The 72,089-nt window shown below is 40.5% G+C and overlaps 1 long non-coding RNA gene and 1 other non-coding gene across 2 annotated transcripts; one reads left to right on the top strand and one right to left on the bottom strand.

Annotated features, from left to right (window-relative positions):
* Window positions 1–536: 536 nt before the first annotated feature.
* On the top strand, window positions 537–47,002 carry LOC116567797. The gene is made up of 3 exons (XR_004276337.1): window positions 537–904; window positions 5,011–5,187; window positions 46,574–47,002. It is a non-coding gene; the product is annotated as an uncharacterized LOC116567797 (long non-coding RNA).
* LOC116568384 lies at window positions 9,646–9,779 on the bottom strand. The gene has a single exon (XR_004276591.1). It is a non-coding gene; the product is annotated as a small nucleolar RNA SNORA70 (small nucleolar RNA).
* Window positions 47,003–72,089: the final 25,087 nt, after the last annotated feature.

Here is a 72,089-nt window from a genome sequence, read left to right on the forward strand (position 1 = left end):
CGTAGAAACATATGTGCTGGGACACCTGGGTGGCTCAGTGGGTTAAGCCTCTGCCTTCGGCTCAGGTCATGATCTCAGCGTCCTGGGATCGAGCCCCGCATCGGGCTCTCTGCTCAGCAGTGAGCCTGTTTCCCCCTCTCTCTGCCTGCCTCTCTGCCTACTTGTGATCTCTCTCTCTCTCTCTGTCAAATAAATAAATAAAATCTTAAAAAAAAAACACACAAATGTGCTCATTTTTCATTTCAGCATTTATTAAACATGTACTTGGTGCCAGACACTTTTAGGGGCTGAAGACAGCACTGAACAAAAGACATAGTGCCTTTCTTTGCAGAGAACCCTAGAGGCAAGAGACAGACAAGACACACAATGAGTAAAATATGTGAAGGCCTGACTACAAAGGTGCTATTTGAGTAAAGACCCAGAAGACATACAGGAATGTACATCTAGGGAGTACCAACGTCTAGGGAGGGCATTCCTGGTAAAGAAGATGCAGATGCAGGCCTCATGTATGGCTGGAGCAGGCCTGACTACAAAGGTGCTATTTGAGTAAAGACCCAGAAGACATACAGGAATGTACATCTAGGGAGTACCAACGTCTAGGGAGGGCATTCCTGGTAAAGAAGATGCAGATGCAGGCCTCATGTATGGCTGGAGCAAAGCTGGGCCAGCAAAGGGGGGAGGGTGTGAGCTAAACAGCCCCAGGGCTACCACGAGAGGCATATCAGCTGAGCCCTTCTCCATTTCTCACTCTCCAGGACTCCAGGACAAGACTTACATGTCTCCCCTTTGCGGGTGGGGCTTTCTCATTGGAAATGCTGGAAGACGGGCCGCTGTTTCTGGTCACCTTCTCATCCGTCGCCACAGTTGTCTCCACTGCAGTCTAACACATTGGTCCCTTCCCCAGGTACCATGTCTCCTGGCTGCTGTATGCCTCTCCCTCTCCGGGGAGATTTTTAATTTTTTTTTTTTTTTTTTTGAGAACTTAAAAAAGTAAAGAAATCAGAGACCTTAAAATCTTTCTAGATTATTTTCCTGAGAATTACAGAGAACTTCAATCTCGGCAAACTAGCAAGTTCTCTTCGCATCCTTTCTCCGACCATCCTGTATCTGCCCAGGGTTTATTTGTTTATAATTTTTACAAGTTGTACAATATTGGGAATAGTACTTTTATTTTTTGTTGTTTGATACTGTCCTGCTTTGAATCCACTTCCACAGAGCCAAGATGACAGTAACAAAGAAGTGATCTGTATTTTGTTACTCCTGAAAAAGGCACTGATCTGGCCAGGAATTTTAAAATATTCTTAAGTACTCTTTCAAACTTAAACTTACCACACACCCTCAGTATTCGTTCATCAGTTATGTTTTCCAAAAGTTCATATTCATCTCTTTATACAAGTTCTACAAAACAGTAAGGACCATGGGCTCATGATGAAATTGGTTAAATTCCAGCCCTATAATCAGTGTGGGCTACAGGTATGCATCAGTCATACCCCACAAGAGGTCCACACATGACTCTTAGTGCACCAAATGGGTTGTGCAGAAAACATGACATTTCCTAATTTTCTTTGTATTAGCTTAAATGCATCTGGAAGCTTCTTCACCACACAGTGTTGTGCCAGTGACCTGGGAGTCTTGGTCCCTCTGGGTCATGGTCTGCATCTGTGCCATGCTTGGCATGGGTGTAGATGGGAACACATGGGCCATCTGTACTTGGTGTCCAGCATTTCCATTCTGAAGGGCTAAGAAGTCAAATGTAAATCTCTCTTAACCCCGGGACCCACCAATCTTTATCTCTTTCCCATCCTCTGAGTTTACCTCTTTTTCTCTTTGGTCTTAAAAGCATTCGTCTTGGGGTGCCTGGGTGGCTTGGTGGGCAAAAGCTTCTGCTTTCGGCTCAGGTCTTGATCTCAAGATTCTGGAATCAAGCCCTACATCGGGCTCTCGGGAGGCCTACTTCTCCCTCTCTCTCTGCCTGCCTCTCTGCCTACTTGTGATCTCTCTCTGTCAGATAAATAAATAAATAAATAATCTTTAAAAAAAATAAAAAGGTATTTGTCTTTATACCCCCTGGGGCTCCTAGCATCCTTTCTGTAGGTAATTTAGATGTTTGCAGAAGACACAAGAGACTAATCAAAGTGACTTCTGTTTTCTGCTTTTAAAACTCACGCAAGGAGGGGCGCCTTGGTGGCTCAGTCAGTTGGGCATCTGACTCTTGTTTTGGCTCAGGTTGTGATCTCGGGGTCGTGGAATGGAGCCCCAAGCTGGGCTCTGCCCTCAGCATGGAATCTGCCTGTCTCTCTCCCTCCTCCCTTCTGCTCACATGCACCCGTGCTCTCTCTTTAACAAATGAAATCTTTTAAAAAATTAAAATAAATAAAAATTACTCAGGAAAGAAATGCTAAAGACTCACCTCCTTGCCTGAAGTGAGATGAAAGGGAACATATAAGGGAATAGAAACAGGTTAATATTTCCCTAGGTTATCCTGCTATCCGGCTCTCTAACTCCCTCTTGTCCCTTGGCCCTCTCTCTCAGGAGTAAGCCTCCTTGTTCTATGGGGCAGGGGCTCTGTACTCTGTACAGGTGAGACACCACATTGTTCCACCTACTAAATCTCTAAATCCTTACAACTTTATTGATATATGGCAATGTAGCTTCATAGCCAGACAGTTCAACAATGTCCAAATGGAAAAGTCAGCATTGTCACTGAGAGTCAACACTTTCCAAGGGCTTGGGAGGAGATAGGAAAGACAGGGAAAAATTAGTCGTAATGGGGAAAAGAATAACTTGGAGTCTAGAACTGTTTCTGAATCTTTTGTTTTGGATAACATAGGGAATACAGATGATAAGGTGCAAGCATAGGTAGTATTAATGAGTCAGGTACTTGAGAATTTTACAGTAGAAGAATCTGGAAGAAAACCAAAGGTGAGGAAGAATTTTTAAAGCCTATTCACTTGTGATCTCTGTTCTTCTAATATTGTTCCTGTCCTACTTTACTATTCGTTAAGATACTCTTCCTGGAAAGATATGAGAAAAGCTTCTGTAAGGTAATAAAACTGTTAAGGAGAGGAAAGAATAGACAATTGATGAATTTTGCTGTAGCTTGAAAATTTTGCCTTTTTATCTGCATGTGACTAATAGAAATGTATGATTATTATTTTAGAGAATTTTGGCCAGAGATTATGGGAGACTTTCCCCTCTATACCGAGCCTTAATAATTCCCTTATTCTTCATATAAGGCATGAGCAAAAAGATTCAGAACATCAAGAGACATACACTGGTCAAAACGGTTATTCAGCAAAGTTTTAATTTTTTTTTTTTAAGGATTTTACTTATTTATTTGAAAGAGAGAGAGTGAGTACGAGCAGGGGGAGAGTCAGAGGGTGAAGAGACTCCTGACTGAGCAGGAAGCCAGATGGGGGGACCTGCCAGGACCCTGGGATCATGACCTGACCCAAAGACACACACTTAATTGACTGAGCCACTCAGGCACCCCCTATTTTTTTTTTTTCATGGTACTATTAACTAATAATCAGATGGTAACTGCTGGTGAGGTATTCCCTCCGCTTTTCAGAATTCCCCACAGTGGACTTCCCCTTGGAGGAAACCTGGGCAAAAGGAGCATGAGAGTTGGCTTTGGTACAACTCTGTGGACAGGCCTTTAGGGTAAGAAGCGAACTGACATCCTTGTTTATAACTAATAATTGCTCATGATGTTATTCAATTACAGATTTGTCTATTTGGGGCACCAGGCACCATAAATATGGTTCTCCAATACAGGCATTGCAAGTATCAACCACGCATAATTTCCGAGAGGAGAGAGAGGGAAAGAGAGAATAGATTTATGACTTTTGCATCCCATTTCATGCCTTCTCTTGTTGAACTGCATAAATTATCTCTTTGGAAATAAATAGCACAGGCTTTGGGAACACTAATACAATCAAGCTCATCCATTTCTGGATTAATGGATAGTCACGTGACAAATGGCCAAGAACCTCATCCCAGAAGTCGTATTTTCCAAGGATTTCTTGCCATAGTCTACCCTTTGCTTGCCTGACTGCAAACAGAGGACTTACACAATTCTAAGTTTCTATCATCCAACGCAAAATGAAATAGGAAGGCTGTTTTTTGCCTCTTGTGGCAATAGCACAGGACCAGTGAAATAATGACACCTGGCTTACAACAGCAAGTCTTTGAAGGTGCTGGTCATGGGACTTTTTCCCACAGCAGCCTAGTGACCACCATTTAAAAAGTATAAACTGGGGGCACCTGGGTGGCTCAGTCACTTAAGCATCTGCCTTTGGCTCAGGTCATGATCCTAGAGTCCTGTGTTGGAGCCCTGCTCAATGGGGAGTCTGCTTCTCCCTCTGCCTGCTGCTTCCCCTGCTTGTGCTCGCTCTCTTTCTTTCTCTCTGTCAAATAAATAAAATCTTAAAAAAAGTATAAATTGTTTAAACCCATTTTTAAATTTAATTTTCAACACCATGGTCTACTTTGTATTAGTTTTTCACATAGCCCCAAATAAGATTGTTAAATTTCAGTTGATCTAGATTATGATGACATGCAAACTGAGGTAGAGCCAAGTTTACCTCAGCCTGGTGGGTCCAAAGATTCTACTCCTGACTCATAAATTTTAATTCAAATACTATATGTTCCTTCTGAGAGGTATCATTTTTTCCCCCATACAATAGACTTGGTGCTTCTAATTGGAGGAAGGGACAGTCTGCATCCTTTGCTGACTGCGTCTCTCACGCGTATACTGACAGCTTTGGTTGGGTAAATTAAATGCACGTACATAATTGCCAATATACTGTTAGAATGCACTGTCCAGGCTCCCCCCACTGTCAGAAGTCAGCCACTGCAGTGCATATTTCCGTTTAGAGCAAAGGCAGGTATTTTTATTGAACCAGGACTTCCAAAGTGAGCCAAGAATTATGTAAATCATGCTGATTCCATATGGAATATATGCATAGTAAGCGTCCCCTTAGCAATCTGTGGTTTCGCTTTCCGCAGTTTCGGTGGTGGTGGTGCGGTCGGTGGTGGTCCACGAGCCGACGATCCTCTTTCTGACGAATCATACGAAGGTCAATAAGTAGTCTAACTCTACGCCGTCGCAATGCCTACGTCATTCACCGCGCTTCATCTGGGTGTGTAGGGATTTTCTTCTCTCATGTCGCCGCTGCAAGGAGGGTGAGTGTAGTCCGATATTTTCATAGAGGCCACATTCACATAACTTTTGTTACAGTATATTGTTATAATTGTCCTAATTTATTATTAGTTAATGTCTTACTGTGCCTAATCTATACGTTAAACTTTATCACATGTACGTATTACAGATAAGAAGAAAAAAAAAAACAGTATAAAGAGGGTTCCGTATGATCCCGGCATCCACTGAGGGTCTTGGAACATATTTCTTGTGGGCAAGGGGGACCTACTATCATGTAGATTAATGAGGATGTTATAAATTGAATTGCTTTGAAGAAAAAAAGTGAACTGATATTTATAGGAATCACATTTAGACATTGTAACTTCTTAAGCAGGTCTTAGACCCAGTTGAGTCTTGTAAGTACCATTTTTTGCACAATCTGATTGGTGTATAATTGAGATACAATAAACTGCACATATTTAAAATGTATAATTTGATGAGTTTTGACATATGTATATCCCTATAAATACAATCCAGGCGATGAGCATACCATGAGCCTTAAAAGTTTCCTCCTCCACTAGGAAACTGTTGATCTTCCTTCTCGCCATCACTATAGATTAGCTTGCGTTTTATAAATTTCACATAAATGTCTGGCTTCTTTGACTGCACACTGGTTCCTCTGTGTTGCTGCATGTCCATTTCTTTTTCTTGCTAAGCAGTGTTCCATTGTAGGGATATTCTACAGTTTGTTGATGGACACTGACCTGTTGATGGATGTTAGAGCAGTGTCCAGCTATTACAATAAAGCTGCTATGAACATTGATGTACAAACTTTGTTTGGACATATGTTTTTATTTCTCTTGGGTAAATACCTGGGGGTGGCATGACTGGATCATCTGGTAGCATATGTTTAACTTTTTCATAAATTGCCAAACTGCTTACCAAAGTTTCTCTACTATTTTATATTCCCATCAGTGAGAGTTGTAGTTACTCCACATTCTTTTTTTAAGATTTTATTTATTTATTTGACAGGGAGAGTGCAAGAGAGAGCAAGAGAAGGGGGAAGAGGGAGCCTATGACATCTGCTGAGCAGGGAGCAGGATGTAGGGGTGGAGCCCAGGACCTGAGTTCATGATCTGAGCCAAAGGCAGATGCTTAACTGACCCTCCCCACCCCACCCCCCAGGTGTCCTGTTACTTCACATTCTTGACTTGTGGCCAGTCTTAAAATTTTAACCCTTCTAGTAGGAGTAGTGCCATCTTCTTGTGGTATTAATTTAAAATTTCCATAATGATAATGATGTTGAGCGTTTTCTTAGGCATTTTTTTTTTTTTGCCACTAATTTTTTTTCCACTGTGTTTATGGGTATATACCTAAGTCAAAACTTAAGAAACTCTTGTTTCATTTTTTGAAGTATTTCTTCAGGTCTTTTGACCATTTTTAAAAATTGTTTCCTTATTACTGAAGAGTGAGAGTTCCTTATATATTCTTCATAAAAGTCCTTTATTAGATATATGTTTGCCAATATTTCCTCCCACTCTGATGCTTGTCTTTTCATTTCCATAGCTGTGGCTTTGGAGAACAGTTTCTGATTTTGATGTAGTCTGGTTTATCAATTTGTTCAGTTTTAAATTTTGATATAATCCAATTTATTAATTTGTTCTTTATGAATAATAGTATTGTATCCAAGAAACCTTTGCTTAAACTAAAGTCACAAAATTTTTCCATTGTGTTGCTTCTAGAAGCTTTGTAGTTTAAAGGCCTTTAAATTTGGGTCTATGACCTGTTTGGGGTTAATTTTTTTATATATGGTGCAAGGTACGGTTTAAAGTTCATGGTTTTGCAAATGGATATTCAGTTGTTCTCCTGCCATTTGTTGAAAGAACCATTTTTTCTTTACTGACTAGCCTTTGTACCTTGTTGAAAATTATTTGTCCATAGATATGTGCTTCTATTGTTGGACCCTCTTCTGTTCTGTTGATCTACTTGTGTATTTTAAGTCAGCATGACACTGTTTTTGTTACCATGGCTTTGTACGTCTTGAAATCAAGTACAGCAAATCATCCAACATTATTCTTCTTTTTCAAGGTTTATTTGGCTGTTTTAGGTCCCTTGCATTTCTATAAGAAATTTGGATTTAGCTTCTCAATATCTACAATAAAGCCTGTGGAAAATTTGATTGGGTATTATATGGAATGTATAGATTAATTTGGGGAGAAATTACATTTTTTGACCCATGAAAAAGGCATACCTTTCCATGTATTAATTTTAAAAACCTCTCAGTAGTGTTTTGTAGTTTGATAGCAATATGTACGAAACCAACAAAAATCCATAACATAGCCAAAAAACACCATACTTTACAGATGTTTTACTTTTATAATCTTTAAAACTGTAAAAAGCAATATGAGATTATATTAGAAATTAGAAAAGCCAGAAACAATCTTAAAAGCTTCTGAGGCAGTCAGGGAGACACAGATCATCTGCAAAGGAGTAAGAAACATCAGATTTTGGAACTGTAACCCTAGAAAGTAGAAAAGTGACTTTTAACTTAGAATTAAAAGCATTAATTTACTAAGCTAAAGATAAGAAAAATCAATGGCCAAAGTGAAAGGAAATTTACTTCCCACACAGCCCTTTAGGATATATTCAAGCAAGGTGAGAATACCAAGAAAAAAGAGGGAATGGAATACAGGCAACAGTGGCTCCATCTTGGGAAAGCAATACCAGGGGCTCTCAAGCTGGCAGCAGGTGGAGAGGAGGACCCCAGAATGGAGCAGGATGACGGAGGGCTTGCAGAGAGACTCTATAGAGAACTAGGGGCTCAAAAGAGTACTCGATCCCTGAGTGGCACAAGAGGTCAGGGGGAAATGTCAATATAAAATAAAAGCAAACAAAAGAAGCAAGAATTAGTAGTTAGAGGGCGCCTGGGTGGCTCAGTGGGTTAAGCCGCTGCCTTCGGCTCAGGTCATGATCTCAGAGTCCTGGGATCGAGTCCCGCATCGGGCTCCCTGCTCAGCAGGGAGCCTGCTTCCCTCTCTCTCTCTCTGCCTGCCTCTCCATCTACTTGTGATTTCTCTCTGTCAAATAAATAAATAAAAAATCTTTAAAAAAAAAAAAAAAGAATTAGTAGTTAGAATTTCAGGAAACATAAAAAAAGCTCAAATACAAAGGAAATGTAATGATAGAGAACATTAGCTCTACAGTGAAAAATACTGTACCAACTCATCTGTATGCTTTTAGAATCTTATAGGCTGAGCATTTGGGACTTAAATATAGCTATCGAATAAGGTAAATGAGAAAGCAAATATAATCAGAAGCAGAGAGGTTGGAGAGAGGAGGAGGGGGCTCAAGGGAAATATGGGGGACCTGAAGTCTTCATGCTTGAGGATGCTGCTTAGTGTGGATGGGAACAAAAAAGAAAGCTGTTAGTATATCCTCTAAGTGACGTAGGTTTCCAAGGAAGGACTAAAAATGATGAATCGGAAAGATGGGAAGGGGAGGTGGCTGTGTGCTAGGGACGGGCCCATTTAGGTAAGATGGCCTTAGTGGGTGCCAACAGTGCCCTGCCCAGATACCTGACCCTGACCACAACTGCACACAATGACCCTGTGTCCAGTTAGGCTTCTGCATTTCTTTGCTTTGGAGTTTCTCCTGCTGCTGGAGCTCACTTGGCTGCCCATTTGACAAGAGTAGCTCTAAACTGCTGATACTGCGCACAGTTTTTCACTGGCTCCCATTTCTGCACTGGGCTCTAACTCTAGGTTCCTGTAGTGGCAGCTGGTTTGATGCCTACCCTTTCCTGGCTTCCTTCCCTGCCTCATTGTATTTCCCTATCCTGTCCAGGAATACCTTACCTTGTGGTATACTTCAGAGGGAACACAAACTGAAATAGTCCACTACCAATAGATCTGGTCATAGCAGCAAACACATTTTATTTTGAGATTACGGAGAAACATAGCAAAAGAAGCATTTAACAGACCAACAAGTAGTTACTTCTAGGGAATAGGACTACAGAAGGAATGGATAGAACAGGGGACTGATGCCTTCAAATAGGTACCTATCCATGTGCTACTTTATTTTTTGTCAGGAAGTAGGATGTATTGGTGGGCATGGATAGGGAGGGGGCAGTGCCAAGGTTCTTGTGAGTGCACAGCCCTCCATTTGTCCAAGGGGCCACAATTAAGGATGTATTTGACCCTGCAGCCATCTGGGATGAGCCGCTTTTCAGCTACCATGTCTTCAAATTCATCCTCATTAAACTTAGTAAAGCCCCACTTCTTGGAGATCTAGATCTTCTGGTGGCCAGAGAACTTGAACTTGGCCCTGTGTAGGGCCTCAGTCACATGCTCCTTGTTCTGCATCTTGGTACGGATGGACACAATGACTTGACCAATGTAGACCTTGGCTACTGCGCCCTGGGTCTTTCCAAAGGTACCCCACATACCTGTCTGCAGCCTAGATTGGAGATAACAAGTTGTCAGACCTCAATGTCTACTGGAAAGGGCTATCTCCAAGGTCCCTTCGGGTAACCCATAAAATCAACAGGCTGTTTACACTACCAGGGAGGCTACCATTTGCAGCCATGGCACACTGGGCCCCCATGGAGAAAGAGCACAGTTGGCTTAATTGGCTGCAGACATGTGCTACTTTAACATAAATTTAAAACAAGCATTTAAAACATCAAGCAAACTAGAATACTGTGAGGAATGGGACCAAAACAAGAGAGCACAAACATATCTGCATGCCCTGGCCTGGGATCCAGCTCCCAGTCTCTTAATTTTATTTGAAAATGTCAGTCATTTTTGAATGGCATCCATAAACTGGGATAAATTATTGCATGGATTTGAACAGCCGGAAAACATTCTCTGTGCAGAAAATTCACATGTACAACTTTAATCATAATAATGGGGGTTAAGTATACTTCCCACCTTGTGTTTTCACAGTGTAGGAAAAGACACCCAGAATACATTAGTAACCACTGTGGTAATGGGATGGGACGGTTAAGTAAAACAATACCTCATGAGGCACCACTTTATGAAGAGGCTTTATATAGGGCGCCACTGTGTAGTTTTCATTTGTAGGAAGGAACGTTTTGTGTCTTGGGTTTGCATATTGTTTGTAAATGGTGTTGGGTATTCTCTGGATAGTACACCATGTCCCCAACGGAAACTACAGCCCCAGGGCTCCATTTATAGAAGCGGTTCTTGACAGCCACGAGGACCTGGCAAAAGACTATTTCAAGAAACCAGCCTTGGCCTAGACCTTCCACTAGGTGGCAGACTTCCCCCAGTTCTGCCGGCTGCAGGCGCCCGGCAGAGGGACAGAAAGCCTCTCTTCGCGCTGCTTTCTCCCTTTGCTTCTGTCTGGAAAATCACTAGGCTGCCTGGGGCCAGATTTAGATTTCCAGGACAAACCATCATTACCTTGTTAGAGGAGAGAAGGTAGGGTTGGTCTGTTCCGATTCCATGGGAGAAGGTGACAAAGAGGCCTTTTATATGCAACACTGGAGAGAGGCAGCTACTTCATTTTTTTAGACAGTTCTTCAAAAATTGAAAAATTCCATGTCTTACAAGTCCAATTACAAACATTGAAAAAAAAAACACACACAAGTATTACCGATCCTATGCAGGATTATAGTTAAATGTGCAGATATGAACACTGCGACCATAGGAGATATTTTGATATTTGTTTTCACAGCGTAATGAATCTTTTCTCATTTGCTTAAAATAATCTGAGAAGTGTTCTCATAATTCCAGCTTGAAGTGCAAGGGCAGTAAAATAAGTATAAAAATAAAATAAAACAAATAAGCAAAATTGAATTTGTTCCATTTTCTTTTAGGGATTTTGTTTGTTTGTTTGTTTTAAGAAGTTGTTTTCATTGATTTACATAGTTCTCTGGTTGACATGTGTTGTTTGTATTGTTGTTTTTTAACGATTTTATTTATTTATTTGACAGACAGATCACAAGTAGGCAGAGAGGCAGGGAGAGGAAGCAGGCTCCCCCTGAGCAGAGAGCCCGATGCAGGGTTCTATACCAGGAACCTGAGATCATGACCTAAGCCAAAGGCAGAGGTTTAACCCACTGAGTCACCCAGGCGCCCCTCTAGTTGACATGTTTTGAAAGAAATACGATTCAGGTTTCAGACTGAGATTAAGATAAACATGTTCTGGTGTCCTTGGAACAATGAGTACCAGAAGAAGAATTTATAAGAAAATCAGGTAACTCAATCTGTATTTTTGGGTTAACCTGGGGTGTTCATGAATTCCATTAAACAGGTGGAAATATTTACAAATTCTGATCAGAGGAAAATAGAAAATAGGGTGGGGAAGATAACTGTTAGATTCAGTTGTGTTGTGGGGTCCCCCCCAAACTCACAGGGTCTATTAGATGTTTACCTGCTCCCCCTACCCGACCCCATTGTGGGAACTGAGAAGAGGTGCCAGACCCTGGCCTCCTTTGCCTCTTCCTTTCTCCTTCCTCCCCACCCACCACTTCTTGAGTGTTTTTTTAGTGATCCTTCTTTACTTCCCAGTTCTCTCTTTCCTCTTGTTTGTTAACTTAGCACTAAAAAACTGCAGACGGGTCACCCGTGAGAAGCCTGTACCCCATGGCCTGTATGCCTTTGCAAGAAAAGTGAGCAAAAATTGAAAAAGAAAGTCAAGTGATGAAACCAATCTTGTTAAATTGTTAAACTCCTTCAACCTGGCCTAAAACTGTGATGAGCTTCTCAGTTCATTTCCCTCAAAATTCACAGAAAAAATGTGCTTGAAAAGAAAACACAGAAGATCCGGAACTGAGATCTGGTGATATTCTGGCCAATTTTTTAGCCAGTGGTAAGGTTTTCTCACCAAATGATCACTATTTAAAATGAATAAAAAAGATTCTTATAAAAATGAGAAATAGGGGTGCCTGGGTGGCTCAGAGGGTTGGCCCTCTACCTTCGGCTCTGGTCATGATCTCAGGATCCTGGGATCCAGCCCCACATCAGACTCTCTGCTCGGCGGGCAGCCTGCTTTCCCCTCTCTCTCTCTGCCTGCCTCTCTGCGTACTTGTGATCTCTGTCTGTCAAGTAAATAAAATCTTTTAAAAAAATGAGAAATAAAATGAAATAAAAGTAAAGATTGAGATTATAAGGCTTGTTCATAGAACTAGAGCATAGTGATATAGCTTCCCAGTTTTAAGTCTTACTATTATTTATTTTGATTTGGGGATATTATTTTTAGTGTGTGATACCGATTCTGAAATCTACTTCATAAACTAATGGTTTTCACCAGGTCTCTCTTTTTAAAGCCCTAGCACAGTGACTAGAAAACTTAGTAGCTCATTAGAATCACCTGGGTGGGGGCCAGGAGTGGATTTTATTATTTATTTATTTTCTGGGTCCCCCCCCTCAAATTTTTATTTAGATTCTAGTTAGTTAACATGTATTGTAGTATTGTTTTCTGGCGTAGAATTTAGTGATTCATCCCTTCCATATAACACCCAGTCCTCCTCACAAGTGCCTTCCTTAATACCCATCACCCATTTAGCCAATTCCCTCGCCCTGCTCCCAGGAGTGACTTTTATTTTTTTTATTTTTTAAAGATTTTTTATTTATTTTATTTGACAGATAGAGATCACAAGTAGGCAGAGAGGCAGGCAGAGAGAGAGGGAGGAGGAAGCAGGCTCACTGCCGAGCAGAGAGCCAGATGCGGGGCTCGATCCCAGGACCCTGGGATCATGACCTGAGCCGAAAGCAGAGGCGTTAACCCACTGAGCCACCAGGCACCCCCAGGAGTGACTTTTAAAAGTTTCAGGTCATACCCCAGATCATTTAAATAAGAATCTCTGGGGATGGGATGTGGACACCAGAATATTTAAAGGCAGTGCCACCCCAGGTGATTCCCATGTACAGCCAACGCTGAAAACCATTGCAAACCAGTTGCCTCCTGACCATTGTATATAAATGATGTTATGAATGGTTGAGATGAAAGGATATCAAGAGGGTGATGCTCTCCAGTGCCCTCCTATGGAAAGAAGACTGGGAGGGAGAGCTGACAGGATTAGCTGACAGAAGAGGTGAAGTAGAGGTTTAACAGAAATTGTGGAGTCAAGTTTTTGATCTGAGAGAGAGAATGATAGCTGCCTTTTATTGAATGGGCAGACTGCATGAATCCCCAAAAAGGTGGGGCTGAGTGGGGAGGTGAAGGACTAGGTGTGGGATGTATGAAATTCAAGATGCCTTTGAGGTAGCCTAGGCAAAAATTCAATAAGGCTGTTCTGGAATCCAGGCTAGACACACACATCTGGGAGTCTTCAGCATGAAGGTGGTATTTAAAGCAGTGAGCTCAGATGGTTACCTAAGCAGTAAGTATAGGTAAGGGGCTGAAGACCAAGGCCTGATGCGGCTCCAGGGAGAGGTCAGAGAGATGACAAGGGAGCACCTGCGAGGTAGGAGGAAAACCAGAACATGGGGTGTGTTGGAGGTCACGTTAGGTAAGGCGAAGACTGAGAATGGACCCTTGGCTTTCATTCCATGGAGGTGGCCAGAGGAAGGAGAGGAACAGAGGTGCATGACAAAAAAGAAAATACTACCACAGCACACAGGATTTTCTCTAGCAGTATTGAACATCAGATAGCTTGATTAACCTAGGGTTAGGCAGGGTCTGAGAGCACAGAGAAGGGAAGGTGGAGATCCCTTAAGACGTTGGAATCAAAGGAGCATAATGGGAGGAGAGACTGTTGCATAAAGAAGGGTGTGGTTTGATGGCCCACAGGTCCTAAAGGATCTGAAGAACAGAGATGGTGGGAATGACCACAGATAACCTGGGAAGAGAAAGCTTGGGTGGGACTGAGATTTTGAGTTAGAACTCTAACAGAGAAACAGTGTGGGGTGAGAACAATTTTAGTGATCTAGCTACTTAAAGTACTTTAATGCATGAGAAGCAGTAACCAGGAAGTTGGGGAAAATGTTGATGACAAAGGGAATAAGTGGTCAGAAGGCAGGACCTTGGTGGAACAGCCCTTCAATGAGAGGGTGCATGTGGACAATTGTCTCGAAGTGGAAGACATCAGTGAGGAGCACCCATAGCCACCCTCAACTCTGCAAAGGGCCATGGGTGTCATCATGGGAGAGGCAGGCACTCCAAGGAAAGGGGAGGATGGGAGAGGCAAGGTACGGGGGTACAGAGCTTTATAGGCAAAGGTTTTAGGGAAGCTGATGAGGGGGAGCATTTAAGATATGTGGGGTTCATGAGTGGAAATAGGAATGTGAACAGTGTTGATGCCTGCTAGGCTCCCTCCTCTGTGAGATGGGGGCTCTTTAGAGCTTGTGTTCCCAAGAGTGCTGTGGCCAGAGGCAGAATTCAAAGAGGGGAGCAAGAAGGCAGAGCTGAGCAATTCCATCCTGGAGGGACAGCAAGTCCAAACTGAATCATCTGTCCACATTAGTGTGAAAGTATGGGGCCACGGCACAAATCCCAAATTCAGGGTGTGGAGGAACCTGGAAACTGAGTGGGAGAAATTGAGGGATGGGAAAGCAGGAGGGGGCCTGGGAGCATCCTGGAGACAGAGATGACCTGCTTTTGTGTGTGGTGACTTTTTAAATCAAGCCCAGTGAAGTCTAGTGTGGGTGGGCGGGGTTCATTTACAAGGGTGGGAATGGGATGAGCGGAAGGCATGGTTTTCAAAGAGTAGTAATTACTACACAATGACAAAATTAGAAAGAATGAGAGGAAATTAAATGTTGTAAAATAGAGAGGCTGTGCCTTTTGAATCAAGAATACCCACTTAAGCTGTTTGGTTATGTAATATTTCATTCATTAGGCATTGAATTACCTCTGGCTGTATGTACTGTTTCTGTGAAGTTAATTTTTATTCTATTATGAAAGAATTAATCAAATCCAATGAAAGAACATCTGTGCTCGTTACTATCTACAGGAGGAGGGGCATGAACCAAAAGCCTTTTTTGTGGTTTAATATTTTTGATTTCAGCTTAATAAAGAAGAGGAGCCTGGGGGATAAGAAAAGAGGTCAGGTTTTGCCTTTTCCACTTGAAGGACATAAATAGAACAAAAAGAAGTAGTGAGATGTAGACAGTTGTAAAGACATAAAATCAACCCAGAACATGCTAGATTTTGATAGGAAGGACCGGCAGCAAATATTCATGGTACCACTGAGAACAGAGTAATCAATTCAACAAGATTTTGCTGGTGTGTGCTAACTATTTCACAGAGCCTTTATTGGGCAATAGGCATATATAAAAAATACTTTTGGTTCTCAGAACTCAGTCTGTTGGAAAGACAGATGTGAAGAACACAAAAATTTCCATATAACATGAGAAGTGCTAGAATCTATTTTTTTTATTATTTTTATTAACATATAACGTATTTTTTGCCCCAGAGGTACAAAAGTCTGTGAATCATCAGGCTTACATACTTCACAACACTCATCATAGCACATACCCTCCCCAATGACTGTAATCTCTTTTTTTTTTTTTTTTTTTTTTTTAAGTAGGCTCCACATCCAGTGTGGAGCCCTGTGTGGGGCTCGAACTCACTCTGAGATCATGACCTGAGTTGAGATCACGAGTTGGACACTTAACCAATTGAGCCGCCCAGGTGCCCCTACAATCTAAATTCTAGTTAACACCTAACTGTTAAACAAATGGCTAAATGTCAGGAATGGAGATAGTATAGTCTAGAGGAGAAAATGCTGGACTGAGAATAGAAAACCTGGGTCCTCGCCCCAGCTGCGCTGCTAACCAACTGAGTGAGCTTCACCCAGCTATTGCTCTACTTGGAGCCTTCATTTCACCTCTGAAGTGAGTGTAGTTCAGTGCAATGGACTTTTTCAGCTCGAAAACTCTTATGATTCAAGTTGTTATAAATTTGGTGATATAAACCTATAAAAATAAAGAATTTTCCTAGAATAGTTGGCCTCAAGTATAACTCGGGTGTTTTGTTTTTGAAATTTTTGCTTCCTATTATCTTTAAGAATAAATGTGTATTCTTTAAGAGGAAATGCATGTGAGAAAGAACTTTGTAGACTTTTGACGTATAACAGTCACCTTTCTATTTATTAATAATCATGTTAATTTTCTTGACCCAGAGATCTCACATGTTTTCTTTCTCTCTCTCTCTCTCTTTTTTTATTTGATATATTACCCCAGAGTATGAAATCTTAGCAGAAGGGGTACTAAAATTAAATTAGCTCCTTATCTAAAGATTTAGATGCCCTGGTACAAACCTCTCAAGGATAATAAACTAAATCATTTCCCTATGGATGGTGAAGTTCTGGTTTGCATAATTATTTCCTCATGGTTTAATTGAAAATATGAACGATTGAGCACACAGATACCAGGGACTCTAATACAGGGTAACACATTTCCATCTTTTGTCTCTCTAGCCCTTGCAACCCGTAAGGCTTAAATGCAGCTAGAAATGCCCGTGAAAGACAGAGATGAGCTGAGACGTGGACTTGGGCCATTCTAGGGTATATGGAAGCCCTAGATTACTGGCCGTGAGACAGATGCCACTTTCCAGGGGTCTGTGGAGGGCAGAGGACCTCAGCTGTCTTTCTCTTCCTCTAAGGTATTCCTGGTCTTGCCTGTGAGCATCCCTCCGCAGGATCTGGCAGTGCCACCCAAGCATTCACACTCTCAGACCTGGTAGCCCGGGAATTGGATGGCTTTGTGAAAAGACCCTCCTCCTTCTGGGGAGGCGGCCACCTACTGATCTCTGTAGTTCAGAGGTGCAATCAGTCATCACCACTAGAAAGCCAGTGTGCCCTCCTCAGCTCCTTGTCTTTTCCCAAGTCTAGTAGATCATCTCTTACTTGGCTTTTGCCACCTAAATAGCCTTTCTTCTGGGTCGCGTTTGCTCTTTCTATGCTCACTGATGTAACTTCAGCAATAGCCTCTCCTGTTTCTCTGGCTTCCCAGCCATGTCCCCTGCACACCCACCCCCCACAATGTCACTAGATTCTCCAGCAGGGCATTCAAAGCCCCTCCTTTTTTGGCCGCTCACCCCTCCTCCTTCCTCACCCTTCAGCCCTCCAACTTTCATGTTGAGATTCCATGAATGGGCTGTGGTTCCCTGTTTCATCTATTTGCACGTGGCCTCCTGCTTGCCTGTACTGCCCCCCTCCTGACCTTTTAGCACATAATGTGTGCTCAATGTATGCATGTTAAGTGGGACTGAATTTTGTTTCATTCATTCTTTCCTTGCCAGCTATATGCCCCTTTATTTTTATTCTCATGTATATATTTCTAGCAGAAGAGAGAGCTTTTCTTTTGCTTTTCACACATATCTTAACAAAAACAACAACAACAACCATTTCATTTATTGTTTTCCAAAGACCAGGCACCATTCTAAGAATTTTACACACATGATTTTCCTTATTCCTCACAACAGTTGTGTGAGAGAGGTGTTATTGTCTTTATGCTAAACATGAAAAGGTTTAGCCTCAGAGATGAAGCAGCTTGACCAAGATCTGGCAGCAAACAGGCTTTGGAACATAGCTGCAGTCCTGGGTCTCCTGAGTGCAAATATATGCTTCTATTATCTTGCATCTGCCTCTTACTACTAGTTGTTGCTGTTTGTTGAATGTGCTTTGGCAACGTAATCTGGTAAATTGTTTTAAAAATGCACAGTTTTTAAAATGCACTGTGTGTGACTGTTGTCTCTTATTTAAAAGAAGAACATCACAGAAAGAGTTCTTTGACGGCTGATTCCCAAACCCATCCCCCAGCCACGAGGAAACTCCTGAGTTCTGTGTATAGTCTTCCAGACCTTTTCCTTTGCTTTTACACACACTGCACACAGATACAATGTCTTTGTTAGAGTAAAGAAAGCTATTTCTGCAGAGGGATCCTCAAATATAGTTTAAACTTTTAAAGAAAGTTGACATGTATGTTTTCTCACATAATGGTCCCAAGGTGAACAGTTCAGGTAAAAAGATGGCTTTGTCCATGCAGCCAATCACAGACCTTCCTGCTGTCTTAGCCTTCTAGGCATGATTGAAGCTAGGTCAAAGGTAGCTCTAAATTCCATCATCATGAAGAGAGGAAGCGCATGGAGGACCTCTCACTAGGTACTCTAAGGAATAGACCTAAAAGGGGCACACCTCACTTTTGCAGATGTTCAGCTGGTGTGATAGGAGTATCCCAGATTTTAAAATATTCTGTTGAATACCTTTCTGTACTGGGCAGTTGTACTTACTTACACAGTTGCCAGGAGGATATGAGAGTCTTCCAATCCTATAGTCTCGTTATCATTTGATATTATTGGGTTTAAGAAAATTTTTACTAGTTGAAAGGATGAGAAATGATCTCACTTTTTTCTGTTGAATTTTTTGGGGTATTGATTTGTAATTTCTCTCTCCATCTCAAACTAATCTTTTATTGGGGATATATACACCAGACAACTTTTCTCGGTCTTTAACTTGCCTATTAACCTTGTTTATGGTTGGCTTTCTCAACCTCTGCATGTTGAAATATTGGGCTAGATAATTCTTTGATGTGGGGTTGTCCTGTGCACTGTAGGTTATTTAGCAGTGACCCTGCCTCAGTACGTTAGATGTCAGTAATATCCAAACTCCCCTCCCCAGTTTTGGTGAGCAAAAATGTTTACACATTGCCACATGTTCCTTAGGGGGCAAAATTGTCCCAGTCAAGAAATTATTTACACAAAGCTTAATTCTTGGTCCAGTTATGTTAGTAAGGCTTTTTCTTATGATTTTGCTTTTTTGTGTCTTGTTTAAGGAAATCCATCTTAACCCAAATAATAGAAGCACACTTTTATTTTCTTCTAGTACTTTTATAGTTTATTGTTCTTTAAATAGGTCTTTAGTGCCCTAGAAATTAGTTTTACCTAAAAGGGGAGGTAGGGATCTAGATCGACCAGGCTCAGCCAGGATGCTGGCCACCTGCTCTGCTTCCTGGACAGTGGGACCGGGCAATGGCTCACTTTGCTCTCATGGGCATAAAGCCATGGCCACTGATGCCATAGCCTGAGGAGCCCCTTGTGCAGCACTGACTGACAAGGAGAGTCTGTCATAATGGCACCCTTGTTAGATGGGACCTATGGAGGCTCAGATTTCTCCAGTGGCTGACCAGAGTGGGCAAAACAAGGAAGTGGAAGAGAGTGAAAGCCCTAGCTGGTGGACTTCTGTCAAGAAAGAGAAGAGGGAAAGAGGAAATGCAGTCGTCTGTTTCCTTGCCTGTCCTCTTCTCATGGAGTTCCAAGATGCAGTGGTTTCATATGGCCTTCTTGGAGACATCCTGTGAGACCAAGAAATGAGCTGTGTTGGTTGCAAAGCTGTGGCCAGTTCAGTAACTCCCCTCCATGCATTAGCTCTCCCTCTCTCCCACAATGCAGTGCTAGCATATGGGCTTTTCCTGGGGTCTGTCTGAAGTAAGCATCTTCCTCAAACATATATCCCATATGGGTAACAAATTCCCCTGACAGCTTTTTATCAAACTCTTTTTTTTTTCCCCCCCACTTTGAATGTGACTTTGACTGCAAGTAACAAAAATTGCAGTTGAAAGTAGCTGGGTCAGGACTTGAGGGGTGCAGCTAAGGAACTTGTCTTGGGTGCACTTTTGGGAGAGGGACACCAAAAAACAGTAATACAGATTTATAGCATTTTAATGTAGTGTTTTAAAATTTCAGCATTAATGTGAAAAAATCTGTGATGAATAAAATATCAACAGAATCTGATCTTGCACCTGCTTCGTTTACTCACTTTCTCCTAATCCTGGCCCTTAAACAATAAGAAATTCCTATGTTACAAAGGAGAAATCTATAGGAAGAAAAGGGAAGGCTTCAGGCATGTTACAATCATCAGCTCAGTTGTGTCTTTCAGGACCCAGATTCCTTTCATCTTTTGTTCTGCTCTCTTCCACATCAGCTTCAGCCCAAGGCCAGTTTCAGCATCTGCCAAGGCTAGTTTCCCATGAGATTGCTGCTTGCAACAGTATTCCAGGAATGACATTTGGATGTGACTATGTGCAGAGGCAAAGAAGGGACACACCTTTGGTGAAATTCTACTCAGTTGTGTTTTGGACAAAAAAAGGGGAACTTTTGTGTGAACTAATTCAATGAGAGGTTTTCATCCCAATTCCTAGTTTAGCTTTCCTGAGGGAGACTGAGTTTGGGGGATGAGAATAATGATGCAAAAAAGTGAGACTTAATTTTGTGATTTGGGGGACACTTCAGGGAGACCAGATCTGAGTGGGCTCTGGGAGCTAGTGAGAGCACTGGGAGCTTTGTGGGGGGGCCCTCCTGCCAGAAGAGAGGGAGGGAAATGAGAGAGAGGTACAGAGGAAGGGAGATGAGGACTGCCTCTGGACAGTATGTAGGACATGCCCTGCTCCCTCCCCACCCTTCAGGGATCTTTGATAAGAGTCCCATTTCCAGGGGTGCCTGGGTGGCTCAGTGGGTTGGGTCTCTGCCTTCAGCTCAGGTCATGGTCTCAGGGTCCTGAGATCCAGCCCCGTGTCGGGCTCTCTGCTCGTTGGGGAGCCTGTTTCCCCCTCTCTCTCTGCCTGACTCTCTGCCTACTTGTGATCTCTCTCTGTCAAATAAATAAATAAATTAAAAAAAAAAAAAGTCCCATTTCCAAAAAAGCCTAAGCTGTCACTTTGTCTTCAGGATGGGGCCATTGTCTCAACTGTTCCAGTGCTATTTACATAGAAACCTGGGGATACTTTCCAAGCTGGCTAGGCAGGGTTCCAGGAAGAGTGATAGTGCTGTGTGTGTGTGTGTGTGTGTGTGTGTATTTCTGTCTCTGATGGCACTAAGGACTCACAGCGTGAAAGCCTCATTCTCCCTGTCTCCTGAGGGGAAGCCCAGGCCAGGTCTGGGTGGTCCTTTCTTGGTCACCTGTCAGGATGAGTTTGCTGGCCCTTTGTAGACTCAGCATCATTACCACAGTCTGGGGCTCACTGGACCCATGTTAATGGCTTGCTGATGGAGGCAGATCTTTCCAGTTGGAAATGATGCATCTGGCCTTGTTCTTAATCCATCACTCCACTCATTTCTTCCCATGCATGGCAGGTGGGAGGAGGCAATTATTGATTGGCTTTGGGAAGCACTCAATATTTGTGGGTCGGCCAGCCACGCTCCACTTTTCAGTCTCTTTGGAGACCCTGTCTATAGAATAGACTTATTTTGGTCTGCTTTCTGCTATATACCGTTTTCCCTGACCCAGTCAAGGAGGCCTCTGATGGCTCAGCTGGGGATGAGGAGTGGCTGCTGGTAAGTCATTGTAGTTACACATCTAGGCCACATGCTTCAATCCAGTTATATAAGTAATAAAGATGATTCCTTTTTTCCTCCTCTCTCTCAATATTTCTGAGTTATTGGCCCCTAAAATCCTAACCCATCAACGGAATTTATTCCAAAGGAGAGAGGGACATAAAGAATCTCCTTGCATTGGAAACTTCAGATTTGCTCATTTAGTCAGTAGATATTTATTGAGTACGTACTTGGTGGGCAGTATGGTGCTGGGTGCTGGGCGTGTTGAGGTAACTAAATGAGCATTGTGGAGGCAATATCCAGTGTGTGTGTATAGTCAATAAATAGATGATCCCCCAATTAGTTTATTACAAATGTTAAGGAATTTTACTATGAAAGAAAAGTGCTGTAGGAGTCACTGTTGTTGGGGCACCTGGGTGGCTCAGTCAGTTAAACGTCTGCCTTTGGGTCATGACCCCAGGGACTTGGGGTTCAGCCCAGCATGAGGCTCCCTGCACAGTGGGGGGCTGTTTCTTTCTCTCTCTCTCTCTCTCTCTCTGCCTACCGCTCTGCCTGTTTGTGCGTGTGCGCTCTCTGTCTCTTTCAAATAAATAAATAAAATCTTAAAAAAAAAATTCACTGTTGTTGCTCAGGCAGATCAGCCGGCCTAGCCTCAAAGACACCCCCACCAGTACGTCCCCCCACCCGCAACATCCCATTTCCCACAAGGCACAGGGGCACTGTGCAAAGTGAGCCTTGGCAATACCCTATCTGTATGTGTCCCCAGGGTAGATATGCAAAATACATTCACAGTGGTTTTGGGTTACAGAATTATCTTTAATTAGAGATGTTAAATGGCCAAATTAAAAGAAGAGGGAACAACTGCCAAAAAAAAAAAAATTGGGGAGACCATCATATCAAGGAAATAATTGTGTAATAATCCCTGTTGTACTCTTCTAAGAATATGAACAGGAACAGTCTTTTTGGTCTCTAAGCATTCAGAGCAAGCGTCAGGCTCCTCTTGGATGTCAGGGGCAGTTCCAAAGCTGTGCTTTCAATTCTCTGGGTATGGAAAGAGGGACCCATGGGGCCGGGAGAGCCTCCTATTCAAAAGTGTCTTTCCGGTGTTCCCACTAACAAGAACTTTCTCTTCGTTAACAAATACCTATTCTTAGGGTTGAATCTGTTAATAATTTGTTTCTTAGTATAAATATCTGCATTGGGATAGTAGGAATTGGAGTTGAGGAATTGAGGGAGTAATAATAATGATTACTGTTTACACAGAACCTAGGAAACTGATTGCATGAATTAGCTGGTAAGGATTTTTTTGAGTCTGGTACTGTTATTATTCCAATGGATTTTAAGAAGGCGTTAGGAACTTGCTTAAGGTCATAGCCCTATTAATTGGCAGAGTCATAATTGGAACCCAGAATATTCTGACTTCAGCATCGTCAATGCTTATGTCTCATTGAGCACTTATGGGAAGGAAGGGAGAGATCATCTCTGCAAGGCCAGAAGGCATTGTGAGAGGGTAATGGGATAATAATGATAATATTAATACAGATAGCTTCCATTTATTGGGTACATACTCTGTGTAACTCATCTCATATATGTCATATCCTTAACCCTCTCAATAACTTCACAGGGAGGGCCGTGTGATCCCCATTTTACAAATGAGAAAAGAGAGTCTAAGAGGGGTTGCATGACCATACTCAAAGCTATACATCTTTAGGGGGAGAGGCAGCTTGGATTGTCAGGCAAAGTAGTACCACGTGAATTCTATCACCAGGGTCATAAACTGCTGGTGCTGTTTGGAGGACATATTGCTGGAGGTCTCAACATCATGATTCTGGCATAAACCACATTGGGAAGAAATTGAGACCCAAGAACTAGAATTCTATGAAGTTTACTTACCTACTCTGAATTTGTTATGCTTCTGTATCTAATTAACCCTGAACCACAAAACTCCTTGGGGAGTTTTGAGTCCTAATGGAATAACTTAATTTACATATGTAGCCTTGGACCCTGGAGGGAAGCTTGGGGAGGAATGGTGGAAGGAGGAACCTCTGATAGACCCAGATCTCTGTGGCTGCCTGAGAGTGGACTAGTCTGGATATACATCAGCTTGGCCACATCTGTCCCATAGTGCAAGTTTCTCCCCCAAAAGGCCTAGAATCCCCAAGTTGCTTAATGTTACTCTGTCAAGGTTATCAGAAGACACCTTATCCGAAAGCCACTCATGAACATGAACCCCTGGGAAGTGTGATACCGTAAGTCTCTTTTTAAAAATGCAATGGCAGCTTTTTGTGGGGACTGAGCCCAGAGCCTCAGGTATTTGTTTGGGGCTGGGGGGCTTCAGTGAATGGGCTCCAGTCACTGTTGCTGCTTGTGTCTGAGCCCAAACTCATACAGTCGTCCAACTATTGCCTCAGCTCCTTCCTCATGGACAAGCCCAGCCTTTGCCATGCTACTCAAGTCCCAACAGAGGGGCTGGATTCCTCAATTTCCCTTCGTGTATAAATGCTACTAAATGCCAAGAGTGATGCCAGGCCACACTCACAGATCTGGTAGTTTAATTAACTGTGTTTTCTGGAAGTAGAATTAGGCATGCTAATAAGGCATGCTTAAGTAAAACGTAAGCCAGGCTGTCTGATGAGAAAGTTCTTTGCTGACAACTTCATTAAACATATATGAGGAAGTGAGTCAAGCATTTCAGCAGAGAGGAAATCTAGTAGACAGTGGGCAGGGAATAATAGGAACACCAGCAGGGCTTAGAGATACATGAATACGAAGCATAGTTCTAAGGATGAGAATAATTGGCGTTGGCACGCACGCATGCCAGTATAGAGGATTAATGAATCTTTGTTTATTCACTCATTAAAAAAAAATATTTATGGAGCAATTTTTCCATCCCAGGTACTGTACTAGGCAATAGAAAATAGGTTGAAGAAGGAGTGTCGACCCTCTTGTACTTACCAAGTCTAGTGGGTTAACATTACCAGGAATTTGGGGGGAAACCATTGTCTGGTAGACAATTTGGGCAAATTATTTAATATTATTTTAAAAATCTCAGTTTGGAAACATATAGTCAAAGTGTGTAAAACTCAAATGTAAAGTTTAATGAAAAATAATAAAACAAAGGCCTGTGTCTCGGTTTAAGGAACAGAAACTAAGATTTCAGAAGCCTCCTGTGAACCCCTTCTGAATTTAATTCTCTTCTCAGCCCCACCCAAAGGAAACTACCCTGATATTTGTGTTAGCTTTCCTCTTCCTAGTTGTTTTCCTTTTGCATGTTTCTCCGAACAATATTTTGGGGCTCTGAAAAGTATACAGGTGAATCTAAATATCACTTTGGTGAGAATTAACTGCATTATGATGTTAAATCTTTCTATCCAAGAATCTTGCATCTCTCTTCATTTGTTTAGGTTTCCCACAGTCTTGCAGTAAAGTTTTTTTTTTTTTTTTCAGTAAAACATTTTACTTCTTTGGTTAGCTTTTTTCCCTAGCTAAAAGCATCTTTTTAAAAAAAAAAGTATCTTAAAAATTCTGATTTTTTGACTGATTGATGAGGGTGTAGAGCAATGCAATTGACATTGTAAACAGGAATTATTAAACTCTGTTACTAATGAATTTTTGCAGCTGTTTTGGACGTCTATGTAGATAATCATAAGATATGCAAATACTGACATATTCCTTTCAAATTCATTTTGGTCTGTTTTTCTTATCTTACTATACAGGCTAAGATCTCTAGTACAATGTTAAATAGAAACTGTATTAAATAGGCATCCATGTCTTTTACCAGACAGTGTATGACAGTGAAATGCTAGAAGCACTACGTTTAAGTATGCTTTGCTGTCAGTTATTTTTAGATATACTTTGATAAGTTAGAGACTTTCTAGTTCCGGTTTTTGAGGTTTTCTTTTTGAAAATCATGAGTGGATATTGAATTTTATTGAATGCTTTTCTTACATCTATTGAAATGATCATTTAGATTACCTGATGTTTAATTTTAAGCCGGACTTTTATTCCTGAGAAGGAAAACTAACTTGATCATGTTACGTGATCATTTTACACATTTTGGGCTTCAAAGTTACAGTATTTTCCTTAGGATATTTACATTTTTGTTCATGAGTTTATCCTGACCTGTGTGATTGGTTTCTTTCTTGTGCTGTCTTTGTGTGAGTTAGGTATGAAATTATGACAGAATATGAATTGAGTAGCATTTCTTCATTTTATGTTTTCTGAGAGAATTTATGTAAGATTAGAGTTATTTTTTACTTGAATATTTAGTAGAATATGCCTGTGAAGCTCTCAGGGCCTACTTTTTTGGGGGGGGGTTAGTTTTAAAATATTAATTAAATTTATATAATGGTTATAGGATTTATCCAGATTTTCTATTTCTTCAGTTATTGTTGGTAAGGACTGCCCCCTCCACCAGGGATTGAAATGTTTCATCTGGTTTTCAGATTTACAAAAAGTTGGTCATCATTTTCTAATCTTAGTATCTCTATTTTAAAAAACAACCTCAAATCTCAGATAGGCACAGTATCTTTTCCCTGACAATTTTCCAATGACAGTGTTTATTGAATACCACACTGTTAATTCAAACTCTGCTCCCTGCCACCATTCTCATTTTGAAGAATTTGATCTCTGAATTCAGATGTCCATAACTTGACCAGGTGTTTGTCCCAAAGCTGAGCTTTAATTGGCTTTGGTATGCCAAAACTTGCTCAATGTTACCTTTTACTGTTTGGGGTTGAGAGGCAGTTGCCTCCTGTACCATACGAATCCTTGAATTTGTGGACTGTGTTCTCTTTCACCTTTTTCTGAAAGCCAACCAAATCTTCTCCAAGCTCCTTGCTTCCCTGTGGCACCTATTGAATGCATCCAATTGTAACCAAAACATACAGCTAACATTTTGTCTTCTGAAATTTTCTGCTAGGGTTATAAATTCACTAGTTACATGAGCTGCCTTCCAGGTTCGTATAGTGACGATTCCACCAAAGGCTTCCTAATGTATAAAAAAGATTGCCGTTCTGGACTCTGCTCAGGTTCCCTGCTGCTGACCAACTGAACACAAAACCAGTGTCACCGACTAAGGGCATTTTTCTTGTTAGCAGAGTCCCCCTTCTGATACCAAATTCTGTGCCCGTCAAGGCTATGCCACAGTACCAACCAGATGACTTCAAAAAGTTCAGCGTAGTCTCAGAGGCTCTGCCCCTCACAGTCACTGACACGTGTTGCCCCACAGCAAGAAGGAAAGGGGTGGCTTGCGTGGTTGCCTGTGTCCCTATTCTTCATCTCTCTCCTGCTTTGCTCTGTAGTGTAGGAAGCTGACACATCTTCCCATGTCAGCTGGCTTCTCACGGGTGTGTCACTGGAAAGCACGGGGGAGAAAGGATGGGGTATTTCTGAGATTCTGAAAGGAAAGCCCACTGTACCAGTGTTGGTCCTCTCCCATCCCCCTGGATAGTTCTTGCACTGACACTTGAAGCCAAGGAAGGCTCCTCTCAGCTTCACCAGGTGTCCTGACGCCTGGTGCCCACATTTCTATTTGGATGGGTCTACTTTTGGTGGGGAGTCTTTGCAAGGCTTTTTTGTTTGTTTGGCTAGGTTTCAGGATGGATTTCGGGGAGATTCAACAACTTCATGCTGCGGTCATTGTTCTTTTTCAGAAGTGCATTGGGGCCACTTGAAATTCTCTGCTTGGGTGTTTGGGCCACAGTGTTGGTGTGAATTTAGACTGTGAACCCATGAGAGCACTCTGTGGTTATGAGAGCTCAAGGAGAATATTTTTTCCTTTTCCACCCAGTGTCAAGGTAGAGGTGAACTATCACTTTCAGCATGCAGGGGTTGGTTTTTTATTATTTTTTCTGAGGGTGTAGGCCTTGGTGATCTCAACTTTGTGCAGGATCTTCCATTTGATGCCCTATCTTGGGGAGTAGCTAGGATTTACACACACCCCCACCAGCCGTGCACTCTGCAGTTTTATTAAATGTGTCTCTAGGATTTAGTACAGATTCTCTATGCAGAGTTTCATATTTGCTTACCACCTAGAGTTCTTGCTTTCATTTCATTTTTAGATACTTTAAGATTCCTTTGTGACAGCTCAGTGATACATTTAAAATATTTTAAGAAACGTTTTATCCTGCATTTCAGTTGATTCAGTTGTGAGGGTTGTTCAGAGTATCTAATCTGTGTATAATGCCAGAAAAAGAAGTCTACTTCTAATCTTTAATTTATATTCTTTCTGTTGCATAGGAGGCAAAAGTCACGGGAGCATAGTCCCCATTTTAAAGTGCTATCATCATACCAAAAAGACATGGGGGAATAGGTGACTAGGTTAGCATAGGTTAATAGCTAATAACAAGGTCAATTGATAAGTTTAGTATTATTCACTTCTCTGGAATTTCACAGGTCCTCCTCTCTGTTGGAAGGTGGGGAATAATGTTTAATGAATTTAAATAAAACTGACCTGAAACCCCATTGTAAGTTAAAAAAGGAAGCACAAACTTGCTACAACAGAGCTGAGGATTTTTTTGTAGAAGAGGTTTACATTTAGAGGTGCTAGATTTTTTTTTAATTTATTTTTTAATTTTCAACATAACAGTATTCATTATTTTTGCACCACACCCAGTGCTCCATGCAATCCGTGCCCTCTATAATACCCACCACCTGGTACCCTGACCTCCCACCCCTCGCCCCTTCAAAACCCTCAGATTGTTTTTCAGAGTCCATAGTCTTTCATGGTTCACCTCCCCTTCCAATTTCCCCCAACTCCCTTCTCCTCTCTAACTCCCCATGTCCTCCATGCTGTTTGTCATGCTCCACAAATAAGTGAAACCATATGATAATTGACTCTCTCTGCTTGACTTATTTCACTCAGCATAATCTCTTCCAGTCCCGTCCATGTTGCTACAAAAGTTGGGTATTCATCCTTTCTGATGGAGGCATAATATTCCATAGTGTATATGGACCACATCTTCCTTATCCATTTGTCCGTTGCTAGATTTAGTAAATAACAATACTAATTTTTTAAGAATAAGTATGTCCCTGCAATATTTGAGACCTTGCAAAAATTTTGTTACCATAAATTAAAGTTTAAATGAATGTCATTTATTCTACCTGGCAACCCTGCTCTCATTTCATCCGGTCAACTCTTGCTCATGTTTTCTGCTTCCACCAAATTCTGCTGCTTCTTTATTTCATCTTTTGTGGATATTCCTTTTCTTTGCTTTTGGTTAACCTGAAAGGAAGATTTTTATGAAATATACTGTAGACTTTTACCAGTGACTTGGAGGTTGATGTCAGGTTTGTGTGATACTGCAGCAGAGCCAGAAAACAATTTAAAATAGAATATCAGCTACCCCTTTCCTTTAAGATCAGTAACTACGCTCACAACTTTGGACTTCCACGTAGCCATCTGTTCTCTGGTCTCCTGCAATGAACCCCCTTTTCTCTCTTCAACCTCTTTTATCTCTTCCCCAGTTTCTACTATGTTCTCAGACACCACCACCCCCACTTCCACAAAAACTTCTTACTTATTGCACAGAACAATTTAATTCTCTTTTCTTCACTCCTGGACCATCCTGCATAATCTTAAGGGATATCTTTCTACAACAACCCAAGAGGCAACCCAAGATGTTATAATTGATTTAAAAGTATTCTCTCACTTAGTTTTTATAAACTAACATCTTTTGCTTCCCTTTTCCCCACCTTGCATGATCACTGGTGATTATAGGTCTGAGCATGGAGGGAGAAAGAGGAAAGACAATGTTTAATGCAAGTACTAAGACTAAGCTTTGTTAAAAAGGAATCAGGAACACGAAGTGTTCTGAAATGTAGCTTTCTTGGTAGAAAAATTATTCAAACGCATTTATAGCATTGGCGGATTCAATAAATGTAGTCATAGTTTTCTACTACCTGGTGCCAAAATAGTGATTATGAATGCAGTATATAACACCAAATCACATAGTTGCTTTTCATGTTGTGAAGATTTATAATTAAATGGCATGTTTTTATACTATTATATGGTTAAAACATATTTTGTTAGCAATTCTTTTAATCATGGCATCAGTAAACTAAAAGTTTATAACACCGTATATGTTCTAGGACTTATTATTACCATAAGGCTATATATTGTTTCCTGAGACTGTCAACATCACAAATTTAAATGTATTAACTTCCTTCATAGATAGCACTGAAAAATGGAAACAAATTGATGTCTTTAGATGACAACTCTGTTGCCATGGGCCTCTGATGTGGATCAACTTTCTTAGTTGACAAGATGCAGTGCCTTACAAAGTAGGGCAGAATTTCTCAAGGTTGTTGGCAATGAAACTTAAGAGATTACACTCAATTTCATTGTGAGCTGACAATGACCTTTGACAAGGACCTCTGGTAGATTGCTTTATTGTACCCAATTTCCTGTCACCCCTTGCTTCTGCACCCTTACTGGTGCCTCATAGAGGCTGAACTGTATCTCCTTGCCCTTAAATTTGGGCCCAGCTTTGTGATTTGTTCTTGCTAGGGACCTATGCATAGAAATGATAGTGTGCCAGTTCCAAACCTGGGCTGTGCATTTCTGTAGCCCCCTTTTGTGCCTTGGTCATTTCATGAGAAGAACGTGCCTGGACTAGCCCATTGGTCCAGGGAGAATGAGGGACAGGTGGAGCAGAGGTGCTCTAGCCATGCCTCATCTAGGTCAGCCAAAATGGCAGATGCATTAGCGGTAATAGGATGAATGTTTCTTTAAATCACTGAATTTTGTTTTATATTTGTTTCTTTGTTTTGTTTCATTTTTGCATATAATTTTTGTGGCAATAGCTGACAGACCAGCAGACAGACCATTTTTAAAAGGAAAATGTTATAAAGACTCTGATGAAGGATGAGAATTTCCAAGTTTTCTGTTCGCTCTGATTGATATTACCAGCTGCCTGATGCATTGTTCTGAAAACTTTTCTAAAACGAGTCTGGTTTTACCACGAAAGTGATGTGATTGATTATTAATGTCTGCCACAGGGTTGGAAAGGGAAAGTGGAAAGATGTTTGCTATATATGTTCCATCCTTACTCAGACTCAACTTAGGTGTGACTGGCTATTAATGACTGATAGGGTAACTAGATCACTAGGGGCTTCCTTAGGTAGATTATGACTTGTCATCAAATCTCACCTGACTCTTTCTAGTCTGTTTTGTTTTCTTTCAAAAATACCTGCCTTCTCTAAGTATTGTCATATCTATCTATTGGGTGGCACATGTTGTAGTTTCTTTGGCCTTCTCCCTATCTTTCATAATGTCTTTGTAGCATGTCTTCCTGTTCTTCCTGTACACCAGAAGCTACGAAGCTAAAGATCACATTTTTTTTTTTTAAGATTTTATTTATTTATTTGTCAGAGAGAGAGCGAGCGAGAGCGAGCACAGGCAGACAGAGTGGAAGGCAGAGGCAGAGGGAGAAGCAGGCTCCCTGCCGAGCAAGGAGCCCGATGTGGGACTCGATCCCAGGACGCTGGGATCATGACCTGAGCCGAAGGCAGCTGCTTAACCAACTGAGCCACCCAGGCGTCCCTAAAGATCACATTTTTAAGGCTCCCTTAACTAGTTGCAATTTAGGTTTTACCAATCAAATGCACTTGTAAATTAGAACTGAGTTAAGTGGGAGGAGGGTCAGGGTCTGGAACCTCCACTGGGCTGCCTGGGATTGTGATAGAGCAGCAGCTTCTTCAGTCAGCAGAGAAATTACTTTTCCTCCTTGATTTCTTCATTCCCATCTTCCTGCCTGTCATCCTCAATTACATTCCACACAGCCTCTCTGGCAGAAGGTGTGTCCTGCCAGCATGCCCTTAGACAGTGGTTCTCTTTGTTTCTCTTCAGCACTCCTCACATCACTGATGACAGCATTCCTTTGAAGTAGTCAAGTATTTAAATCTCATTTTTCCTGGGAAAAATAAGAACAGCTTAAGTTACTAGGAGTCTTGGAGGTGCATGTCTGTAAAGAAGCCACACAATTGGGCATGGTGTTGGAGCCAGTGAATCTCTGGAGCAGAAAGCATTGGGTTTCTTCACTAAGGAAGCTCTTGTGGTCTGATCCTGGGAATAAGTGACCTTATGCGGGGAAAAAAAATCCAGTCTTCATTGCCCAGTTATGTTTACCATTTAATTAATGGGTGAAATTTTCTACCCTTTAAAAAAAAATCAATAATACAATGAAGTCTTGAAGATAGGACAAATCAGATTTCAGGCATGAGGAATTCATCAATAGCCACAGAATAATGGCATGTAGAATTGAAAGTGACTTCAGAAGTAGTTTAATCTAACATTCCACTCTATGGAGAAATCTCCTTTTATATCATCCTTGAGAGGGCTGAGTTCTCATAACAAAAATGCAGCCAAGCAGGGACCGCCACCTCATTAGAAAATTCTATTCAACATTTCCCCAAGTGTGTTTCATTTTGGAAAGTGATAATTTGCAGAAAAAGGTTATGAGATCAAATGCATTATTAGGAAAACATTTTACAGAATTCCCTGCTCTTGGAGAGCCATCATGTAAATTAGAGTAATAAGAGTTCTGCAGAGATCAGGAGGGGAGAAAGCTATTTTGTTTAAACCAAAATTTTCCACACATTTAGCCATGGAACTTCTACCTCTTCATAGTGGGGATCCGAAGACATACTTGAAAAATGTTATAAAGCTGATTATAAAACTCTTTATAATGAGAGAATTTTGTATCTTTGTATCTTCTCTTACACCTACAGCAATTAATTTTCATTGTGACCTGGAGCCACTGAAAAAAAAAATGAGTAATCTCCTTTCCACATGAAAACCTGTATGATGGTCACTGAGGACTATCAGTGGGTAAGGGGTGGAAGCTGTGGGAGGAAAGTGAGGGCATCATGAGGGTCAGAAAAACGTCCCCCCTACTAATTTGTCATTCTGTCTGGCCTGTGACTTTTCATATTCTACCCAATTCCTTCTTCATTTTGCTCCACAGAGTGACTTTTCTATTCTCACCCTGTATTTCCCTTCAAAATCTCAGTGCTTCCCATAATGAAATGGATAAATTTCAGTTTCCTTGATGAGGTATACAAGGTGATGCACGATCTGGTCCTTGTTTCTTGCAATTTTTTCTTTGGTCAGTATTTTCTTTCGCCATTCTTCTTAAACTAGGGCAGTAATGAATTACTTGCCATTCTTGGATCCACAGTGCCATTTCACACTTCACAGGCTTTGCACAAGCTGGTCTCTATGTCTGGAAGAACATGCTCTCATTCCTCATGCCCACCTTGCATTCCATTAGTCATCATCCACTCCCCAAATTAATATCACAATTTGTGTGAAGACTTTGATAAGTTCTCCCCTCCCCACATAGACCCCCAGCAGAGTTAACCACTACTTGTTATTACATTTGAGTGTTGTACACAATTTTATTTTTTTTTTCTTATCACTCTGTGGTGTAAATATTTGTTCATATGTGTGTCTCTTATTATGGTTTCTGAAGATAGAGACTATATTAGTTTCCTAGAGCTACAGTAAAAAGGTACTACAAACTGGATGGCATGAAAAAAACAGAAATGGATTGTCTTGCAGTTCTGGAGCTAGCAGTCTGAAATCCAGGTGTCAGCAGAGCCATGTTCCCTATGAGAGCTATAGGGCAGTCCTTCCTTGCTTCTTCCTGGTTTCTGGTGGCTGCAGTCCTTGGTGTTCTGGGTTTGCAGCACTCTAGTCTCTGCCTCTGTGATTACATTGGCCTTCTCTCTGTATGTCTCTCTCTTCTTCTAGGGACACCAATCATGGGATTAAGGATTCTTTCTACTCCAATATGACCTCATCTTAACTAATTCCATCTGCAACCACCCTTATATGAAATAAGGTCTCATTCTGAGGTACTGGCGTTTAGAACTTCAGCATATCGTTTTAGAGAATATAATTTAGCCCATAGCAGGGACTAATCTAATTTTTCTTTTGCTAGAGAGTGGATGCTTGGTAAATGTTCCCTTGGTTAAGACCCATGTTTTAAGTTAGACACCTCAGTTGTCTGGTTACCTGTACTTTCTCTTTCTGTTATTTAAAATATTGCTATGAAAAAAATTAGAAGATAAATAAATAAATAAATAAATAAAATAGTGCTGTGAACAACTGTGCATCCATTTTTTCTTCACCTCTGCTGAATTAAGAATTGATTAATTAAGAATTAAGTCTATTCCTGAAATTCAAGTTCTTGAATGGAGCTGGGCATTGACTCAGGCCAACTGAAGAGATGACTACAAAGGTACATCAGGTAGGTGGGCAGTTAATTCATTCATGATTCATTATTCATTCATCAATGTGCCCACTACCTATCAGATACTAGGTTAGTGAATAATCACCATTATTCACATGCTGCATGCCTTCTTGGAATTTGTAACCTAAGTGCCCTGAGCACTGAGCACATCCCTACCTTCAAGATCTCCCAGTTTAATGGAGGAGATTGACATGTTAAATGATAATTGCAATGCAGTGTTGACCTAACATTGTAACAGATGTTTACATAATGAAGTACATGCTGTGATACCTTTGACAAGGAGCACTTAAGCCAGCCAGAGTGGAGAGTTGGACATCTAAGGAGGGGTTTCTGGAGATGCAGACAGCTCAGTTGAGTATGAAGTGATGAATAAAAGCTGGGTATTTTTTTGTGTCTGAGTCTTTTATGGCTCAGGGAGTGGGAATTATTGCATCAACTAAAGCAAGGAGGTGAGAAACAAGTTGTATGTGATTCTGTGTGACCTAGAGTATAAATTGATGGGTAGGGAGAAGTGAAGATGATTGGAGAGATAGTTTCCAGATAACGAAGAGTTCCTTAAACCATGACATTTGTTTTTATTCTGATTACAAGTACAGTAATAGGCAATACTCAAACATTAGCAAAATAGCTGAGTAAGTCCCTGCAAATCCAATCCCAGAAATAACCATGGTCAACATTTTAACCTTCATTTATCCAGTGATTTTTTTATACATATTATTATTTTATCAAAATGGGATTATGCTACATACATATTTTTCTGTAGCTTGCTTCTTTAAGTAGTATTTCCAAGGCATCTTTCTACATTACATGGCTCATGGTGTGGGTGAACTCAAGTGTATTTAATTATTTCCATACTGATGAATATTAGCATGGCTTCCAAATTTTGTAATTACAAATAGTGGTGTAAGGAAGAATTTTAAGTGTATATTTTTGGGCAGTTGAGGGAGTATTTCTGACACATAAATTCATAGGAGTAAAATATGAACATTTTAAAAAGAAAAACCAAATTGCTCTCCAAAAAGGGTTATCGATTTATCCTCCTACCAATTCTGTGTGAGCACTAATTTCTCCAGATTACTATCAATCTTTAAAAAATATTTACTGTGGTGCCTGGGTAGCTCAGTGGGTGAAGGCTTTTGGCTCTGCTTTTGGCTCAGGTCATGATCTCAGGGTCCTGGGATCGAGACCCACGTTGGGCTCTCTGCTTAGCAGAAAGCCTGCTTCTCCCTCACTCTCTCTGCCTGCCTCTCTGCCTATTTGTGATCTCTTTCTCTGTTGAATAAATGGATAAAATCTTTAAAAAAAATTAAAAAATATTTGCTGAATGAAGGGCAAAAGATACCACATTCAGTTATAAAGTTGCCTCATAAGTAAGAGTGATTATCTTTTCAACTATTTATTGACCACTATTATTTAGCTATAAATTTCCTTTTTAAATACTGTATGTACTTTTTTTTAATAAACATATAATGTATCTTTAGCCCCAGGGGTACAGGTATGTGAATCGCCAGGTGTACACATTTCACAGCACTCACCGTACCACAAACCCTCCCCAATGTCCATAACCCCACCACCCTCTCCAGACCCCCTCCCTCCGGCAACCCTCAGTTTGTTTTGTGAGATTAAGAGTCTCTTATGGTTTGCCTCCCTCCCAATCCCATCTTGTTTCACTCATTCTTTTCCTACTCCCCAACCCCCCCCCATTGCATCTCCACTTCCTCATATCAGGGAGATCATATGATAGTTGTCTTTCTCTGATTGACTTATTTCGCAAAGCATAATACCCTCTAGTTCCATCCACGTTGTCGCAAATGGCAAGATTTCATTTCTTTTGATGGCTGCAATATATATATATGTATATATATACATATATATATATACCACTTCTTCTTTATCCATTTATCTGTTGATGGACATCTAGGTTCTTTCCATAGTTGGCTATTGTGGACATGGCTGCTATAAACATTCGGGTGCACATGTCCCTTCAGATCACTACGTTTGTATCTTTAGGGTAAATACCCAGTAATGCAATTGCTGGGTCATAGGGTAGCTCTATTTTCAGCTTTTTGAGGAACTTCCATGCTGTTTTCCAGAGTGGTTGCACCAGCTTGCATTCCCACCAACAATGTAGGAGGGTTCCCCTTTCTCCTCATCCTCACCAGCATCTGTCATTTCCTGACTTGTTAATTTTAGCCATTCTGACTGGTGTGAGGTGATATCTCGTTGTGGTTTTGATTTGTATTTCCCTGATGCCGAGTGATATGGAGCACTTTTTCATGTGTCTGTTGGCCATCTGGATGTCTTCTTTGCAGAAATGTCTGTTCATGTCTTCTGCCCATTTTTTTTTTTTTTTTTTTTATTTTTTTTTTTTTTTTTTTAATTTGACAGACAGATCACAAGTAGGCAGAGAGACAGGCAGAGAGAGAGGAATAGAAGCAGGCCCCCTGCCGAGCAGAGAGCCCAATATGGGGCTTGATCCTAGGATCATGACCTGAGCTGAAGGCAGAGGCTTTAACCCACTGAGCCACCCAGGTGCCCCTTCTGCCTATTTCTTGATTGGATTATTTGTTCTTTGGGTGTTGAGTTTGCTAAGTTCTTTATAGATTTTGGACACTAGCCCTTTATCTGATATGTCGTTTGCAAATATCTTCTCCCATTCTGTCAGTTGTCTTTTGATTTTGTTCACTGTTTCCTTTGCTGTGCAAAAGATTTTGGTCTTGATAAAATCCCAATAGTTCATTTTTGCCCTTGCTTCCCTTGCCTTTGGCGATGTTCCTTGGAAGATGTTGCTGTGGCTGAGGTCGAAGATGTTGCTGCCTGTGTTCTCCTCAAGGATTTTGATAGATTCCTTTCTCACATTGAGGTCCTTCATCCATTTTGAGTCTATTTTCATGTGTGGTGTAAGGAAATGGTCCAATTTCATTTTTCTGCATGTGGTTGTCCAGTTTTCCCAACACCATTTATTGAAGAGGCTGTCGTTTTTCCATTGGACATTCTTTCCTGCTTTGTCGAAGATTAGTTGACCATAGAGTTGAGGGTCTATTTCTGGGCTCTCTATTCTGTTCCATTGATCTATATGTCTGTTTTGTGCCAATACCATACTGTCTTGATGATGACAGCTTTGTAATAGAGCTTGAAGTCTGGAATTGTGATGCCACCAACTTTGGCTTTCTTTTTCAATATCCCTTTGGCTATTCGAGGTCATTTCTGGTTCCATATAAATTTTAGGATTATTTGTTCCATTTCTTTGAAAAAGATGGATGGTACTTTGATAGGAATTGCATTAAATGTGTAGATTGCTTTAGGTAGCATAGACATTTTCACAATATTTATTCTTCCAATCCAGGAGCATGGAACATTTTTCCATTTCTTTGTGTCTTTCTCAATTTCTTTCATGAGTACTTTATAGTTTTCTGAGTATAGATTTTGTGACTCTTTGGTTAGGTTTATTCCTAGGTATCTTATAGTTTTGGGTGCTATTGTAAATGGGATTGACTCCTTGATTTCTCTTTCTTCTGTCTTGTTGTTGGTGTAGAAAAATGCAGCTGATTTATGTGCATTGATTTTGTATCCTGACACTTTACTGAATTCTTGTATAAGTTCTAGCAGTTTTGGAGTGGAGTCTTTTGGGTTTTCCACATATAGTATCATATCATCTGCGAAGAGTGATAGTTTGACTTCTTCTTTGCCGATTTGGATGCCTTTAATTTCCTTTTGTTGTCTGATTGCTGAGGCTAGGACTTCTAGTACTATGTTGAATAGCAGTGGTGATAATGGACATCCCTGCCGTGTTCCTGACCTTAGCGGAAAAGCTTTCAGTTTTTCTCCATTGAGAATGATAGTTGCGGTGGGTTTTTCATAGATGCCTTTGATGATATTGAGGTATGTGCCCTCTATCCCTACGCTTTGAAGAGTTTTGATCAGGAAGGGATGCTGTACTTTGTCAAATGCTTTTTCAGCATCTATTGAGAGTATCATATGGTTCTTGTTTTTTCTTTTTAATGTGTTGTATCACATTGATTGATTTGCGGATATTGAACCAACCTTGCAGCCCTGGAATAAATCCCACTTGGTCGTGGTGAATAATCCTTTTAATGAACTATTGAACCCTATTGGCTATTTTTTTGGTGAGAATTTTCGCATCTGTGTTCATCAAGGATACTGGTCCATAATTCTCTTTTTTGATGGGATCCTTGTCTGGTTTTGGGATCAAGGTGATGCTGGCATCATAAAATGAGTTTGGAAGTTTTCCTTCCATTTCTATTTTTTGGAACAGTTTCAGGAGAATAGGAATTAGTTCTTCTTTAAATGTTTGGTAGAATTCCCCCGGGAAGCCGTCTGGCCCTGGGCTTTTGTTTGTTTGGAGATTTTTAAATCTCCTTACTTACTTACTTACTTACTGTTTCAAATCTCCTTACTGGTTATGGGTCTGTTCAGGCTTTCTATTTCTTCCTGGTTCAGTTGTGGTAGTTTATATGTTTCTAGGTATGCATCCATTTCTTCCAGATTGTCCAATTTGTTGGCGTAGAGTTGCTCATAGTATGTTCTTATAATAGTTTGTATTTCTTTGGAGTTAGTTGTGATCTCTCCTCTTTCACTCATGATTTTATTTATTTGGGTCCTTTCTCTTTTCTTTTTGATAAGTCTGGCCAGGGGTTTATCAATTTTATTAATTCTTTCAAAGAACCAGCTCCTAGTTTCGTTGATTTGTTCTATTGTTTTTTTGGTTTCTATTTCATTGATTTCTGCTCTGATCTTTATGGTTTCTCTTCTCCTGCTGGGCTTAGGGTTTCTTTCTTGTTCTTTCTCCAGCTCCTTTAGGTGTAGGGTTAGGTTGTGTATTTGAGACCTTTCTTGTTTCTTGGAGAAAGGCTTGTATCACTGTATATTTTCCTCTCAGGACTGCCTTTGCTGTGTCACACAGATTTTGAACCGTTGTGTTTTCATTGTCATTTGTTTCCATGAATATTTTCAATTCTTCTTTAATTTCCTGGCTGACCCATTCATTCTTTAGAAGGATGCTGTTTAGTCTCCATGTATTTGGGTTCTTTCCAAATTTTGTCTTGTGATTGAGTTCTAGCTTCAGAGCATTGTGGTCTGAGAATTTGCAGGGAATGATCCCAATCTTTTGATACTGGTTGAGACCTGATTTATGACCCAAGATGTGATCTATTCTGGAGAATGTTCCATGTGCGCTAGAGAAGAATGTGTATTCTGTTGCTTTGGGATGGAATGTTCTGAATATATCTGTGATGTCCATCTGGTCCAGTGTGTCACTTAAGGCCTTTATTTCCTTGTTGATCTTTTGCTTGGATGATCTGTCCATTTCAGTGAGGGGAGTGTTAAAGTCCCCTACTATTATTGTATTATTGTCGATGTGTTTCTTTGATTTTGTTATCAGTTGGTTTATATAGTTGGCTGCTCCCATGTTAGTGGCATAGATATTTAAAATTGTTAGAGCTTCTTGTGGGACACATCCTTTGAGAATGATATAGTATCCTTCCTCATCTCTTATTATAGTCTTTGGCTTAAAATTTAATTGATCTGATATAAGGATTGCCACCCCAGCTTTCTTTCTTCTTTATTATTGGCATGGTAAACTGTTTTGCAGCCCCTCACTTTAAATCTGGAGGTGTCTTAGGGTCTAAAATGAGTTTCTTGTAGCAGCATATTGATGGGTTTTGTTTTTTTATCCATTCTGATACCCTGTGTCTTTTGATTGGGGCATTTAGCCCATTTACATTCAGGGTAACTATTGAGAGATATGAATTTAGTGTCATTGTATTGCCTGTAAGGTATGTATATACATTACTATTGAACCTTTTCTTTTTACCTTACAGAAACTCTTACATACTGTAGGTATGAACTCTTTGTTGAACATATTCCAAATCTTTATGTTCAGTCTGTCATATGTCTAGTAACTTTGTTTATAGCTTATATAGAATTTTAAAAGTTATACTGTGATATCTCTTTATTTTTTATGACTTCTGAGTTTTATGTTTTTTTGAAAGAGACCTTTTCTATCTCACAATTTGAAATGTTCTGTATTTTTTAAAAATCATTTATTTTTATACTTAGGGATTTTTTTTTAAGCCATCAGGAATAAATTCTTTTGTATGATGTGAGATGGGGATTTAGTGATTATTTATTTATTTATTTATTATTTTTACATTGAATTATTTTTTTCTCCCCCACTATTTGGAGATGTTTACTTTGTCACACACACAGAAACACACACACACACACACACACACACACACACACACAGGTCCATTTCTAGGCTCTAAAATCTGTCCCATTGAGATTTTTTCTATTCCTGTGCCAGTGCCATCCTGTCTAATTACTAGAGCTTTGGAGTATATTTTAACAGCTAAGATGTCAAGTCTTTCATTCATCTTTGTTGGAGTTTTTTTAAGCTATTCTTGTTCATTCACTCTTGGGCATGCTACTGAGTAGGACCAGATTCAGCTGAAAACTTAAAACCAACAGTGGTTTAAACTAGATGAAAGTGTATTTATTTCTCCATCAAATAAAACTTGGTCCAGGGACACTATGGTGGGTACATGATTAATAGGAGATCAGTATTTTCTATCCTGCTCTTTCACTATCCTCAGTATTTGGCTTCGACCTCATGTTCTAAAATGACTGCTCAAGTTCCCACCACAACATGGGAAGTGGCAAGTGAGGATGAAGAGGCAAAGGGGGCATGCTGGCTTCCTTTGAGAGGGTTTCCTAGTAGCTGCAATACAACATTTATCTTTATACCTTATTGGCAAAACTTGGTGCCATATGTGTACCTAATTGTTGCAAAGCCGGAAATTATATTCTTTGTTATGTATAGCCAGTGCTCGAAGATTTATTACTAAGAAAGAGACTTTTAAAAATGTGTGTTGGGATTGAAAACTAGTGTCTCTACACAGCGCCTTTTATCCCACTGGGATTTTGATGGAATTACATTAAATTTATAGGTAAATGGGGAGGTAATTGATATTGTTATGGTGTCACAGCTCTCTAACCAAGAACATGGATTGAATCTCCATTTATTTGGGTCTTCCTTTATATTTTTTAGCAAAATTTTATTTTGTTATTTTTTAAAAAATTTTATTTATTTATTTGTCAGAGAGAGAGAGAGAACAAGCAGGGGGAGTGTCAGGCAGAGGGAGAAGCAGGCTCCCCACCAAGCAAGAAGCCTGATGTGGGACTTGATCCCAGGACCCTGGGATCATGACCCAAGCTGAAAGCAGACGCTTAACCAACTGAGCCACACAGGTGTCCCTTGGGTTTTTTTCCTAATAAACATTCTACCCCTATCTTTTAAAATTTATTCCTATGGGGCGCCTAGGTGGCTCAGTGGGTTGGGCCTCTGCCTTCGGCTTGGGTCACGATCCCAGTGGCCTGAGATTGAGCCCTTCATCAGGCTCTCTGCTCAGTGGGGAGCCTGCTCCCTCTCTCTGTGCCTCTCTGCCTACTTTGATCTCTGTCAAATAAATAAATAAAATCTTTAATAAATAAATAAATAAAATTTATTCCTAGGTGTCTTATAATCTATTTTGTTTTTAATTATTGCTAGAGTTAAGTACTCCCTGTGCTTCCCTCGTGCTTTGTATATACTTCCAAAAGAGCAACCATTAATTGTATTGTAATTGCCTATTTACTTCCTAACTGATTTCCAATGTAATCTTGAGGCCATTTGTTGCATCTCATTCATGGTTGTGTCCTTAGTATCATGCTTCACATTTAGAATATGCTTTATAATATTTTTGAGTGAATGAATGATGCCATTATTAAGAGTTTCTGGCACTTAGTAGTTGTACAATAAAGATTACTTCTTAACTTCCTTCCACTTTCCCTTTTTATTTTGGTGGATAGTGAAAGAAAAAAAAAAGAGGGAATTCAGGTAGGTGGTTTAGGATTCATTTATACATAAACATGAAAATATTTTCATTCCCCCATCCTTCCACCTGCCTTTCTGGATCATTGCTCACTTATCTAATGAAGGGGAAGGGAGTAGGACTTGATATTCACCATCCCTGAAAATAACTTTGATTCCAATTTTGCGTTCCCTTCCAATAGGAACGCTTTCTCATTTCTTTAAGGTTTTGTGTTTGTGGCAAGTACTGAAATACAGTTCATTTATGTATTGATATTGATTTAGTTTTTCTTAAGTTTTTGATTTCTGGGGGAATTTTCTGAATCAGATACTCAAACAGATACAGAGGAACACAGACTATCAGGGAAGGAACATGTACTATTTGGCAAGGTAATTGGGACTCCTGTTGGCTTACATACCGCACTTCCAAGTGCAACATCCAGCTGTTGCTTACTGTCTTCAGGCCTTGATCTTGCATAGATGTAAAAAAATTTTCTTGGAGTCCCACTTGTTGACCGAACCTTTGGGCCTTGATATTTGCTAAAGTGAGAAGTGGTGTAAGGTGCTTCTCATGAGGTCAGTGCCTGGATTTCTAACATCATAAACAGATGTGTTTCCTAGAAGTCTTGTTGCCATTTCACTATCTCTGGAGAATTCCTATACATCTGAGTATGCTAATATCCAAAATTGTCCATCCATTCTCACTGGAGTTAGTCTACTAGAGTTGAATGGATATGTTTTGTTTCTGGAAGTCTCTCATTGTCAAAAGCACAAGAACTTCCTGTGTGCTATTTGGCTATCAAATTTGGCATGGTCCAATGAGGAATGTATACATCTTTTGAAACAAGGATGTTTCTGCTCTGATAGCACAAGAATAAGGATTTAGCTGTGTTTCAGAGCAGTGGAGGGGTTTGGAATGGTGTTGGGCAAGGAGATAGGAGGCCAGGGTTATAGTTTTGCCCTTTCACTTAATAATCAATGGACTTAGAGTCACATTTTTAAAACCAATCTCTAGATAAAACTGTTGTGACTATCAATATTAAGCTAATAACATTCCAAGAGAAAGGTCTCTTTTCCCTTTATTAAAAAATTTTTTTAAAGATTTCATTTTTAAAAAATTTATTTATTTTAGAGAGAGAGAATGTGTGGGTGGAGGGGCAGAGGGAGAGAGAGAAGAATCTCAAGCAGACTCCCCACTGAGCAAGGGCCAGATACAGAGCTTGATCTTACCACCCTAGGGTCAAGACCTAAGCCAAGGGACGTCTGGGTGGCTCAGTCAGTTAAGTGGCTGCCTTTGGCTCGGGTCATGATGCCAGTATCCTGGAATCAAGTCCCACATCAGGCTCCCTGCTATGCAGGGAGCTTCTCCCTCTGCCTCCGCCTGTCACTCTGCCTGCCTGTGTGCTCTCTCTCTCTGACAAATAAATAAAAATAAAATCTTAAAAAAAAAAAAAGACCTAAGTTGAAACCAGGAGTTGGATGCTTACCCAACTGTACCACCCAGGTACCCCTAAAAGATTTTATTTTTAAGTAATCTCTATACCCCATGTGGGGCTTGAATTCACAGTCTTGAGATCAAGAGTTGCACACTCTGCTGACTGAGCCAGCCAGGCGCCATCCGTTGCTTTTTCACTCAGATGCTATCTTATTTCCTAACACATTTTTTTTTTTAAGATTTTATTTATTTGACAGACGGAGATCACAAGCAGGCAGAGAGGGAGGCAGAGAGAGAGGAGGAAGCAGGCTCCCTGCTGAGCAGAGAGCCTGATGCGGGGCTCGATCCCAGGACTCTGAGATCATGACGTGAACCGAAGGCAGCGGCTTAACCCACTGAGCCACCCAGGCGCCCCTTGCTAACACATTTTAAGCTAACATCCAACACTTAGAAAATGGGGAGGCCTCACTGAAATATTAGTTTGTAATTAATTGCCAAATCTGACATTTTTATGGCAAAAGTAATCTTATTTATTTCAAAATTTTGATAAGAGATTTAAAAAAAAAAAAACTTGTTCTGAAATACCAGTAACTAAAAATTATTATAACTAGAAATATATATAGACAATAAATTTTGGTTTTAATTATCATGTCTCCAAGTTACATTTTATTTATTTTTTTAATTTATTTGACAGAGATCACAAGTAGGCAGAGAGGCAGGCAGAGAGAGAAAGAGAGGAGGAAGCAGGCTCCCTGCTGAGCAGAAAGCCCGATGCGGGGCTCGATCCCAGGACTCTGAGATCATGACCTGAGCCGAAGGCAGAGGCCTTAACCCACTGAGCCACCCAGGCACCCCGTCTCCAAGTTTTAAAAGGCATTTTTTTTCTTTCTCTGTATCTTACTTTTTGGTCTTTGCCCTTACACTTGCATATTTTTAGATAGTTGTAATAACAGTGCACATATTGTTTTGTATTCTGTCTTTGTTTTGGCAATGGGAAGTAAAATAACAAGCACTATAATCAAAACAGAATTCTTTTGAATCTAGCTGTAACTAAAAACATCATTCATAAAATCACAGAAATTGAAGAAAAAAATGAAAGAAAACAGACAGAGTGTCTTATTTGTGGAATTTCTATTTAGCAAGACACATTAGCACAACATTTTAAAACTTACCCTTCTAGGTTCATCAGAATTTCCATTGTTTGAAAGAAGGTTGTGTCTGTTTATGGAGACCTTCGGACATCTCATAGGTGTTTGGGAACCCAGAAAACTGAGCAGCCATGTTCCCTGTCTTAGTCTGTTCGAAACGCTTTAACAGCTTACCACAGACTGGCTGGCTTATAAACAAGAAATTTTGTTTCTCAAAGTTCTGGAGATCAAGGTGCTGGGCCAATTTAGCATCTGGTGCAAGCCCACTTTCTGGTTCATAGATAGTTGTCTTTTTGCAGCGTCTTCACATGGCAGTAGGGACAAGGGAACTCTCTGGGGTCTCTCTCTCTCTCTCTCTCTCTCTCTCTCTCTCTTTTAAATAGGCTACATATCCAGTGTGGAGCACAAGGTGGGGTTGAGCTCACAACTCTGAGATCAAGACCTGTGCTGAGATCAAGAGTCAGACGCTTAACTGAGTGAGCCACCCAGGCGGCCCTGGGGTCTCTTTTATAGGGGCACCAATCCCATTCATGAGTACCTTCTGAAGTGACCTAATCATCTTCCAGGGACCCCATTCTCAAATTCCATTACATTGGGGATTGCGTTTCAATGTCTGAATTTGGGAAGGACAACATTTAGTCTGTAGACTCTCCTTTGCCCTGACTGTGACATCATACATTCTTAGCTAAGTCTTAAAGCAGTTTTCAGGCTCTACTTTCCCTTTGTGTATATGAAAACAGCTTTTTCACCTTATACCTGAGGTGTGTTCTGCCATCTTATAGTAATATCTAGCTTGACACGGTAATAAGCTCTTAAGGTAGGGGACTACTGTCATTCCACATCCAGAGAAGCACGCTATCAACACATTCCTGACTCTCAGCTGTACTTGCACTTTGGCAAGTTAATCTGTGATGAGCATATTGCATTTCAGTCTTGGAAAGACTTGTTGCCAGAAACCTTGGGCTTCTTTTCCTTTGAATTATCCGGACAAAACAGGTGAGCTCCTCAGAGGTAGTATAAGGGTGTAAAATAAAAGATGAACCAGATTTGGAAGTTGGCCACAGCCTTGAAGCATGCTCATTAATCTTTCCCCAGAGTGCTTCTTCCAGGAGGACTAGGGCAGTAAGTAGGCTTCTAGAAGTTCCTTGGGCTGTCACTTTTGCTCACCTTCCTGCAATAGTGCCACGGTTCTGATCTGATCACTTTGACTCAGACTCTTGAACTTGAAGAAGGCTTTTCCTTTTCTGTCATTGATGACAAAGATGGCAGAGATATTTTCTTCATTGCTGCGACTTTATATGTCTTACACATTTTTAAACTAAGGACCTAGGAGGGTTGGTATTTGTCTATGTGTAACTGTAAGCCTGTGTCTCCCAGATGGAGAGTGAGTATATTCGTGGTTCTTCAAGGTCTTGCCAAATAAAATTAGGTCATAAAAACAAACTTTCAAAAAAAATTCATATAATTTATGTCATTAATCATTTTACCATAAATTTCTAGAAAGTAGTAGTTATTCCAAGATCCCTTGGGCCATCATTTTAAGTTGTATTCTTGGGGTGCCTGGATAGCTTAGTGGGTTAAAGCCTCTGCCTTTGGCTCAGGTCATGATCCCAGGGTCCTGGGATCGAGCCCTGCATTGGGCTCTCTGCTCAGCAGGGAGCCTCCTTCCTCCTCTCTCTCTGGCTGCCTCTCTGCCTACTTGTGATCTCTGTCTATCAAATAAATAAATAAATAAATAAATCTTTTTAAAAAAATTGTATTCTTATGAGACAGAAGAATATTATCTTTTCTTTATCCTGGTTAGTCCTATGTGTTTGATAATACCTCCTTCTTCAATTTTTTAAAACAACTGGCCTCCTAGCATTTTGTCTGGAGTATTCTGGTCTTGTGTCTTTTGTACATGAATCTATTTTGGTACATTCAGAACACAGTATATTATTATATACTTAAACATTTATATATTTATCTCAAATTTTGCCTTGATTTTCTGTAATAACCCAACAGAAACATATGGACTATGGGACTTAGAATCAATTAGATGACCATACATTCTTGTTGGTCTAAGACAGCCCTGGTTTTATGCCTGTTATGTGGGTATAAACGTTAATAGGGTTTCCTTTCATGCTCAGGTTATTCTGATTTTTTTATTGTGTTAACATACAAGGTGTTATTTGCTTCAGGGGTACAGGTTTGTGAGTCATCAGTCTTAAACAATTCACAGCACTCGCCATAGCACATACCCTTTCCAATGTCCATCTGATTTAGATAATAAAGTATGATCCCCCTTGAGATGATGTCATTGATTGCTGGCTCTAACCAGATGTTAACTTAAGGCAGAGAACTTTTTATTGTGTTATTTTCAGGGTCGAGTTTCTTATATCTCTATTTTATGATGTTACTCTGAACACAGATTCTGTTACACTCAGGAAGAATATAACCTTACTCCTTATTTGTATCTTCCTCCTGTTTTTTCTTCCACAGTCAGGATTGAAGACTCTTTAAATGAAAAGTTTTCAAGATTTAAACAAGGTGTCTCAATTGTGGAAGCTTCAAGAAAAGAAGTGGTTTCTTTCTTTTAGCAGAATCTGGACTCAAGACAAGGATGAGAAGAATATCCAGAAGCTCCCCAACATCTCACCTATAGTACTAGGCAAGTCCTTTGGATGGACTGGGGAGGTACTTTGTTGGTGAACCATCCCATCCCCAATCCAAGCATGTAACTATATCCCCTCTGTCCCCACCCCTCTTTCAGGAGATTCCACCTCCCACACCTGAAGTAAAGAGAGGTATTTGGACTTGGCCATGGAATCCCAATCCATACAATTCTTGCAACAGGAAGGGCTTAGGTGGTCGTCAGGACAGTTTCAAAATTATGGTCATTTGTTGCAATTGAGCCCTCTAGAGTACCAAAGCCCCTCTATTTTTGTAATAGGGTTAACTTTTGTCCTTGTTTTTCTTGAATCTCATATAAGTAAACCTTTGAAACGTTGGTAATATTCCTTAAGTTTCATTTTCACTGGGGTCTACCGGTCACCTTGGAGAGTCCATACTCTTTCCTACACACTTAAAAGTACATACAGTTGTTCCCAATATCACATAATTCTTGTTCTAGATAATTAGTCTGTGGGGTAAGTATATACTGGGCAAAGGTCCATTATCATTCTGGAAGGTGCCCTGTCCCCTTTCTTCACAGTCATCCTTACATTGATACCTCAAGTGTTATCACTTGATATGACTCCCAGATCCCACTAGCCAAAGTAGCAAAAGCCCAGATTTTCCCACCCTTTTTCTTTCCCGATATTTCTGGAATTACTGTAGGGGCTAATTTGTTCCTAAAAATTGTCCTGATCCTTCTACTGCTTACAGGTAGTCTAAGAACCTGGATGCCACTTTGAGACTACTGTTAGCCATGGGGCTGGTTCTCCAGAGAGAATAGCTTGCTTTAAAATTGGCAAGACAGAAATGTGTTGCCTACTAACAGAGAAATCCAAATTTCACTCTCACAGGGCAAGTTTCTGTGATAGGATCAATTAAATGAGAATCAGGTGGTGGTGGAGAGGAGCCTCTAAGCAAAATTGTTTGTGCCCCAAGGCATCTTGTTTCTGTAGCTCTTAACCCTGCCACTGGGACAGACTGGGTGGTCACTGCCAGTTTTGTGGAGACTCTGGCAGACCTGTATGGGTCTGGCTAACTGGACTCCCACTCCTGCTGGCCTCGTCATCCACCTCTGTTATCTACCCACCGGTAGGACAGATGACCGCCATGGTATCTCTCTAGATGAGGGACATCTTGTCTTCTCTCTGCCTTAACCTTTTATGCCCCACAGAAATATGCCTAGTCCCCAAGGGTTAAAACTCTTATAAGTCCACTTCCAGGGCAGCTGAGTTGAGGGGAGTTCTGAGGCAGTTAATACTATCCTAATCCTTAGCCCTTCGTGACAAGGCCAGTCTACTGCTCTTGACTCCTCCCACCTACATGGGCTGTTCCTTTTAGAATTCTCACTATTCTTCCTTAAAGTTTAAACACAGACCCTCTCATTTCTAACCCATCAGACAACTTACAAAAACTTTGAATCTGAAGGGGAAGGATTTGGGGTCTTCCAGAAGTCTTTATTTCCCTCTATTAATTTGTGGGTACATAAAGCTTGGGGTCAGACTCTCAGTAATTGTTAAACTTTAACACAAATGGATATATTAGGAGGGGCTTTATGCAAATCTGTCCTCGTCCTGAGTCTGGGCCAGCACGTGCCCAGCCAAATTATCTTGTACTACGTGATAACAATAATTTGATTTAAAAACAAAATTTGGATCACACTGAATATTCTCTTTTATGACCTTCATGTTTTTACTTAACTTCATGAACATCTTGCTACAACAATTTGAGGCATATATTTCGAGTTTTTTCACTATCTTGAATAGTGAAGAGATAAATACCCTTTTACAAACATCTTTGGATATACCACTGATTTTTTCCTTGCGATGATTTCCCAGAAGTGGAATTTGTGGGCCAAAGGGCACTCCACTGTACTCCAAGACCAGAAGCATATGGAGCTTTGCAAAGGGCTGTCAGTAGTCATAGGAAGTAACTCAGAAGACATTCTTTTATGGCTTTTCTTTTAAATGGTCTATAAGAGAATGCAATTAAAGCTTAGAATTGTTCACATACAACAGCTACTTCGAAGTCCCTGGATAACAAACTAGATAGTACAGTTAACTGTTCTCTCTCAATATATCTTTTATTGAATATATCTTTAATATTTGCTCTTTAGCAAAACATAATGACAGCTGTAATACTAATGACTTCCAGGAAGGGTTTTCCCTAATGCTCTGAGTATTTGTGTGTCAAAAGCAGAGTCTTTATATACTTCCAAAAGAACAGCAAATTTAGTGGGGTGAGGGTTGGAACAAAGTTGCATCTCAAAGGCTTTTGTATTCTTGGGAAGATGCCTAGAGAGGTCAAGAAGTATTTCCTGGTGGGGATAGAGCTGGCTATCTCTCCCATCAGACTGTAGCATTAAGAATACTATGTTCTAATAATGTGTGATGTTTGTCATTTTGGCTATTAGTTTGTCCCCTGGGACCCTCTTCTAACCTTTTTACACACCCTGTAGCATGTTGGCTCTAGACTTGACATTTTGTCTTTTTCTTTAAAGGCATAGGAAGACTTAGGGAATCATCTGTGTTTGCCTTCAACACTGTATTTAAGAGATAAAGAAGCAATTATTTCTCCCCTCAGGTAAGCTCATTTTCTGTCAGGAAGGTTCTGCCTTGATCCCTCCTTAGTTAATAGTAGGGACAATGTAGCAGTTCCACCACCATAGAAGCCTGTGGTCGGCTGCTACCCCAGCAACTTTAGAATGCATGAATAGAATTGCAGCATATGGATAGAACAAAATGCCAATCCCTTTGTACTCTGCAAGTCTTCGATCTGCAGACATTTTCTATGCATTATGCACTGGGCACCTGGCGGAATGTTGAGATTCAGGGCGGAAAAGGAACACACTTAAGGAACTCAAACAGGCAGGAGGCAAATATAGCAGCAAGTATTTATTCTATGATGCTATAATTTATAATGGTTATTTGTTCAAAGGGCAGGAGATGTGAAAGGAGATGGAACACCTTGGACAAAGGGCCAATGAGCTTTTCTTGGAGGATATATAGGGGTTTGGGTAGCAGATGAGTGGATGAGGAGATTCCAGGCGAAGAAAAAGAATGTGCAAAGTCATGAAATTGTAATAGTTCATGAAGTATTGGGTTAAACATCAAGTATTTTAGTTTTGCTATTAAAATATGGAGGTGGGTGGGCAGGAAATGAGGTTAGAAGAGTAGTCGGGAACATGTGATGAGGGGTCTCATATGTCACATGTGGGAGAGACCATTAATTGTCCCCTGATATTTGTTTCCTCCCATCTTCAGTTAGCAATAAACATGCTAGCTGGGCACATAGAAGCTCAGATTGAAGACTACATTTCCCAAACTTCCTTGAAGCTAGGTGTGGCCTGGTGGCTAAGTTCCCTAAATAGAAGACACCAGGGCAGGTCCAGGGAGTCTGCCTTTAGGTACTTAAAGACAGTGAGCATGAGAACATCATTTTTCTTTGTTTTGTCTTTGTCCCTTTCTCCATCTAAATTCTGAAAAGCAAATAACGCCAACCATATGGACCAAGATAGAAAGGCTGGGAAAAAAGAAAAAGATAGGGGTCATTGATGCTATGGGTAACCTTACAGCTCCACACCACCTATGCAGATTTCTACCTGAGAGAGAAATACATTTCTATTTCGTTTAAACAACTATTACTTCAACTTTTCTCTCTCTTGCAAACATACCCGATCCTAACTAATACATTATGCAAAGGAGTGTAGATTTTGTGCTGTTGCTGATGGATAGGCAGTGGGAAATTTGATGGGTGAATTGCTGCAATTAGCGTTGCATAAGACAACCATCTCATGAGGACACTGTGAAGGATGGATTAGTGGGGGACCACCTGAGGTTGGGTAGGGCCACTCGATGAAGATGCATTGGCTTTGTACTGGGTCGGATGAGCTAAACTGGAATTAAACTGCCCTTCCCTGTGTGGTTGTCAATTAGGGCTGGCCCCAAGAGAAATTTCACAGGATTTGGAAGGGAAGCGGGGAACAGCAGCAATGTTTATATGGGAAGTGGATGTAGGGTTGGGTGCCTTTGCAGCTCACACATGGTCAGGAATTTGCTGGTTCATGTTCTTGGCTGCAGGGAGCAGCTGGGCCTGGATCTAGTCCAGCTACCACTGATCTCCTCTTTCAGCTCCTCTGCCTCTGGGCCAGCTGGGGTTTAGATTCTGGATAAAAGGTGAACGCTTTGAGGTGCTGGGAGATGAGGGGAGTTTCAGCTTTCCTCTTGGGCTCTAACCTCCTCTTGTGGGTTCCAGTTTGTCCTTGCTTTCCCCCACTTCCTGTCCACCTTTCCTTACTAGCTGCCTGTCCTGCTGACTGTAGGCCAGCACCGAATGAAGAAGGAGCAGCTGTACGTTAATTCCTTAACCAACTCCCCAAAACTAGCATTTCCGTAGTGTAGTGGTTATCACGTTCGCCTCACACCAACTCCCCAAAATGGCACTAAGTCAAATCCCTGGACTAGGCCTCCTCATTCTGAGTGGTTTTCTCTTTTCTGATTGAACCCTGATTGATACTGAATATGAAGATGGTCAGGGGAAGACTGTGATTTTCTTATTTACCACCATATCCCCAGAGTCTAAAATAGTGCCTAGAACTAATAGAACATAGTAGATGCTCAATAAATATTTTTAAATGAAACAGTTGAAGAGGGTGAATATTAAGAGAACTTTGAGAGGCAGAATTAATAGGATTTGGTTGTTGCCTGAATGTGGAATTAGGAGAGAAGGGTACAACAAGCAGGATCTCATTCTTTTTTTTTTTTTTTTTTTTTTTTTTGCCTGTTATAACCGGGTGAATTTGGTGTCATATTCTAAGACAGGGGATCTGGGAGGGGACCAGTTAAGGTGTACTTCCCAAAAGGGCTCTTTCCAGGATGATATTGAATCGAATGAACACCAGCAGCTCTTGTGCTGAAATGCTTGTATTCATAGAGACTCCTAAGCTATGGGGGATTGAAGGGTGAAGCTGAGACAGCCTCTGCAGTTCCTTTTGGCCTTAGAATCCTGTGACAGTGGGGAGAAGATAATGAGTTCCTCTTTGAATATACAAAATTTAAGGAGACTGTGGGATGTTCTTAATTTAAGGAGACTGTGGGATGTTCTTAATTTAAGGAGACTGTGGGATGTGGAGATACATAGTAACCTGAAATTCAATTCATACATCAAGTAAGGGGTCTAGGCCAGGGACTGAGTTTTTGGAGTCATCTGTGTAAGAGCAGTTGTTGAGGCAATGCACATGCTTAAATGAGTTTAAACGTTATTAGGAGATAACACTGGAGCCATAGGACCAGTAGTGGTTAAGAGTCTGGCAGAAGAGAAGCCCATTAGGACAGTTAAGACAGTGGCCAGCTGAAGTAACAGGTGATCCAGGAGATATGGTTCTAGAAACTGAGGGAAGGCATGGTTTCAAGAGAAGCACCATCTATTGTGAAACAGTCAAGTGAATGAAAATTTACAAGTGTGCCTAGGAAAAGTACTTTCTGTCACACCTTGGGCTGAGAAGCCAGTGTGAGGTGGGTTGGGAGTGGCTGAGAGGAAGGGAAATGGGTGTTGATGAATGAAAACTATACTTTTTTTTTTTTTTTTTTTTTAAAAAAAAAAGCTTGGCTGTGCTAGAAAAGAGAGATTTGGGATAGGAGTGAGAAAGAGTATGGGAATCAAACAGGGAATGGTCAGAAAACACAGTGGGGTTTAAAATCTCTGAGGGAGTTTTCCTGAGTGACAACAAGGTCTGCATGGGGACTTGGGAGTGGGTGACTGAGGGGTACAAAATGAATGAAGTCACTGGAGTCAAGGCCAAGAAGTGTCGGCCTGTATGTGGAAATAGTCTGTCAGTACCCATTGATCCTCAAGCAGACCATGGTGAGACGGTGAGAAAGATGACAACCTGAAGCTCATGGTGAACATGCAGGAGTAGACAGAGATGGGCGTACCTCAGGGGAGGAGATGAGAAGAGCTCGTCACTCTTGGAGGGCATGGGTCTCAAAGGAGTAAGGGGCTGTTCACTTAAGACTCAATATTAAGTGGCTACATTCACGACCACGTGGATCAGTGGAGCATAACTGGGGGAACCAACTATTGACTCAGTGATAAGTGGGAGGAGGGAGGTAAAACATCTCACATGGGAAGGATTAGGCTTAGGAAGGATCCAGATTTCCTCAATGGTTTTTAACCCTGGCTGCACGTTAGAATGTCCTGTGCCAGTCCAGTTCTATCGGAATGTCTGATAGCAGCATCAGTAGGGCGCAGCAGCACTATCTTGTAAAGGCCCCAGGGATGTCCAGTGTGCCGCCAGGCTGGCAGATCACTAATGAACAAGGAGTCCTTGGGCATAAAGAGGTTTCACTGCTGAGGCTGACACGGGTTAGGGGTGAGTACTGAGTGGCACCTGCTTTTGGCACCCAGGGCGCAGGATGTATAGAGGGGCCTCTGAGTTTGGGGAGCATTGATGGTCTGCAGCTGAAGCCCTTGGCCAGGAGGCCTGCATGAAGCAGGGCCCAGGTGCAGAGCATCTTATCACTGCCTGCAGCTGGGTGCTGATGCCGGGGAAGGACAGGAAGGGGGTTGGCCCCAGTGTTATTTCCCACTGGGAGGGAGGCTACTTGTAGAGTTCTGTCATCAGTCCTTGGTGCTACATTTGAAAAGAAGCATGACAAATTGGGCCTCTCTTGAGAGAGTAAACAGAAAGGAGGCTGGATTCAGGAAATCATGTCACATTAGGAGTGAAAGAAGGAACTGGGAACGGGGAGAAGAAAAGCTTTTGGGTGGTTCTGACAACCATCCCATGGAAAGGCTGTCTGTCCTGTGGAAGAGTGATGAGGTTTACAGCATTTGGCTCCAGAAGGCAGACCAGAGAGTGGGAATTTAAAAGAAGAACTCATCTTGGTGTGAAGGAAGGTATTTCTTTTTTTTTTTTTTAAGATTTTATTTATTTATTTGACAGAGATCACAAGCAGGCAGAGAGGCAGGCAGAGAGAGAGGGGAGGAAGCAGGCTCCCCGCTGAGCAGAGAGCCCAACTCGGGGCTCCATCCCAGGACCCCAAGATCATGACCTGAGCTGAAGGCAGAGGCTTTAACCCACTGAGCCACCCAGGTGCCCCTGAAGGAAGATATTTCTAACAATTAACTTCCACCACACTTGAGACGGTCACCATATGAAGTGGGGCAATTCTTTAGAGTTTTTCAAGAGGTTAGATGACAGATCTCTTAAATAGTGCAATAAAATTATAGCTGTACTTTGTGTAGGAGGCTTGATATCATGGTCATTTTCTTTCTTCCTAGTCTTAGAGTCTAGGAGACTATTTAATGTGAATATTAAAAAATGAAAAACAGGAATACCTGTGTGGCTCAGTCAGTTAAGTTTCTGACTCTTGATTTTGCTCAGGTCATGATCTCAGGGTCGTGAGATTGAGTCCCACACCCAGCCTTGTGTGCTGGGGGTGGAGCCTGATTGAGAATCCCTCTCTCTCTTCCTTTCCCTTTGTGTCTCCCTCTTCCTTTCCCTAAAAAAATGAAAGAAATAGAGAGAGAAAGATAAAGACAGACAACTAAAAAAAATCCTTGGTATATATTGGCCAGTGTCTTGGGAAAAACAAAATATTACAGTTTTTTTTTAATCTAGAATTATTCTTGGGAAGTATAGGTAACAGCATTATTCAAGCTGACAGTTTTTTTTTAATTAAAAATCAAGAACTTATTTCAAGATATGTGTGTGTGTGATATGTGTGTGTGTGAGAGTATTTATAGCTTGAGACAATAATAATATTTATAGATCCTGACATTTTCAGAACAATCTATTGGTTAAGCCTCACAGTGTTTCTGTTTAAGTAGGTCAGTATTTTTACAGGAGTAGAATCCTGAAAAACAGAGAAATCTATGTGACTTGAGGAAGGTCATAGCTGAAGTCAGCATTGCAGCCAAGAATAACCAACTGCCATTATTTGACAGGTATACATCTCTAACAGTGAGCTCAGACTGGATACATAATAAGAGCATATAAATAAATATAGTCCCCATTCAAATGGATTTCCACATAAACCAAGGCAGATGACAATTAATACAGAAAGTCGGTGGCTTGTGTTCCTTAGGGAAAGGCAGTAGATATGACCTTGATTTCTACTGCTAGGTCCTTGTGAAGGAACTACATCATAACTCTTTAAGAATGGCTCACTCTAACATGTTAAAAATTTTGGAGAGATTCAGAAAAAAACATTTTTTGGGGGATAGAGATTTTTAAAAAGTTTTAAGGAATGGGAGGTCAAAAGAGGTGGTTTTTAGGAGGAGGTGGTAGAGCTAATTACCAGATAATTTTAAGGAATTAGATACAAAAATATTCATAGCTGCCCAGAGCTGCAAGACATGGGGACAGATAACTGAGAGCAGGAACTTGATCTTCAAGAATGCAGACCCATCCTTTTTGAGGGTGCAAAGAGAAGGTTGGTGATACCTGCCAATGTTTAGGCATGCATAAGGGTAACAAGATGATGATGATGATTATTTTGTTGTGGTTTCACCTTTTAAAAAGAGTAAGTAGAACAGGTGACACAAACTAATCCCTTCTGAGAGGGTAAGGACAGCTTACTGCTGATTAGAAAAGATAAGGAGGGGGGCGCATGGGTGGCTTGGTTAACGTCTGCCTTTAGCTCAGGTCATGATCCCAGGGTCCTGGGATCAAACCCCCTCACCCTGCTCTGTAGGGAGTCTGCTTCTCCCTGTGTCCCTCCCCTTGCTCATGCCCTCTCTCTCTCTCTTTTTTTTCCCTCTCTCTCTCAAATAAATAAATAAAATCTTTAAAAAAAGGAAAGGTGAGGAGATGAAACCTCCTCCTCTATGAAGAACATAATACCCTCTGCAGCTCCTGAGAACAGTGTGTGAAATGATGAGTCCCCAGAAAGTCTGAGTTACACAGGCCTTAACTTTAGATATCAAAGCATAAGAGAAAGTAGGAAGTTCTTCCTAAAATAAAAAATAGAAAGAGTGTTAGATTCAGTGGCCATTGTAAGAATTGATGTTTATGGTATAGGAAGCTATTTATTTTTACTTAAGTTTTAAGCCTTATTCTAAATTGCATGTCATGGTGATGTCTAATATGCATGACATACAGGCTCTATTTTATTCAAGAACTATATTTCTGCAGAAGAAGCATGTGTCCTAAACTGTGAACTGAAAGCTATGACACCAGAAATCTCCATTTAGGGAGATACTGGACTGGCGGCCCAGGGAATCACACTTCTTTGGGGATAGATTCATCAAACGATAGAAACTAGTGTGTCTCTAAGCTATAGGATAAGTGAAAAGCCCATCCTTAAGCAAAGGCACCCTCATGTGTACTTCCATCTCAGGCCTTGAAGAGCTGATCACTCTTCTATTTAAACAGACTGTTAATGACTAGGCAAGTGGTGAATTTTCAAATACAAAAAATGTTTAGCTCTGGTATCAGGTAAAAGGGAAAACATTTCTTTTGTCTAGGATGACTGTAATGAGGGAAAGCAGGGATGTAGAGGTGACAGTGGCAAATGATGGGTTTTGGGGTGATGGCCCTCAAACTTTGGTGTTCATCAGAATCACTTAGAAGCCTTGTTTTAAAAATACACATTCCCAGACATTACCAAAGAAGACATGCAGATGGCAAAGAAGCAGGTGAAAGATGCTCAATGTCATCTATCATTAAATAATTGCAAATTAAAAATTAAAACAACAATGAGATATCACCACATGCCTATTAGAGTTGTTAGAGTTCAAAAACTCTACACCACAAATGCGGTGAGGATGTGGAGCAGTAGAGACTCCCATTCATCCTGGCGGGAATGCAAAATGCCACTTTGGAAGGCAGTTTCACAGTTTCTTATGAAGCTAAAAATAGCCTTACATAGGATTCAGCAATCACACCTTTCAATTAAACTGAGGAGGTATTTACTCAACTGAGTCAAAAACTTACGTCGACATGAAAACCTGCACACAGATGCTTATAGCAGCCTGAATTCTGATCACCCCAAACTAGAAGCAGCCAAGGTATTTTCTAAGTGGATGGACAAATAAACTGTGGTACATCCATACAATGGAATAGTATTTGGCAATTAAAAAAAATGAGCCGTCAAGCCATGAAAAGACATTGAAGAGCCTTTAATGTACATTGCTAAATGAAAGAAGCCAGTCTAAGTCTGTGGTTGCCAGGGCCTTAGGGGACAGGGTGAAAAGAGGGAGTAGAGAGAGCACAGGATTTTTAGGGTGGTGAAACTATCCTGTATGATACCATAGTGACTTGTACATGTCATTATGCATTTGTGAAACCCTGTTAGGGATTTACAACATAAGAGTGAACCTTAACATGTGAAAATTGGAAAAAAACTTTTAGGAGGTTAGGGGGTCCCAGGGAAGAAGGCAAACTGTGACAAGACAATCTAAGGGTGTTACAGATGCATAAAACACTCTCACTGGAGTGTGACCTGATGGCTTTGGAAGTGAGTAGAGTTTGTAAGATCCAAGGCAAAAAAGAGCGCACAGAAGTACTGGCCTCCAGTCAGAAAGTTGTTTTTCACCGAGGTAAGAGTTAACTATTCTGATACCACTGTACATGTATATATATGTTGGGATTGAACAATAAAGTAAATGAATGGTGGCTGGTGGTTGCCAAGTTTCTGACTGTTAGAGTGGGAGTTTTCAGAGAAGGGAGAATGACCTGTGTGTAATGAGTTAGAATTGGGGGCTTTAATAAAATTTCATGGCACTATTGATCCAGAGTGTTAACATAGAAATATTTACAGATACGTATACACACACATAGAAAGGACAAAGGTGCACAGGGGCCAACTGAAAGCTCCATTGGCCAAAGCCAGAACATTTTGAGCAACAAAATACAGTAGCTTTAGATTATAATCCCAAGTATTAAATAAATATCCACAAGTACATACAGATATAAATATTGAGTAAATTAATAAACTGGGGAGAAGAGACAAATCTTCCATTCAGAAAAACTTCAAATTAATTATGTAGATCCTCCATCTTATAGGAGGGAGAGCATACCTTCTCCTCCTCACTTGTGGGCTGCACATAATGACTTCCTTCCAAGGGAAGGAGTAACTTTATAGTAGAGAAACCTGACAAACACTATTTAAGCCAGATGATCAAGGTCAGCAATGGTCATAAATACTGTTGATGATATGTATCATTTACATGCTGTGATGAAAATGGAAATTTGCCTCTGTGATCTTTCTCCCCAAAACTTATAATGCACAGTCTAATCATGAGCAAAAGATTGGACAAATTCCAATAGAGGGCCTTCCTACAAAATAGCTGACCAGTACTTTTTAAAACTGCCAACAGCATCAAAAACCAATGTGAGAAACTGTCACAGCTAAGAGGAGCGTAAGGGTACATGACAACCATGTTACAATACGATTACCTGTAACAGAAGATGAGCATTAGGTAAAAACTAAGGAAATCTAAATACACTTTGCAGCCTTAGTTAATTATAATATATCAGTATTGGTTCCTTAATATTAACAAATGCACCATAGTAATATGTTAACAAGGCACACTGTGTATAGGGAACACCGGTAGCTCCCTGTATTACTGCCTTTATTTTCTGTAAATCTAAGACGGTTCTAAAAAATAAAGGCTATTCATAAAAACACCAATTCAAAAAATACACATTCCCAGCTCCCACTGGATGATTCTGATACACTTCAAAGTATGAAAACTACTTATCAAAATGTTCCAAAGTCAAGAGAAAGCTTGACTTCTAGGCCTTTTACTGGGTCAGCATATACCTTTTAATATGCTAAAAAGCAAACATAAGATCTTAGTGAATCTTGCATTTTTTTAAGACATCTGTCTCCTCAGCTGGGTTCATCAGGTAGAGGAAGCTGTCTGATTCTGGAAGGGGAAGCAGATGACAGCTCCGCAGAAAGAAGTGGGGAGAGACGTGAAGGTTTTTAAACTCCCACAATTCAGGGGCTAGAGACAGCTAGTGGGACTGTTTGTCACCATATGAGATTTGCATTCAACATGTCATCAGCAATATGTAATTATAAAGATAGTCCTGGCTTCCGAGAGTTGACAGCTTCCATGTTCACTACTGGCTTTGATTATTGAATGACAGGATAACAAAACTAGAAGAGATTAGAAGGAATAATTGGCTTAGTATCTTCTCTTCTCTTGGGTAAAAACAACCTATATATTTTCCCCTGCAGTATTGTAATGGGAAATAGCAATCTTACATTCATTCTTTCTCTTTCCTTAAAAAGTAAAATAGGTAAAATGTGACAAAATTTTAGGATAAACAAGCTTGGGTCCCTAAGGATGGGGATTCCTCAAAGTGGCAACATCTGACTTATAAATGCCCTGTATGTACGAAGCTTAGTCTGTGCTTATTAACTAAATCAGAAGAGGGAAGAGTGTTCCTTAAGGCAGTGGGTTGTCTTCACCCTACGCACCTGCAACGCTCCAGAGCATTAACTCTTAACTTGTGCTCCCACCTCCGGCTTATTCTCTGCTTCCCGGGTCTTGAGTCACCATGTAGCGGCTGGCTGGTCTCTAGTATCTGCCTTCAATAAAGGTATCATTCATCATGTCACATCAGTTAGGAAAATGTAGGCTAACAAAGTGGAGTGACAGTGAACCTGGAAGTATGGTTATTAGAGGGATGGAGAGACAAAAAAAACCCAATCCAGGGACACCTGGGTGGCTCAGTCAGTTAAGTGTCCACGTTTGGCTCAGGTCATGATCCCAGGGCCCTGGGATGGAGTTCCCTCATCGGGCTTCTTGCTCAAGGGACAGCCTGCTTCTCCCTCTCCCACTCCCCCTGCTTGGGCTCGTTTGCTCTCACTCATGCTCTCTCTCTCCCTGTCAAACAAAATCTTTTAAAAAAGGGAATTACATTTCCTCAATTTTAAGATGAATACTTTCTCACAATTTTTATTTCTGAAAAAAAGATATACCTTACAGTTAGTGTATACATTCAGTGTGGTGTTTCTCACCAAACACTCTCAAATTACTTCTAAATTAATGTTGTGTCTTACAGGTGACCCATCTTAAGAATTGAGAAGATCTGGCAGTCAAAACATCTATGGAAGGTGAAAAGAACAGTCTGAATCATTTCCCCTGTGAATCTAGTGAGGACCATTACAAAGCAACCTTATTGGGGCACCTGGGTGGCTCAGTGGGTTAAAGCCCCTGCCTTCGGCTCAGGTCATGATCCCAGGGTCCTGGGATTGAGCCCTGCATCGGGCTCTTTGCTCAGTGGGGAGCCTGCTTCCTACTCTCTCTCTCTGCCTGCCTCTCTGCCTACTTGTGGTCTGTCAAATAAAATAAATAAAAATCTTTAAAAAAACAAAGCAATTTTATTTTCTTTTCATCAAATTCTAAACATGCATTTACTATTACTCTTTTAAAATTAAAATTGCCTCCAAGGCTTTTTGCTTTAGGGTCAAGATAAAATAAGAGGGCCTGTATTTAACCCTTGCCTGAAACAACTAAAGAAATGGAACAAAATGGAACAAAATATATGAAATAACAGTTTTCTTTCTTTAGATTATTTATTTATTTATTTGACAGAGAGAGAGAGGGAACATGGGCAGGGGGAATGGGAGAGGGAGAAGCAGGCCTTCCACCAAGCAGGGAGCCTGAAACGGGTCTCGATCAGGACTCCAGGATCATGACCTGAGGAGAAGGCAGATGCTGAACGACTGTGCTACCCAGGCGCCTGAAATAACAGTTTTCAAGATGTTGAAACATCAGTCACCAAAGAATGGTGATCTGAGGAATGGGAAGGAACTGAGGTGAGCCCTGGAATGACCCTCACTGATTGCCTGGGAGTCCTCAGGCCTGGGGTGCAGGGAAGGTTGTGGTACTACCATCTGGAGAGGGAGAGCAGATTTCACATCACGGTAATGGGTAACATGATAAGTCATGGTTACCATGATGTGTTTTGTCCATTTGGAACATATTTAAAAACTATTGGCCACCTAGATTTCTTTATCTATAATATAGATATCAAGGTGTTTATCAGGGTTAGGTGGAATTAAGTATTAGTATTTTGGGGGAAGTGCCAATACATCAATGCTAGAATCTTTCTGGATTTTAGAAGCATGAGAGAACTGTTTGGTTATAGCTGAGTGTGGGTTATAGTCCGTGTGAATGTGTGTGTTTGCGTGGACACGCATACTCAACAAACAGACAACAGCTGTTTGGTTACAGGATGAAGCAGGCCAATTGGGAATTGTACAATTATTATTTCTTTGCCCAGACCTTACTCAGAACTTCCTGGGTTCTGCAAGATTGGCTTGTGATGTGAGTCAAGAGGAATGGACAGTATTCTACCTGATAGAAACAAGTTTCTACCTGAAACAAGGCTCTTTTGACATGGTCTCTCCAATTGGACTGAACCACACGTGGTTTTGAGTTCGCTTTTGATCTCACCATGAAAGATGAAATGCTGAGCGAGGCCATTTATCCATTGTATCTGTGGCCTATCAGGGGATAGTTACAGATAGAAGCTGGGTAGAGGAAAACATGTGCAGGCCTGGATATCAACAATGATCACCTCTAGCCTGCAGCTAACCCAAAACTGGTGACCTTGAGTACATTAATGACCCTGAGACCAGGCCCCAGCGGGAACCAAATAAATAAGAATTAGTGGTTGTGGATTTGAGCATCAGTAATTTTTTTGAAACATCGTGGTGATTCTAACATGCATCCAGATATGAGAACCTGTGACTAGTAATTGGGAATTATAACTAGTGACTAGTAACTGTCTGTAAGTTCGCTTCTAGATCTTGGGGTATAAATCGAAGCTTAAATTCTGGCAGATGACAGGCCGTTAACTGTCACGGTGTGAAAATTTATTTTTGTTGTTAATTTTTTTCTAATTATGATAATTAGCTCCTGCATTGGCAGACATCTGTAGCCTTACATCCAGTATCTGGAATGATATGTCCAGCTGGGGCCTGTACTTCCCACCTCCCAGGACTAGCTGAAACAATGTGTCAGTCTTTTACTGCTCTTTCCTGATAGTTTTAATGAACTTCCTGCTATTTAAAAATTGTGCTGGCAGTGTACCCTCTCTAGGCCATTTGCTCATTGCTAACAGCTGGTTATCACCCTAATTAGAAGGAGTGTTGGCTTTCCTTTTAGTCCTATAATTTAGGGTGCAGAAGCTGCCAAGCTGAGGTCAGTTTTGTTTGTGGGATCTGAATCTTACCAAAGTGACCTTGACAGCTAAAACTTTGTGTTAAATCTATTTCTACCATATTAGAAGATATTTTTTCTTATTAATCAGGTCATCAATTGTAACCAGATATGTTAAAACCTTAAAATATTCTGCCAAATAAATTAATGAAAGTATGATAACATATCTCCTTCGGAAATATTATTTTATATATTTGTATTGTTATTATTTTATAATATTGAGGTCATAGAATTATGGAATCCTGGAGGGGATTTATAGGATCACCATCTTCCTATGGAATAAAGAAATCTCTTCTATGATGTTACAATGACCCCTGTCTTCCAAATATTTCTAGTGACTATAGTTTGTTGTTGTGTTCATCCATCATGATTTGTTTCTTCTAAGCATTTGTTTAAACTTTAGTATTTCTAATATCTATGCTGAATTCAAGAATTATACAGAAATCATGATTTATTTCTCACACCTTCATGGGAGAAGAATGACAAGTACCAACTATAGCAATACAGTGAGACAAATGCTCCTGTGGCTGTAGATTTTTCTGGAAGTCACCACACTGGAAAGTAATTTTGCTTGTAACTGAGAGGGAGCAAAAGATCAGGGAAGTTTCACAGAGAAGATGATATATGAATTAGGTCTTAAGGAACCAGATTTTCCGGCAGAAAAGGTAAAGAGGGAAGACGGTAACAGGGATACAATAGAACCTCTCCTAACTAAAACCTCACTTTTATCCTTGTTTCTCTAATTATTTCTCTCTCTCACATCTTTGCCTAAGACCAAGAAGAGTAATTTCGTTACTCAAAGTATGGTCCATGGACCAGGAGCTTGAAAGAAGTGTAGACTCTTAGATCCCACCCAGATCTACTGAAGCAAGAGCCCCAGATACTTCCTGTGTAGAGGCGATTTGAGAAGCACAAGGCTACCACTTGTGCTCCATTCCTTTATCTCCCATTCAGTCTTTTGAAAGGGCTTATTGTATTTTATACAATATACAATATATAATATAACTAACTCTAATGTATGTATGTAGTTTTCGTAGTCAAATAAGTTTACAAGTTCTCTAACAAAAAATGGCAGACCCCTTTTCTGTCCCTCTTTATTGCCATTAATCACTTCCTAGAATTAACCACTTTTAGATCTTTCAGCCATTTCTTCTAAGAGTTACCTCTAACTCGAAAATTTATATGATCACATTATTATTTATAGGTTTGTCTATTTTAGAACTAACCTGTGCTTCCTATCACAGAACGTAAAAATTTGACTTTCTTACACAATCACCTTGACTTTCCTTCCTTTCCCTTCATCCAACATAATTATAATACAGTTCTGATTTAATATTTAGTATTTATAGTGTTATGGCTAGAAACGTTATTTGTTAAAATAAGTAGTGTACTTTTAGAATTTTTTCCTGAAGTTAATTATTGCCTTGCTTTGTTAATTTGTTTAGATTTTTATGTACTTGTACCTAGACCTAATTCTTCCTTATCTCTCCAACAGTACTGTAAAAATCCTATAAACACAGTCAAAATATTCTGTCAGTTTCATTTGTTTTCCTTGGATCCCTTTCTTAAAATCCTATATCCTGGGGTGCCTGGGTGGCTCAGTGGGTTAAGCCTCTGCCTTCAGCTCAGGTCGTGATCTCAAGGTCCTGGGATGGAGTCCCACATCGGGCCCTCTGCTCAGCAGGGAGCCTGCTTCCCCCTCTCCCTCTGCCTGCCTCTCTGTCTACTTGTGATCTCTCTCTCTGTCAATAAATAAATAAAATCTTTTAAAAAAATCCTACATCCTCTTGTTCTAACCTGGATTGGCTGCTCTATCGGCAGTTAACATAGCTGTCATCCTAGAACTTACTGTTCCCATCTTCCTGGGAAATTCTTTTGCCTCTCTTCTTTTCTAAATTCTCAGTTTCTAGAATCTCAGGATTTCCTACTTTTTGGTTTAAATTTTCATTTCTGTGGAGCATATCCTTCAGAGCTTCTGGAAAAAAAGTTGTGCTAAGTATATCTGCTGGCTTTTAGTAACTTTTATGGTTTTCCCTTGCATGAGAGAGGGAACTAATTTTCCCAGAATTCTTTGCTAGCAACATCCTTGTTTAGAGTAGACCAATTGAAGGTACTTATGTAAAATTTGGAAGGAGGAAGTAGGATAGGGTTTATTCCTCTCTCATCAGAAATGGTGACAGAATAAATAAAATCTTTAAAAAAAAATGGTGACAGATTAACATGAACTTTTGCAGTGGCTTTCTTACATTTTGCTATTAGACCTAGCAGTTGTAATTTTACCAGCAGAGTTATGTGGTTTCCTGATTGCTTGGTAGCGCCTTCCTCCCACTTTAGCCCTTTCAACGACATGAGATGACTACATTAGATCATTTCCTGTTAGGACTCCCTATGATAGATATTTTTTTTCTGATTGAACACTTACTAAGAGGGCTTTGAGAAATAGACATTCTAGGGGCGCCTGGGTGGCTCAGTGGTTTAAAGCCTCTGCCTTTGGCTCAGGTCATGATCCCAGGATCCTGGGTTCGAGCCCCACATCGGGCTCTCTGCTTGAGAAATAGACATTCTAGGGGCGCCTGGGTGGCTCAGTGGTTTAAAGCCTCTGCCTTTGGCTCAGGTCATGATCCCAGGATCCTGGGTTCGAGCCCCACATCGGGCTCTCTGCTCCATGGGGAGCCTGCTTCCTGCCTGCCTCTCCGCCTACTTGTGGTCTCTGTCTGTCAAATAAATAAATAAAATCTTTAAAAAAGAAAAATAGGCATTATAAAATAGGAATTTAAGTGGTGTCTGCTGGTTCAGGTAGTGGAGCATGAGACTCTTGGTCTCAGGGCTGTGAGTTTGAGCCCCACACTGGGTATAGAGATTACTTAAAAATAAAATCATTTAAAAAAAGGGAATTTAGGGACGCTTGGGTGGCTCAGTTGGTTAAGCATCTGCTTTTGGCTCAGGTCATGATCCCAGGGTCCTAGGATCAAGTCCCGCATTGGGCTCTCCATTTCGTGGGGAGCCTACTTCTCCCTGTCCCTCTGCTTGTCCCTTTCCCTGCTCGTGTGTGTACTCTCTCTCTCCCTTACAAATAAATAAATAAATAAATAAATTTAAACTTTGTTATTTGGAGTAGCTAATATTGAAGAAATGATGACCTACCTAGTGGTAATTATTATTAGCTAATGACAAAATAGTTGCATAAATTATTACCTGTACTTGCATAGCATGAAGTGCCCAATATTAAGGGACAGTTTTGGGAGACAAAGTGGCTCCTGCAATATTTGGATGTTGTTGGAGTGAGGACAAAGGAACTAGTAGATTGTATATTTCTGGGTGCGCTGGAGAGATTACAGAAAGAAATGATGAGGGGCACCTGGGTGGCTCAGTGGGTTAAGCCGCTGCCTTCGGCTCAGGTCATGATCTCAGGGTCCTGGGATCGAGCCCCGCGTCAGGCTCTCTGCTCAGCGGGGAGCCTGCTTTTTCCTCTCTCTGCCTGCCTCTCTGCCTGCTTGTCATCTCTCTCTGTCAAATAAATAAATAAAATCATAAAAAAAAAATAAAAAGAAAAAGAAAGAAATGATGAGCTCAGGGTTGTAAAATGTCTCCTTAAAATATTCTCAGAAAACCAGAATACTTACATGACTTCCCTCAAATAAAAGCTTACTTTTTAGAATTATGTAACAATGTAACAAAACAGTATAAGAAAACAGTGTAACAAAAATGACCAAAAGTTTGATTTTACACACTGAATAATTTGCAAAACAAGTGAATTTATTACCTCAAGAAGTCTGATATGTGAAAGAAGGTAGAACATATTACAAAAGAGTGTGTTGTGGACTGAATTGTGCCCCTCTCCCCATTCATGTGTTGAACCCGTAACTCCCAATGTGACTATATTTGGAGATAGGACTTTTAAAGAGGCAGTTGGGGTTAAATGAGGTCATCAGGGTAGGGCCCAAACCCACTATGACTGGTACTCCTATAGGAAGGGGAAGAGATACCAGGGATGCAAGAAATAGGTCTTAATAGAAACCAAACCTGCTAACATCTTAATCTTGGACTTCCAGCTTCCAGAACTGTAAACAATTAATTTCTGTTGTTTAAGTCACTCAATCTGTAGTATTTTGCTATGACAGCTCTAGTAAACTAATAATATCCTTTCAGAGTATTTTACCTTTATCAAAACTTTGGGAGAGACATTAGTTAGAGGAGCACCAGTTTTCTTTGAAAGAGCTCTTGTGTCTGTCCCTGAAGGCCCTGAGTTGACAGCTGAAGATAGTGCCATAGAAATGGTCTCTTTGATTTCATTGTGGATGATGGATCTCAGTGACAGAGTGGCAACCAATAATGCCAAGACAAGGTGAGACTGAGACCAAATAGTGATAATTACAGTGGTTTAATCTAAAAATGTTTTTAAAGATGGCTAATTGATCATGAAGACATGAAAAATTGATCCCTAAGACTGATACAGATGGTCAGCATTACTTTTTTGTGACAAGGTTTTACTTCATCTATAAAATAGAAAAGTTCTAGGTCTGTGAGTAGAGGCTTAATTTTAATCACAATGGAGAGCTAATGTTTTTTAAGATTTCTAGTCCTGGGCTCGTTCTCAAATCTATAACCCCTTGATTAGAAGGGAAGGTTAGTCTCTTGGAGGAAGACTCCTATGACCCTTGCTATAAATATATTGTATGTCTTCTACTGAAAAATTCCAAGGCTTTTCTGGGATAACTGCCCACTGTTTCTGAGCTGACACTACCTCCTAGAGTTACAAAATGCCACTGCAATCCACTGGTCAAAATGGAAGTCCATACAGGTCAGATGATATGGTGGATTTTATTATTATTTTCCAAATTCTCCATTTTCTCTCCCTGAAGTGCCTTCGAGAAGGCAGAATTACAGTGTGCTATGTTTGGCTATGTGATTTGCTCTGACAGGTGGAATGAAGGCAGGAGTGATATATGTCACTTAGGGACAAAAGCTTTTTTTTTTTTTTTTTTTAAGATTTTTATTTATTTATTTGACAGAGAGAGATCACAAGTAGACAGAGAAGCAGGCAGAGAGAGAGAGAGAGGAAGGGAAGCAGGCTCCCCGCCAAGCAGAGAGCCCAATGCGGGACTCGATCCCAGGACCCCGGGATCATGACCTGAGCCGAAGGCAGCGGCTTAACCCACTGAGCCACCCAGGCGCCCCTAGGACACATTTTTTAGGGCACCTGGGTGGCTCAGTGGGTTAAGCCGCTGCCTTCGGCTCAGGTCATGATCTCAGGGTCCTGGGATTGAGTCCCGCATCGGGCTCTCTGCTCAGCAGGGAGCCTGCTTCCTCCTCTCTCTCTCTGCCTACTTGTAATCTCTCTCTGTCAAATAAATAAATAAAATCTTAAAAAAAAAAAAAAAGACACATTTTTTAAATGTTTTATCATGTTTTGTTTCCTTCTGTTGCAAGATAGCTAATGCTCCAGAGAGTAGCAGCAGCTATTAGCCTGAGTCCTGGATTGAAGACAGTGTAAGATAGAGCCATACCCAATCAATAATGGCATGTAACATGAATAAGAAATTATGCTTTGTTTTTATAAGGCACCAGTATTGGGGGCTATTTGTCATTTCTGCAGAGCAAAGACAGTCTTGACCAATGCAGGTGTTAAATGGAGTTTTGTCCCAAGTCTTCTGTCACAGTGAACCCAATGGACCCATAGATCTATATTGTGGTTATTTCCCCAGGGCCTGAATGTATAGTTGGAATAGACATATTAAAAAACTAGCAAAAAAAAAAAAAAAGAAAGAAAGAAAAAGAAAGGAAACTAGCAAAATATTCACTCTGATGTATAGCTTAAAATTTGTTTCAGTAGAAAGGACAAATTTGTAAACCAAAAGCAATATTGAATCTCTAGGGGAGCTGCAGAGATTAATGCTACCGTCAAGGACTTGAAAGATGTATGGTTGGTGATTCCTATTACTTCTTCAATTATCTTTTCTGTTTGGTCTGTGCAGAAGACAGATGGCTTCTGGATGAGAGTAGATACAATAAACTTAATCAGGTGTTTAGTTTAATTTCCTCTATTGTTTCTAATATTTTCTTTTTGTTGGAATCAACCAACATGGTTTCTCACATCTGGTATGCAGCTACTGATCTGGGAAATACTTTGTTTCTCTAAACTGTGTAGTAGCAAAGACCAGCAGAGCAGTTTGATTTTACCTGACAAGGGCAGTAGTGCATCCCACTGTCTTCTTGCCTGATCACTGCCCTAGATCTAATGCTGCATTCTCTACTTGCTATCCTTAAGTTGGACCTCTCTTTTTTCTATAAAGAAGAGTAAATCTGCTGCCTCTGGTTTTCTAGGCTTCTGGGATCTTAGTTTGTTCATTAGTTTTATTCCAACTCTGGCTGTCAATATGACTCAACTCACTTTCCATCAAAAACTGTCAAAAACATTTGTCTGATGCCACCTTGTCTTACTTCATATTTACAGATTTATTCTTTTTGGGTAGTGAGGATTTTGTTCATCACAAATGCTACATAAAGACTTTAAAATGTGTTAGTGTGAGAAAATTATACTTTCCTCTTTGAGGAGAAAAGTGGGAACACCTGATCTTACAGAAACTCTGAAGCTATCTGATCAGTTCACAGGGAAAGGCAGACATTCCAGCTGCAGAGTGGTAAGATATTACAGCAGAGGTGAGAGAAGGGAAAGAAAGACAAGAGGGAGTAGGTATTTGGGAAAATTCACACACACACACACACACACACACACACACACGTGTGGAGGAAAAGAGAGGGGAAAGAGGGATTGAGAGGTGTAGAGATAAATGTTGCTTAGGTTGAGAAGATAAAGAAGTGAGACAAAACAAGGCATTACAGATGTTTACAGCTAATTAAAAATGCACTCCTCACTGTCTTACTTACATGTCAGATTTTTTCTCTTTGAAGAGGAACCATGTTAAGTCTGTAACAAGGAACCCAAACATTTTACTTTGGGTTACATTTGTATATTTTTATTCTATTTCAATGGGATCTAGTGGAGAGGAAGTCAAACATATGCCCAGTCTGTCCTTTCAAACTGTTTTTGAATTAAACCTATTGAAAAGCATCTGGATGACTTCCTCCTTTCTTCTCATTTATTTTGTCATTCCCCTTTATTGTAATATTTAACTTGCTTATCCCAATTTAAATATTTGAAGATCATTCTTTTTGATGGAAAATATGGAAGCAAAAGTCAACATGTCTTCTCTCTACCATCTCTTGAGATTACACTGAAACAGTAGTTGCCCTTAGAGTTTGTGGTCGACAAATGGAGGTTTTTAGATTTTCTGTTATAATTTTTACAGATAGAGAATTAAGGACAGCAGATACCATTTCTACCTTTACGAAGTCTATACTGGTAGCTATTTATTTCAGGTTTTATGTCTACATGTCTATCCATTCCCACCTGCCTTCAATGTATAGTTTTATATATGAGCTAATCAGAAAGCTTTTATGCAGTCTCATTGATTTCTTTAATTGTCTCTACACGTTTCTCCCACCAGGACAGGATTTTCAGGACTATATACCTAGAATTTCATACCTTGAAAACATTGGAACACTCTTGTGCTAAATTTCTCTTCAGGACTTCTGGTCATGTCTATCTTTTCTCTAAAATAATCAAATATCCTATTTTCTTAAGCATATGTCCAACATTTTTCATTTTTCCTTTCCTTCCTATTAAAAACTCCAAGTGACATGGTTACTTCCTGTTATATTCAATTGCCAACCACATTTCCCTTATTTCTCAGAATTAGGTCTGGTACATGAGTTCCCTTTGTGCCTTCCTGTGGCTTCCAAAAGATGAAATTACAGGGAAGGCAAGTAAAGACTGAGTCTGATACTTAATTTTCAGCAGAAGAGGACTTTTAGAAGCTGTTGATGTCATTAGTACAATTCCACTCTATCCTGAATTTTTAATCTCTATTAGGAAAGTAATGACTTTCCTCTAGCTTGGTGCTTTATGGAGCATGCCAATAGCATGCTCTTTCTCTTTTTATCCCCAACTAAATATTTTATAATTTGCATGTATTATCAGAATACTAGATTCCCAGACAGGGCTTTACTCTAGAGTGACTTACTCTGGAGTGTTGCCATTTCTCTGCCTCCTTTCTTGTGTATCTGCTTTTTATTAATGAGATAAGTCCTTCCAATATTTGGTTTTAAGTTCTATCTTTACAAATCTCAGATTATATTTACTGTACTTATTAAAATTTCCTGTTAAGTTGGCCTGTTCTCTATTCCCTGTACTTTGAAATACAGCACTCTCTCCCCTCCACTTTTTTTTTTTTGTTAAAATATTATAAATCATAAGGTTTGAAGTTTTATAGTGTTATGTCAGGTAAGAAATGCTAGCTGTTATGTCAAACAAACCTCCAAATCTCAGTGGCTTAATATTATAAAGCTTTAATTTTTTGCTCCCACAGAGTTCAAAGCAGATGTTTCTGCTTAGTGGGTAGCCTTCCATGTGGTTATTTGCAGACCTAATCTCCATCTTGCAGCTCTTCCCTTTTCTGTATTCTTGGAGTCCTGGTCTATTCAGCCAGTAGATAGGGAAGACAGAGAGAAGGCAGCGAATCCCAAAGGAAGTTTTTAATGGGTTCAATCTGGTAGTGGAGGATAATACTTTTGCCCTCATGGCATGGACAGTAACGAGAATCAGTCATATGGCTATTCTTAACTGCAAGGGAGTCTGGGAATATAGACTAGCTATAGGCCCAGGAGTTAAGAGAAACAGCAGCCAGTCTCTGCTTTGTAGAGTTATATAAAATATTTGTTGAGAGTTCTCCATTTTGTTTTAAAGTGATTTTCTAGTGGCCTTTTATATTTCCCCTTCATGCCTGAATTGTCACAGTGGCTTCCTTGTTTTCAGTTTATATTTCTGACAGTACACCCTAAAAAGCCCCGATAGATGTATCTTCTTAAAATCCTGTTACCATCATGTCCTTTTCCTAACTTTCCTCATGCCACTTCATAATTTCTCTGTAATTTATGATCCGCTTTACTAATCTAATTTTTTTTTTTTAATGGAAGAGAGACAAAAATGATGAGGGAGGTGGGCAGAGGGAAAGAAAGAATCTTAAGCAGGCTCCATGCCCAGCAGGGAGCCTGCTGCAGGGCTCCATCTCACAATAGTGAGATCATGAACTGAGCCAAAATCAAGAGTTGGACGCCACTCAGACCCCCCTTACTTATCTAATCTTATCTCATATTAATCCCTGCTCATATTTGTAAATTCATGGTGAGGTGGTGGTATTGGGTCTGGGATTGAAATACCTAAATCCTTTGACGCTACAGTCCTCTTCCTTAATCCAAATCTGTAGTACAAGGCCAGGGAAATGACACTTTTCAATATTCTGGACTTCAGATTTAAACTGCAAACTGCTTTCTAGAGGGAGACTGTGCAGAAACCCCTTTGCACAGGCAGCATCTTAGATGTACATAATCTCTGAGTGGCCTCCCTGCACTCTCTCCCTGCACTCTGTCCACACCAAACTCTTGTCCCTAAGCATCTTACTATTTTGCTAATGGGAAAACTGAATCTAAGGAGAAGCAGTGTATCAGTTAGGTTTTGCTACATAACAAATGATTACCAAACTTAGTGATTTAAAGCAACAAGCATTTGTTATTCCTTAGGATTCTGTGGGATGGCTGGGTGGTTCTTTTGGTCTAGGCTGGCTCAACTGGAGTAGATGGTTTAGAATAGCCTTGCTCACATGTCAGGGGACTCAGGGTGGTAGGGAATAGCTTGCTCCCCTTTCTACATTGTCTCTCTTCCTCCAGTGTGGTCTGGGCTGTTCATATGGTGGTCAAGAGATGGCAAGCTCCAATGCACAAATTCTTTTACTATCTCTTCTGACATCATCTTAAGCAGGCTGAGGAAGGATAAAGGAGAGGTTCCTGTTGACTTAAAACAGATCTGGTTAAAGCTGTCCACTCCAGTTATCCCTAAAGGAAATCAACAGGAAAAAAAAAAATGATGGAATCAGGAGAGGGAGAGAGAGAGAGAGAACAAGAGACAGAGGAGGATGTTGGGAGGTAGAGGCAGTTGAGAGAGAGACTGATCATATTCTTTTTTTTTTTTTAAGATTTTTTTTATTTATTTATTTGACAGAAATCACAAGTAGATAGAGAGGCAGGCAGAGAGAGAGAGAGG

The sequence above is a fragment of the Mustela erminea genome, chromosome 10 (genome assembly GCF_009829155.1).
Source record: "Mustela erminea isolate mMusErm1 chromosome 10, mMusErm1.Pri, whole genome shotgun sequence".
NCBI classification, from domain to species: Eukaryota; Metazoa; Chordata; class Mammalia; order Carnivora; family Mustelidae; genus Mustela; species Mustela erminea.